Source organism: Eulemur rufifrons, chromosome 8 (genome assembly GCF_041146395.1).
Source record: "Eulemur rufifrons isolate Redbay chromosome 8, OSU_ERuf_1, whole genome shotgun sequence".
Taxonomy (NCBI): Eukaryota; Metazoa; Chordata; class Mammalia; order Primates; family Lemuridae; genus Eulemur; species Eulemur rufifrons.
Window position 1 is genome coordinate 37,519,975 of NC_090990.1, and position 60,948 is coordinate 37,580,922.

The 60,948-nt window shown below is 39.0% G+C and overlaps 1 protein-coding gene across 1 annotated transcript; it reads left to right on the forward strand.

Annotated features, from left to right (window-relative positions):
- Nucleotides 1–15,026: 15,026 nt before the first annotated feature.
- Nucleotides 15,027–54,125, forward strand: RNF11 (ring finger protein 11). Its single transcript, XM_069477934.1, has 3 exons — nt 15,027–15,633; nt 50,204–50,373; nt 51,811–54,125. Exons 1-3 carry the CDS (start codon nt 15,511–15,513, stop codon nt 51,980–51,982), a joined length of 465 nt encoding a protein of 154 aa, XP_069334035.1. The 5' UTR covers nt 15,027–15,510; the 3' UTR covers nt 51,983–54,125.
- The last annotated feature ends 6,823 nt before the right edge of the window (nt 54,126–60,948 follow it).

Consider the following 60,948-nt stretch of genomic DNA (forward strand, 5'->3'; position numbering starts at 1 on the left):
CACTCTCCTCCTGTCATTCCTCTCTCAGCCTCTCTCTTCACTTCCCAAAGCGCGCACACACACACACACACACACACAATGTTCTTTCTCTAAATCTCAGCTTCCCTTCCCTGAATGATATTCTTAGAACCCAGTGAACTTCCATGTCATCAAACATTTGCATGGGTTTTTCTCTCTTAAATGCCCTTTGGCCCAAAAATCTCCCTTCAAGACCCAGTTTAAATGTTCCTGCTTATGATTAAAAGTCTGATGTCTGGTCCACCTGGGTTCAATGTAGGCTTATTAAATGTATGACCTTGACCAGGTTACCTAAACTCTCTTTGCTTTAATTTCCTCATTTACAAAATGTGGAAAACAATAGAACCTACTTCATAGGGTTGTCATAAAATAATACATGTAAAACACTTAGAATAATGTCAGGCATCTAATTAGAGCTCAGTGAATGTTAGCTCTGGTTTAAAATAATAATGAATTAATAATGAATAAATAAATAGATAAATAGATAAAACATCCTATTTTCTGGGAAGCTTTTCTCATTTCCCCAAGGAAAATCAATCATTTCTACCAAAGCCCATTCATAGCGTTATGCTGCTTATGACATTTACTTTCACATCTCTTCACTTTACACAATTTCTCATAGATAGAATGTGTTCAGCAATTTTGTTTGTTTGTTTGTTTGTTTGTTTTTGGAGACAGGGTCTCACTGTCACCCAGGCTGAAGTGCAGTGTCACAATTATGGTTCATGTAACCTTGACCTCCTGGGCTCAAGGCTCTTCCTGCCTCAGCCTCCCAAGTAGCTAGGATTACAGGCACATGCCACTGAGCCTGGCTAATTTTTTTTTTTTTTTTTTTTTTGTAGAAACAGGCTCTCAATATATTGTCCAGGATGGTCTCAAACTCCTGCCCCCAAGAGATCCTCCTGCCTCAGACCCCCAAAGTGCTGGGATTACAGTCATGAGCCACCGTACCCGACCCAAAAATTGTTTTTTAAAAATGAAGTCAGGCTGGGCAGGGTGGCTCACGCCTGTAATCCTAACACTCTGGGAGGCCAAGGTGGGTGGATTGCTTGAACTCAGGAGTTCAAGACCAGCCTGAGCAAGAGTGAGACACCCCCCCCCCCCGCCCCCCGTCTCCACTGAAAAATAGAAACAAATTTGGCTGGGCAACTAAAAATATAAAACAAAATTGGTCAGGCATACTGGCACATACCTGTAGTCCCAGCTACTTGGGAGACTGAGGCAGGAGGATCGCTTGAGCCCAGGAGTTTGAGGTTGCTGTGAGCTAAGCTGATGCCACGGCACCCTACCGGGCAACAGAGCAAGACTCTATCTCAAAAACAAAAAAAAAAGAAAAGAAAAGAAAAAATGAAATCATATTCACTCTTGAAGGCTTTTAAAGTATAGTTTCAGAGCTATTAGACATGGATTCAAATCCTGTATTAGCTACCTACTACAAGTCATGTGATCTTGGACAGATGACAAAACCTGTCTGGAGCCTCATTTTCCATATTTATAAGTAGAGATAATATCACTTATCTGATTGATGATTTAATGATAATTTTGCGTTCAACGTCTGTCATGGTGTTCAGATAAAGCCTAAAACACTTAGCCAGGGACACAAGTCTCTCTACACCCTGACCCCTGTCTACCTTTCCAGCTTCATCTCTCCCGTTCTCTCTTTTTTAAAAATTGTTTTTATTTTTAATAATTATGGGTACATAATAGTTGTATATCTTTATAGGGTACATGTGATGTTTTGATACAGGCATACAATGTGAATTAATCTTATCAGGGTAATTGAGGTATCCATCACCTCAGGCATTTAACTCTTCTTTGTGTTGGGAACATTCCAATTCCAATTTTAGTTATTTTATCCCCCATTCTCTCTTGTACTTGCTACTTCAACAATTCTGAAATGATTACAATTTCCTAATGTACCAGGCTTTTAAGACTGCATGTACTGTTCATTCTGCCTGAAGTGTCCTTCCCTTCACTTCTACTTACTCAGCTTATTAATTCTCATTAAAATATTTATTGAGTACCTCGTTATATATATTCTATGTTCCTCTGATCATCCCACAAACGTCTAGATGCCATCTGAAGTAGTCCAATGTCCTTCAAGTACAGTTTGCATTATAACTAAAAATCAGAGTTATTAATATAAAGGCCCATAGAATTCACCTAACCTAGCCTAACACTGCCCAAGCTGGGGAAATAGTTCTAGAGAGAGAAGAGACTGACCCAAGGTTATAGAGTATCTCAGTCATCCATTGAGTTGGTTTAAGCTTAGTGGCTTAAACCAACAACCATTTTATTATTTTCTCACAATTTTGCGAGTCAGGAATTCAGTCAGGGCCAGGCTAGTCACTTCTTCTGTTCCACCTGAAGTCATTTGGAGTCACTCAATGGCATTCACATGCCTTGAACCTGGGCATGAACGGCTGGAAAGCTGGCTTCATTTTGGCCCCAGGTAGTTTCAATATGACCTCTCCAGCCAAGCACATGGTGGCTCAGGATTCCAAGAGACAGCGTTCCCTAGAAACAGGAGGTAGACGTTACCAATCTCTTAATTACTTGCCCTTGGAAACTAGCACAGTGTCACTTCTGTAGTATTCTATTAGTCAAAGCAGCAACAGAGGCTACCCAAACTCAAGAGGAGACATAGATGCCACCTGCCAGTGGTAGGAATATCAAAGAACTTACAGCCACCTTTAATCTGTCACAGTCTGCCCTCTGGCCACAAATTATTTACATTCCTCCCACGTGCAAAATACACTTACATCTTCAAAGGACTTCCCCAGCAAAACTCAGCCCATTACAACATCAGACTCAGGATCAAGGTCCATAATCTCATCCTCTGAATAAGTTCCAGGCGTGGATGTGGGCCTGGGGTGTAGCTTCTTGAGTATTGTTCCTTTCAATCTGAAGACCTGTGAACGAAAGAAATGAGTGATCTGCTCCTTACACACCTAACTACAATGATGAGAGAGGCATAAGATAACTGCAACACACACTCCTGTTCACAGAGGAGTGGTGGGGAGGGAAAGAACCTAGCGGTCACTGGTGCACAAAAATTCTGAAATCCAGCAAGGCACATGTTGCCACTTCTCTCATTAAGGCCTAGAAATGATTCCCTACAAATGATTCTCTGTGACTTTTGCTTCTGCCCTCTGAGTCATCCTTCCGTTTCTATAAGAAATAGCCCATTTTTATAGCTGAGTTGTTTTTCTAGCCTGCTTTCTGCTCATAGTAGGCTGGAGGTCCAAAAACCTCGTTTTGTTTGGTATTATCTCAGTAGGTTTCAGGCCAAGCTCATGTAATCTTTTTTAAATTTCAGGAGTTTCCTATGTATCAAATTATACTTCATGCCATTAGCAAAACACCACACCCACAAATCTATTTCAAATATCCTTTCTTTACCCTGGGCCCCTTATGAAGCGGCTGCGGAACCACACCAATAAGATGCTTAGAAACCCTGTTGTTTAGCAAAGATGGTCTATGAGGCACAAAATTAAGATCCTTAGAATTTTTTTCCTTAGAATTGATTTTGGGGCCAGGCGTGGAGGCTCACACCAGTAATCCCAGTACTTTGGGAGGTCAAGCTTGGCAGGAAGATCACTTCAGGCCAGGAGTTCAAGACCAGCCTGGGCAACATAATAAGACCCCCCCGCCCCCCCCGCTACAAAAAATTTAAAAAATTAGCATGCCCTGATCATCACCTAAATACAAATCTGGAAACGACACCAATTGGACATCAGACTGAGGTGGGGGGTGGGGGAGGGGATGGGGGTATGCCTACACAATGAGTGCATTGCGCACCGTTTGGGGAGTGGTAACACTTGAATGTGCTGACTCGGGAAAGGGGGGGTGGGGAAAAAAATATGAAACTATTGTTTTTAACTTGCACTGTTCACTTAATAATTTATCATGAATATTTCCCATATTATTTCAAAAAAAAAAAAATTAGCATGGCATGGTGGCATGCACCTATAATTCCAGCTACTCTCAGGAGGCTGAGGCAGGAGGATTGCTTGAGCCCGTGAGTTCAAGGCTGCAGTAAAGGATGATTGCACCACTGCACCCACTGCCTGGGTGACATTAGTGCGGTTCCACAGCAAAACTTTGTCTCTAAAAAAAAAAAAAAAAAAAAAAGATTTTGAAAGGATCTGTGGAACACTGTCTTAAATCTTTCTGAGATTTTTAAAAGGTTTTACAGTTGCACCCTTGACTTATCCTTGCTCTGTGATCTCATTTTCTGGAAACACCTTGAATTTGATCTTTACCCTAAGGCCATTTCTTTCTTTGAGATCCTAAATACTACCTTGGGCCTTTCTTCCTTTTTTTCTTTTTTTGCTGGCCTTGAACTCTTGGCCTCAAGGATTCCTCCTGCCTGGCCTCCCAAAGTGGTGGGATTGCAGGTGTGAGCCACCATGCCCCGCCCATTCTTCTAATTTATCATAGACAACTAAGAAAAGCCAACTGATATTAATACTTTATACGTTATGCCTGGAAACTCCTCAGCCAGACCCACAAGTTCACTGGGTGCCTCTCTATTTTCCATGTTACCTCAAGGGACAGTGTTGCCAAATTTTTCTCCAGCTTCCAATAATAATTTCTTGGTGGTGAGTCCTCCCCAATGATCTCCTCCAGGCCCTTCCAGCTTGTACTAACAGACTCAGACTCTTCAAGTCTCCACCATTGCCCAGTCCCAAAGCCAATGTCACATGTTTTGGGTTTTTTGTTACAGAAGCGCCTCATTTCCAGGTACCAAATTCTATTCTGGTTATCTGATGTTGTAAAACTATCCTGAAACTTAGTTGCTTTAAAAAAAATCATTATTTCTGTTGATTTTGTGGGTCAATGTTTGCCTTGGATCACCAATTCTAGTTCTCCATATGGAGTTAACTGGGGTCAGTTGATGGGATTTAGCTGACAGGTGGGATCCAAGACAGCTTCACTCACATGACAAACACATTGGCAAGGACAATTGAAAAGCTGGGGACTCCGCTAAGCCCTTCTCCTTCTCATGAAGGCCAGCCTCGGCCAGCCCCTTCTCCCCATCATGTAGTCTCAAAGCTTGTCCATGAGATCTCTCCAGAAGGAACGTGAGACACCATACATGAGACCTAAGGACGCTAAGCAGCAGTATTCCAAAAGATAGAAGTGGAAGCTTCCAGTCTTTTAAGGTTTGGGCTTGAAAACTGCCACAGCATCATTTCTGCCATAGTTTATTCATCAAAGCAGTTATAGAGCCTGCTCAGATTCAAGGGGAAGGGGTTGCTGGGATAGCTGACAGTCTAATAACATTAATAGATATGTTCACAGATAATACTAGATGCTAATAGAGAGGTGTACTAATTGCTGGGGGGACACAAAAGAGGGAGGAAATATCTATAGTGGGGAAAAGAGTGTATTAGGGTCGGCTTCCCAGAGAAATGACTGTAGACCTGAGTGTTAAAAGATGAAGAAAATTTGCTAAGAGAAGAGAATAAAGGACTTTCCAGGCATGGGCCAAGGAAAGGAGGGGTGAGAGCATGGTATGTTTGGGCAGCATTGAGGAGTTCACATGACTGGTGTAGAGAGTGTGAGGAGTTCAAACTGGTCAGAAATTATTTTAATGTCTTTTCCTGACACAGAGAGCCGTAGGGAGGAAGCAACAGGAGACTTCATTTCAACTTAAAGCTTTCCTCTATGTTCCTGCTTGCAACCCACTCCATTTCTTCATTAAATCATGGCAGTAGGATTAGAGGAAGATAAGGTAATTTAGTGTTCTATCTTTACATCCACCATATAAACTTCTGTCTTTCAACATGTGTGCAAGCCCAGTTAATGGATTGTGTGTGATAGATACTAATCATGCCTTTTCATATGGGTCTGTGAAGACTGCACATTGAGCCAGACCCTAGTATTGCTGGAGTAGAGACTGATGTGATGCTACTAAGAGATTATTTCACTTGGCATCAAACTGCAACACACTAAGTCAGTAGCCTACCCCACTATCTGTAGTAGAGCCTCTGCTGTCTTCTGTGATGCCTTTGTGAAAATTATTAATAATAAAAGGTACACCATCTGGGCAGATACAGTCCCATGTCAGGTTTCAGTGGCTTAGAGAGCAGAGTAAGGTCTGAATTTCAGCTGCCACTTGTTTCCTGGGTAGGGCATCTTTGTGACATGTACAAAGTGTGCAGCTCTATATTCTGACCTTGCCTGATTATTGGTGTTCCATTGTTAAATTCAGAATGGAGCCTGTAGACACAGACCTGAGAGGCTATTTCCATTTCCTTCCCCCCACGTTGCCTGACTCTAATGTGTTCTGTTACGTTCGGTTCAAACACTAAACAAATCATTCTGCTTCTCTGTGCTTATTTTTCTTTCTCTGAAAGCTCCAAGGACTGTTCCTTCCCCCCTTGGAATATACAACCCCATTTGTCAAAAATAAGCTTGGCAAGCATAACATTCTATCCATACCTTCACTCTCTCTCTCTCTTTCTTTTTTTTTTTTTTTAAGAACATGAGTGTTTATTGGTTGATTATTAATTTGGCTTTTTCCATAACTGAACAGTATTGATAAACTACATTAAATCATTAGTATATGATTTATGGTTCAGTGAACATAATTAGCTATGTTGCAATTTAGTTATACTGGTTTTTTATATTTAAGCTTTTATTCCTCCCACTACAGGCAGTGTAGTGGCATCTGTAGCTACAGATCCCAGTGGCCTCTTCCAGCCACAGGTCAAGAAGATCCTAGCTGCATGTTGTATGACATAAGAGGAGGAAGAATGGCACAAAATTATCACCCTCATTCCAGTGATGTTTGCTCTGTTCGCTTCTCCCCTGGAGCTTACTTACTATTTGCTAACAGGCTCAGGCTTTTTTTTTTTTTTTTTTAGATTATGAAAGGGGGGGTTGTGAGGAGCGTGAGGAGGGTTATTTCCTCGTTGTTGTTTTTTGTTGTTGTTGTTGTTGAGACAAAGTCTCACTCTGCCACCCTAAGTAGAGTGCAATGGCATCATTGTAGCTCACAGCAACCTCAAACTCCTGGTCTCAAGCGATACTCCTGCCTCAGCCTCCCAAGTAGCTGGAACTACAGGCACACCACACGCCTGGTTGATTTTTTTCTATTTTTGGTAGAGATGGGGTCTCGCTCTTGCTTAGGCTGGTCTCCAACTCCTGACCTCAAGCAATCCTCTTGCCTCAGCCTCCCAGGGTGCTAGGATTACAGGCATGAGCCACCTCGCCCAGCCGCTAACAGGCTCTTATAATATGAAAATAAAAGTGACAGACCTACAAGGAGATTGTTTTTACTCTCTTTGTTTTTACTCTCCTATTCTATTTGAGACCTTATTTTTTTTTTTACTTGTGTGATTAACTACATATTTTCAAATCTTAATTTTATATTATTTACTGAGCAGATTACTGAGACTGTATTAAGAGGTATTCTAGCAAATTATTAAATAAACAGTCAATAGTCTTATTTTTAATGTTAGTTTTTAACATATTTCAGAAATCAACATTTATTATAGTTCTGCTAAATTCTATTGTGAAATAAATGTTCACTATCTACTTTTTGTTTTGGCCAAGGATGGTGGCTCATGCCAGTAATCCCAGCATTTTGGGAGGCTGAGACAGGAGGATCACTTGAGCCCAGGAGTTTGAGGTTACAGTGAGCTATCATGACACCATGGCTCTCTAGCCCAGGCAACAGAGGAAGACCCTGTCTGCAAAAAACAAAAAAAAAGTTTTTTTAAATTGAACAAACTATTTGGAAACAATAATACTAGGAAAGTGGGGGGAACATTGTTAACAATCCTATCTCCTATCAAATAAACCGTTTTCATTTCTCCACATTATCTTGGTGACTATTGTCTCCAAGTTCCTAAATTCCAGTTTCTGTCAACATGTATATGTCATTTTTTCACTGTTTTAATGAGAATACATTCCATTTTCTGTATATTTTAATGAATATTATATCCCAAGAGATTTTCGTGTTTCATTCATTCATATAGCCAGCAAACATTTGTACAGTTCCTACAATGTGCTAGAATCTATTTTAGATGCTGAGGATTTGGTAGTGAATAAGAAAAGGCCCTTGCCCTGTGAACTTAATTCAGTTGAGGAAACATACAATCAACAATTTATATATCGAAAAATGTCAGGTGCTATAGAGAAAAACAAAACAAGGTAAGAGAATAAAGAATGATGTTGTGGAGAGCAACCATTTCAGAAAATGTCTCATGGGGTGAATATATGATTACTGCACTAAATCATTTCTCTGTGATTGAACATTCAGATTGTTGTTGTTGTCCTTCCGTCAACCTCTCCATATATATAATTTTTCCTTATTTTATTTTTATTTAAAAATTTTCCTTTTGAATAAAGCCCCCAGGAAGAGGACTACAGGCAGTTTTGGCTCCTGATTTTTACTGTAGAGCTACTTTAATTACCATAATTAATTTTTTTAGAGGACTCAATGTTACCAAGAATTCAGATATGTTCTATTTACAGTTTTATTCTAAGTGTATGATGACATTTCTCTCTACTATGCCTTTACCCAAGTTTTCCCTTCTCCCTAAGTCCTCTGTCTGCAGTCTTCCCCAGCTGCTCCCAGTCATCCTACAAAACTCAAGTGTCATTTCTTCCAAGAAAATTTTTAAGCCCCTAGACCAACGTTTCTCAAACTTTAATGTGCATACAAATCACCTGAGGGTCATGATAAAATTCATATTCTCACATTTAGTCAGTCTCAGATGGGCCTGAGGTTTTGCTTTTTTTTTTTTGAGACAGGGTCTCACTCTGTCGTCTGGGCTAAACTATAGTGGTTCACTGGAACCTCAAACTCCTGGTTCAAGTGATCCTCCTGCCTCAGCCTCTTGAGTAACTAGCACTACAGGAGTATACCACCACTCCCAGCTAATTTTTCTATTTTTTGTAGAGACAGGGTCTCACTCTGGCTCAGCCTGGTCTTGAACTCCTCACCTCAAGCGATCCTCACACCTTGGCCTCCTGAAGTGCTAGAATTATAGGCGTGAGCCACAGCTCCCAGCTATTTTATTAATATAGTTCTAACAAGCTCCCATGTGCTTCAAATAGTATTGATCAATGGACCACACTTTGAGTAGGAAGACCTCAGACCAGAAATTCTCAACCTTTTAATTGTAGGATTAAACATTATTGAGGACCCCAACAAGCTTTTGTTTATGTAAATTATATCTGTCGATATTTATCATATTAGAAATAAAAACTGGGCTGGGCGAAGTGGCTCATGTCTGTAATCCTAGCACTCTGGGAGGCTGAGGCAGGAGGATCGCTCGAGGTCAGGAGTTCGAGACCAGCCTGAGCAAGAGCGAGACCGTCTCTACTAAAAATAGGAAGAAATTATCTGGCCAACTAAAATATATATATAGAAAAAATGAGTCAGGCATGGTGGTGCATGCCTGTAGTCCCAGCTACTCGGGAGGCTGAGGCAGGAGGATCGCTTGAGCCCAGGAGTTTGAGGTTGCTGTGAGCTAGGCTGACGCCACGGCACTCTAGCCCAGATGACAGAGCGAGACTCTGTCTCAAACAAACAAACAAAAAAGAAACAAAGAAATAAAAACTGAGGACCAGGTGTGTTGGCTCACACCTGTAATCCCAGCACTTTGGGAGGCTAAGGTGGGAGGATCACTTAAGGCCAAGAGTTTGAGATTAGCCTGAACAACAGCGAGACTCTCATCTCTACAAAATTTTTTTTAAAAATTAGCAGGGCTTGGTGACATGCACCTGTAGTCCTAGCTACTCACCAGGCTGAGATAGGAAGATCACTTGAGCCCAGGAATGTGAGGTTGCAGTGAGCTACGATGATGCCACTGCACTTCAACCTAGGTAACACAGTGAGATCCTGTCTCAAAAAAATAAAAGAAAAAAAAAAGATTCTGGATTCACATAATCTGCTTCTGCATTCAATCTCTTGTAATAGTCTTGGGTATCATTTTCAGATTTAAACTGTGTTTTATGATTAGGTCACACTCTCTGGTCTGCAGGGCATTTCCCAAAGGCTTCTCTCCAAAATCAGGTTACGAAGAAGGTCACTGAATAGCTACTTCCTTACATGTGGACATGTGGATACATGTTTATGCCAAAGGCATTCAAGATAAGCCTTTTTCCATTCTCTATACCACTGAATAGCCATGTGACATCAGGTAAGTTACTTAATCTCCTTGAAGCCACATTTCTATTTCTGTAAAAAAGGAATGTCAATATATACCTTTCAGGGATCTGTGTGTCCAGCTCAGTGTAATAAATGGCAGCTGTGATTACAGATACTAAAAATTGTGTTAAAATATTCATATATGATTAGTAATTGATATACACAATATAATACAATAATAGATCCCACTTATTTTCTATTATTACATATATTCCAACTGAATGAAATCAGGGATAGTTTCATGAAGAAAGTGGTATTTAAGGAGAGTTTTAAGACGCTTTGTTTTAACAGTAGGGAACAGCATGGGCAAAAGAACAGAGGTGGAAAAGCATACTGAAAATTGAGGCTACGGCAAGCAGCGTGATGTGTCTGGAGCATAGATGCCTGGTTGGCAATGGAATCACATGGGAGATAAGGATGGGACTAAATGGTGCAAAGCCTTAATGTCATGCTAAGTTTCTGAATCATAAGTCTACAGATGCTCTCTGATCACATTTTTCATGGCAGTAGTATGATGAATGGATTGATAGTACAGAGGCAAGTGCTTCATTAGGAAGCTGTTGGAATAGTGCAAAGGAGACGATGTAAATGACAACAGGGCAAAAAGGCAAACACCTGAAACTTTCTTCCCAAAGGATTCAATTTCACTTTTTGTTTCAGGCTGGAGAAAGTTCCATCCCAAAGGATCCAGCAATGTTGCTGTTCCAGGCAGGAGAATTAAGCAATGATTTTTGGGGATGTGTGAGAGATTCCGACACAAACATGGCATTAGGGATAAACCTATTTAGGTGGGCATTTATTAGCGGGAAGGAAGGCAAGTCCTGAAGAAGAGGCATGAGGCAGCAGGCATCCCAAAACATGTCTACCATATCCATATATCCAGTGGTGTGCTGGTAATGTTTAACTAGGGAAATAATGTATATATGTGTACATAATTTATTATAAAATTTACTGATATAAAGAATGTATAGCATACAATCTATAAATAATTACAAAATATACATACTGTTTGGTATAAATTCCATATAACCAATTGATGCTCACAGAATGCTTTCATTGATTTCTGCCAAACTCTTATATCTGTAGCCAGCCTAAGGTTGCAATTGAAGAACAAGGGTAATTATGACATGAATCTTAGTTGATATTTTATTTACATCAACCAGTTAAGACAAAACTAAAACAATGAAGAAGTATGTCAAAACTTCACTCATTTGTCAATGAAATGAACTACTTTTCTACTTAATCAGATAACGGTTTTGAAATATTAGAATATTTTCTCATTTTTTGTGTTATTCTCAATATAATGGCTACAGTTATGATATACTTCTAAGTTTAATCTGTATAACTTTCCCTATCACTTCTTAAGTGTAGACAATCAACAAAACAATAAATCAGCAAGCTGGTCTGAAGGTAGAGAGTTATCTCTGTTGATGGTTCATAGTCAGTTACAGAGCTTGCTCCTTGTTCTCTTTCCCCCCTTCTCACTATTGCACTTGACTAGTCTTAAAGCAAAAACAACAAAAAATCAAATCCTGCTTTGCAGCACTTGCTGATTTCCAAGGTATGAATATTCCCACCGTGGCCAATTTCAAGCTACCAATTTGGCATGACTAAATGCAGAATTAGGAAGCAATGCTCAGCAGCCCATCATTATAAAGTATTTCTACTACATAGATATGACAGAGGTAAATAACCTCAATAACACAGATAACAGTAAAATGTAGTAAAATAATTAAGAAGTGGTGAGTTTTGTGCATTTATTATCTTCATTTTTAATATACTTATTTAGCTGTAAGTTTATACAATTTAATTTTTAGTAATGGCTGTGTTTAACAACTGGATCACATAATTCTGAAATTTTAACAATTGGCTCTTATAAGCTAGTATGAAGTACATCTTTAGTACATCTCTGCTTATATCTTACATCGTCTGTAATATGGGGATATTAGTAGTGTCCATTTCATAGTTGTCAGGGTTGAATGACAGATACAATTTTTATTATAGTAATCTTATTCATTATTATCAAGACAATTTGTGTAATTTTTTAAAACTATGTTTAAATTGTAGCTGGTATGTTATTTATCTCTAAGGAAATAATGATCAATAAACATCTACCTTTCCTAAAATATCATTTTTACACCTCTTCTTCACATGTGTGACTGACTTGCTGTTCCTTACTATGTCCCTGTTACAGAATCATACTCTCTGTGGTTACTTAGAAAGTAATTCATAACTGATTTGAATTTCTACCAAATGAGAGGGGAACAGATATTTCAATATTGTTCCCTAACTTAGGCAGCAGTGCTGAGCTCAGGGGAATATGCAACAGTTGTTCTCTCACCAGACACAGGAGGTGTAAAGCTGTACCTTTATGAGGTGGTGATGCTTCTGGGAGCAAAGTGGGAAAAAAATGCAACAAAGATAAAGGTCTCAATTGTAGGCTGGGTGTGGTGGCTAACGCCTGTAATCCCAGCACTCTGGGAGGCTGAGGCGGGAGGATTGCTTTAGGTCAGGAGTTCAAGACCAGCCTGAGCAAGAGCAAGACCCTGTCTCTACTAAAAATAGAAAAAAATTAGCTAGGCAACTAAAAGTAGGGGAAAAAAATTAGCCGGCCATGGTGGTGCTCACCTGTAGTCCCAGCTACTTGGGAGGCTGAGGCAGAAGGATCGCTTGAGCCCAGGAGTTTGAGGTTGCTGTGAGCTAGGCTGACACCACAGCACTCTAGCCGACACCACAGCACTCTAGCCCGGGCAACAGAGCGAGACTGTGTCTCAAAAAAAAAAAAAAAAAGTTCTCAATTGTAGTCCTGCTAATTGTCTATTCACCTGTTTTGTCTCTACCACTAGACTTTGACCTGTTTGAGGGCAAGAACCATGTCCAACCCACTACTGGGCTTCAAATGTTCCTCCATGCTCTGACAAATGATCAATCTAGTTTTAGACTCAGCAACACCATTTCTTTTCATAAGGCACTATAGAGTTTTTTAAAGGCTTATGACAGTGTTACCCACCTAAGGGGGAAAAAGTATGAAAAATAAAACTTAAAAAAAAACTACTATCTCTATAAATTCTAGCACTGTGTAAATGGTATGTTAAATTTATTATTTATAAAAATTTCATTAGCTGTGAAAATAACTTGTGGGCTAGATTTTCTCACTGCAAGAATTCCGGAGCACCTCTGATTTCTGGTAAATTCAGCCAATCATAAATTAAATGATTTCCTGGAAGCCCAACAATTTCAAAACCAAAATTATGACAGTTTTTTTCAAAAATGTTACATTAAAAAAGTTATATCTAATATGGAATTTGAGCACATTTAAATAAGATAGCGATTTTGTGAAATAGGGACTCCAAAGTAAGAATGCTCAGACCCATATTGGTTTAATACAGTCCTACTTCTACGAATCCCTTCTGTTCCTCACCCAAATGAACTAATCACTGTCTTCTGGGTCCTCCAAAATCTTTGGGGGTGGTGGGCTCAGAAGGAATCATCTGTTTACTTGTTTTCTCAACTGGACTCTGGGCTACATCAGGAACAAGCCAGGTGTGAAAAATCAGTTTCCTTAGTGCCTAATGCGCACATACACACACACAATCAGTAAATGGTGAACAAAAAGAAAGGGAGTCAAGACCCACTTCTTGTCTTCTTGTTGAATGAATGACTACTAGAAGCACTCATCTTTCTTGTTTCCTTCCTTTGCATATGTTGTTTGAGCTGTTCAGTCAACCACGGAGGGAGCATACTCTACCTTAGGCAATGTGCCAGGCCTTGTACAGAGAAGGGACAGATGATGCAGCTTGATCAGACTGTGACACAGAAAATCTCAGGATCTGAGTGCACAGAGGAGGAAACTAACCCAAACTGAAGGGTGGTCAGGAGAGGCTTCCCAGGGGAAATGAAGTTGAGTCCCAGAAGGAAACGTGGGAATAATGATTAGCCTGACCAGAGGTAGAAGGTCCAGTGGGGGAGAAGTGGGTTTCTGTTCGAGAAACAACGTGGGCAAAGGCCCCAACCAGAAAGAACAGTCTTTGTGATAACAAAAAGTACTTTAGACAGCCTAGAGTTTAGAATTTGTGGAGGAGACAATGCTCTAATGAGATTTTGGAGAAAAAGATCTGTAAATTATTTAAGGATTGTCTTAATTCCCTTCAATTGGGAAGCCGTTGAAGGTTTTAAATAGAAGGACATGAACAGATTTACATTTTAAAAAGATAACTCTGTGGACTGTGCAAATAGTGGACTGGATGGGGGAAATGACGAATTTGGGGAAAACAGCTGAGTCTATTGCAGAAGTCCGGGTCAGACATGTTTAACAAAAAGTCTGGGTGAGAGATGATGGTGACTTGGACTATGGTGGGAGGAATGGAAAGAAATGGAACAATCTGAAATATACAAGTGGAGGAAGAATCTCACTGACTGTGATGCAGGAGATAAGGAAGGGACTGGAGAGATAGGGAGGGTTCATTAATGAACTTGGACTTTACTCTTCAGGGATAAAGGCGAAGCCATTTAACATTTCAAACATGGAACTAATCCATTCAGATATGGGTTTATAAATAGCTCACTTGGCAGAGGGTGGTGAGAAGACTGTCAGAACAGTGCACAGGTAAGAGGTGAGGCTTAAACGAGGCGGGAGCAGTGAATATTGGGAGGCGCAGGAGGCAGGAGAGAAGTTTCGGAACCAGATGCTGAGCCAAACTGTTGGAGGGCGAAGCAGAAATTGACGCAGCCCCGGGAACAGCTGGAGGACGGGGGGAGGGGCCGCGCCCGGCCGCCGGAGCCGCCCTCGCCTCCTGGCGCCGGGGGCGGGACCAGCGCACGCACGGCGGGATGACGCAGGGCCCGAGCCGGCCTTGTTCTGGCTGCCGCCGCCGCGCTGAGGCGGAGTAGGATGAGGCCCGCGGCCGTGGCTCCGGCGTCGGCGGGGGCAGCAGCAGCTGAGGCAGCAGCTGAGGCAGCCGCGACGGCTGCGCCCCCCCCTCCTGACCTGGATTAGGCCCAGCAGCTCCGTGGCCGCCGCCGCCCCGCGGGGGGGCGGGGTGGGGAAGTGCTTCGTCTCCCCGCCCCCCCCCCCCCACCGTCGCCTCTCAAGAGGCAACCGCCGCGACCCCAGCGAAGCCCGCGGCCCAGCCTTGAGCCCCCACCCCCGGGGGCTGGCATGAGCGGCCCCTCGGCGGCGCCGGGGGGCGGGGGAGTCGCCGCCGCCTGAGCCCCGGCCTGCCGGTCGACCCCACCTTGCCTACCGAGGCTGACCGCTGAGCTGCGAACGACCCTACCACTGCTTGCTTCCTCCCCCAGATCATACGCTCCAGCCCCAGAAGATGGGGAACTGCCTCAAATCCCCCACCTCGGATGACATCTCCTTGCTTCACGAGTCTCAGTCCGACCGGGCTAGCTTTGGCGAGGGGACGGAGCCGGATCAGGAGCCGCCGCCGCCATATCAGGTAGGGGAGGGTGTGTGTTGGGGGGGGTGCGAGGATTAGAGGCAGCTCTGGCAGAGATTGAGGGGGATTCGGGGCCGTCTCCGCTCCTGGCCTCGGTAAGGCCTGGCCTGGGGGGCGTTGACCCCCTTAGGGTGCATCGTAAGGCTCTTGCTTCCCAGTCCCAGAATAGGGGTGATTCTCCACCTCCCCCCAGGCACCGTGTGGGGATGATAGTCTCCTGTCCTTGAGTTCAGGGATCAGAGTGTGTGACCATATCCCCTTGGCCAGTGTCTGCTGGTTCGCGTGTGGAGTTTGGGAGTGACATTTTCGTCTTTATGTCTGAATCATAAGATTTTCTCATGTCATCGCCAACTGGATTATGGGTTCTGGATAGGTGATTGTCCACCCCCACCCCCGGCCCATCTATATTTTCATGTGTGGTGATCCACCGCCCCTCACTCGCCACCCCATCTTAGTTAATTGGATCTGGTAGGTGTTCGTTTCTCCCTGTGCTTGAGACAGATCTCCAAGTGGTGATTTTTGTCCTAGCGACATCAAGAGTTACTTGTTTGTGTATGTATATATTTTAACCCCTCCTCCTTTTGCTCCACCCCCTATGACACACCTTTTAAACGTGCTGACTTAATAAAACTTGATTATCTTGAACTTTGGAAACCTTTAAACCTGACTTGGGAAATGCCTTCTGTTACTCATGGTTCTTCCTTTGTATCAGAGACTCTCTGAAGTAGGTTTCACTGCTTTTTGACAACAATCAGTAGTCCCAGATGTGTTATAGAATTACTAGAGTTAAGACCACTTAAACTCAAAATAGAAATGCAGATGCTATAATCCATGATACATGTAAAAATATTTTCTCTGCTTTTTCAATTTTAGATAAGAAATATAAACTTTTTTCCCAGAAGGGCTTCAATGGTAGTCCTTAATATTTTCCTGAAGGGAGTTTCGTTTTCTCCTTTGTTGTTTCATGTGGTGACATCATTATCTAGTGTTTTCTTTTCTCATTTCTATGTAAACCAGTGTCTCATCACACCAGAAAAACCTGATCACATATACTGATTTTCTGAATAAAACCCTAAAGGGGCCTTGTATAGTCTGGTCTTAGTTAAGGCATACAGAAGCCTCCATGACTTATCTCTCACATTCTGTATTCCAGGCCTACCAAATGTACTAACTAGGCTGTTCACACCTGTTCATGCCTTTGCTCCAGTAGCTCTCTGCTTGGAGCCCTTCCCCCAAGGTCGGCCAGGTGAACATCTAATCCTCTTTGAGGAGTCAGCTCTCACATCCGAAGTCCTATTCCCTTCCCTTCCATCCTGAATCCCTTGTTTGTGTGTCCACTGAACCCTCTACACTTCCATAAGCAACACCTATAACACTTTGTGTGTCTCATCTTTGAGGTGTTCCCTTCCTTCCCCAGTACCCCAGTATATGCTGCATGAAGGTAGGGACCCTGTTCATTGTTGTATCCCTAGCATCTTGCTCTTAGGAGGTACTTAGTAACTGTGAGCTAAATGAAGAATATAAGCCCTTGAGAGCAGGGACTATCCCTAATGTTTTGCAGTTTGGGGCACATAAGAAGCACCTAAATGTTGAATGAGTTTATGAATGTGAATTCAGTATTTTGTATATTTGCACAACCATTTCTCCCAGGGTATGTGAATTGTCACAGGGATAGTCTCTTTAAAAATCCAAGCTGAATCTGGATGTCTTTGAGTAAACTGTTAATATGCCGTTGTCCACCCCCCCATATATACTATACAACAAATATGCTTCAGTTTTGTGTGCACATTTTTTTTATGAGTTTTAATTTCAAAATCTCCTATGGTTCCTAGCCCCTTTCCAGGCAAATTGAATGTGTTTAGCTTACTGCTCTCTGTTATCCTTATAATTGTAGTATTAAAGGTGTTAGAATTTATGAGAACTGTATTTGCCCATTTCAGAAGGACTAGATAATGAGAGTTTTGGTATCATGAAAGAATTTTTTTTTTTAATGTTATTTTTGACAGTGGGAGTTTTTGTGGTTGCCCTTTCCTGAAGTGAATGACCCAGATACTAATGCAAATTTAGTACAAATTGGAAGAAAATAATTACTTTAAAAAATGGGAGCATAAAAAGAAACTTTTGTAGAAAATATTTTTTGCTGCCAAAGAAATAAATGGTTATTTTAGATGATCTGAGAAACAATTCAAGGTAAATGATTTATAATATTTTCAGTTGACAAAAGTAACTTTTCAAGAAATAGTATATAATTAACAGAGCTATAGGAATAAGGGCTTATTTCTTTAAAGAATAAACTCGGCTGCAATATAAAATTGAAAAGGTAATAGCTGATTATAAAGAAGTGTGTTTTCTTGTGTGGTGTAGTTAAAAGATGTCATTTTTCTTCTTGTACAATGCACTTACATGCTAAGAGCTCTTATAAAGCAGAATTCCAGTTATTTGCTACTAGCAGCATGTGACAGATTTTTTAAATTTCTGCTTAAAAGTAAGCTCAGTGCCATTATGATCAAGCTTGTAGTAAGTACATATTTCTCTCCTGAGTTTCTTTAGTAGCCTCCTGATGAGTTTCCCTGCTTTCACCTTTGCCTTCCCTATGTAACCTGTTCTCAACACAGAAGCCAGAGAGATTATGGTGAAACAGAACATGGCATTCTGCTCAAGGATCCCTATGTGGATCCTTGTTTCATTCAAAGTAAAAACGAAATTCCTAACAGTGTCCCATAAACCCTACATAATCTATACCCCTGTCTCCACATATCCCTTTCTTGATATGTCCTACTACTCTCGTCTTTTTTTGGCTTCCTTCCAACCTCACTGGCCTTGTTGCTGTTCTAGGATACTCTGGGACCTTTGCCCTGCTTATTTCTGTGCCCAGAGTACTCTTCCTTAGGTATCATGGTGGCTGACTCTCTCACCTACGAGTTTTTTCTCTAATGCTATCTTAAATCCTCTCTGACCATACTATTTAAAATTGCAGCCTAGAAGTCCCTCTTACCCTGTTTTATTTTTTCCCTATAGCATTTATCACTTTCTAACATACTATCTTACGTTTATCTGTCTCTTTCTCATAGGTGGAAAGGAAGAAAGGAGATTTTTAAATTAATCTTTCCTAAGTACTTAGAACAGTGCCTGGCACATATTAGGCACTCAGTAATTTGGTTGAATGGATTCCTTTTTTATTTGAGACAGCATCTCCCTCCATTGCCCCAGCTAGAGTACAGTGGTGTCATCATAGCTCACTGTAACTCAAACTCTTGGGCTCAAGTATTAATAATTCTCCTGCCTGAGCCTCCCAAATAGCTAGGACTATGGGTACATGCCACTGCACCCAGCTTGTTTTTCTATTTTTTGTAGAGATGGGTCTCCCTATGTTACTCAGGCTGGTCTCTAGCTCCTGGCTTCAAGTGATCCTCCTGCTTAGGGAGTGCTAGCATTACAGGTGTGAGCCACTGAACCCAGCCAAATGGTTTTCTTTCAGATGAATTAGTATATTCATTATACAAAATATTATACTAATATTTTGAGGCTGCTGAACATCTTATTAGAAGCATGCATTTTGCTCATGCCATTTTTGTTCCTATATTGTAAATCAGGTTATTTTTAGAGACAGGGTTGATACGTTGGCCATACTGGAGTGCAGTGGCTATTCACAGGCATAATCATAGCTCAGTTTAGCCTCAAGCTCCTGGCCTCAAGCGAGGCTCCTGCCTCAGCCTTGAAAGTAGCTGAGAATACAGGCGGGCACGTGTGGTGCCTGGTTTTTATAGATCAGTGTTAAGGAATCCTAAAAAGTCAAATTCCAACAATATTAAATATAGGAATTGGTTTAAACTAATTATTGGTAAAAATGATTAAAGACTTGTTGTTTTTTTTTAACTCTGTAGCTACCAGAAGATACTTGTTCAGTGAGAAAGTACTTGAATCCTTATCCTTAAAGTATTGGGAGGGGAAGAGATTAGGATATTTCTCGAATTAGAAAGTAGAAACATTTGCCACACCTTTTACCCAACTCTATACCTCCTGATTGGTTAAAAATTATACACAAGGAATCCTGCCCATCCAAGGCAGTCTTGGAAGGACAGTGAGTGGGATGATGTCATGAAAGGCTGGAGAATGAAAGTTCTTGAGGAGGCCAGATAAGCAGCCCAGCTCTGAATGGTATTATGTGTGAACAGCTTGAGGTACCACTCTTGTCACTGAGAACTCTGTCATGTGCTGATTTGAGGGTGGCACTCTGTTAAAACAGAGCTTAGTATTCATTGAACAAACTACAATATTTCTATCTGAATGTATATAAATAAAGATGGGTATCACTCAGCTTTGCAGTAGTAATGTAGTTTGAGATTTACCAGTTTTCTTCCCCCAATCTATGCTTTTTGATTAATAGGTTTGAAATTTTAAAATCAGAAGAAAATAAATTATTAGTGTAGCATTGAGTACAAGTATAGCTCTGGGTTTGGAGTCAGGTGGACCTGGGCTCACATTCTGGCAAATAAGAAAAAGGAAGGAATTTATCAGATTATGTTTTGAGGAGTTTTGTTCAGAAATAAGAAAACAAAATTTTGGATAATTTAAGTTGTAACTGAAAAATTTCTTCAAAGTATGTTTTCCCGTTAAAAGGCTATTGGTTTATCCTATAGAAATCTTTAAAGGTATCCCCCTTTAAAAATCTAGAATATAGTACTTATTTTTACACATTCAGAACTGCAATAATATTTCAATGCCTTGGGGCTTGGGGGAATTTTTTGGCCTTTTTTCTAATGCCTCGTTTTTCTGTTCATCTTATGAGGTTAAATTTGATACTTGAAGGGTTTCTTTTTTGTGTACATACTAACAATTTTGCTTATCATTTTGGAGCAAAATTACCCCCAAATTTATTTCACATGTCTTGGTCTTATTAAACAAATTGTTTAACTTGTAATGAATTCTCCTTGTGTGAAGTTTTATCCTCATCTTCATGATTAAGAAGTTCTACCTTCTTATTGAGGTGCAACTCCAACTTTCTTAAATAAAGCCTTCCCTGACTAGTTTTTCTTCTCACTCCTGATTTGTCCAGTACAGGGTTTTTTGTTGTTGTTTGCAACATTTACCTGGAAATCATTGTCTTGTTTGTTAGCTCTTGATGTTTTAAAAATTTATGTTTTCCCAGAGCAAAGTTTCATCAACGAGAAAGATATACTAAACTTTTAAAAGATTTCTCAGTGGAGTGGAATGGCACATTCCACATCTTAGATGCTTTCTACAATAACAATATCGTAGATAACAATATCAAAACAGTAACCTAATTGATGTACCCTCTCCTCCCTGTTAATTTTATTTCATGTTGCTAGGTAACTTCTGTCTCAGATCAGATCCGTTTGCCTCTTAATCCTTAATGGTTCTTCCATGACTAACCACTGAAGATACCTGACATAGCATTCAAAGTCATGATCTCGCTCTTTGAATACTTTTCCAGCTGTTTGTAGCCTTGTATGTTATACAACCTATATACCCCAGTCAAACTGAACAGTTTACTATAGCTTATGCCTTTTGCTTTCCTGCCTTTCTTTGCTCATTGTATTCCCATTGCCCAGAATGCTTTTCTTTAATCCATTCTAGTCTGAATTCTAGTGTTCAGGTCCACTTTAAGTGCCATGAATCCATGAATTCTGGCCTCCCCATCATAAACTTTTCTTAATCTGAACTCCTTTGGCACATTGTTTACCCAAAAAAGTGTCTTAGGACACTTTACCCTTTCTATTTAAATTATTTGTGGCATCGTCACATCTGCCAGAATCCAAGACTAGATCATCTTTGCATTGCTAGAACTATGCTTTTCACATAGCAGGTACTCATATTGATTGAATGTGATGATCAGGTATTGCATTTTGCTGTAAGACTGCAGTTTTATGGTAGCTTCAATATAAAATGTTCCCAGAATCCTGTGCTTTAGTGTTTGGCATATCACTTCTAACTTAGAAAGTACATGACCTTTGGGGAAGTTAATATCTTTGTATTTGTTTTGTTTGAATTTGGTTTCATGTTGTATGAAGTTCAGTTTGCCTAGGTGACTTACAAATAAGCAAAGTTATTTGCTGTTGTGTGACCGTTGTTGCAGTTTTTTATTTGTTTATGCCTGATCTACCACTCTGTGTGCCCTTTATGTAAGGCTGATTTGTTGGCATTAGGAATGTATGCACCTTTAAGAGTAGGACAGTCTGTGTGTCAGTTTATAATAATTCTAGAGCTAATTATAGGGTAACTTGAGAAGATGGGGGCAGTGAGTTACTTGGTGCATAAGATCTGAGCACTTGATTTTTCTTAATAGTTTTTAGGTAATACTGGAAAACCATATTATAGAAATTAGATCTTTAAAAATTTTATACATAAATACTTAAGGTAAGATGGTGTGTTTTTTTTAAAGGCTTAATTTTATTTAGTTTCTTCTAAGTAGGAAAATTGTCACAGAATGGCTGTTACAGGTTCTCGGACATTTTTGAACTTGTGTCATTTCTTACTGTGTCTTTTTTCTTGACTATGTCTCAGGCAAGGTAAATTCTGAAAATTAAGAGGGGAGTGACAAGAAGATAATTGATAATTGTAGAATAGAATCAGAATTAGAGAAATGTTATCTTGCCTCAAGCCATTTCTGAAAGTTTACCTTCTATGTATTACCTTCATGTGCAGAGTTAGGGATGATATATTTCTATCCTGTATTCATATGGGGTATTAAAAATAGGCTGTAAGTGGAGAGTTACTGTTTAGTGGGTATAGAGTTTCAGTTTTACAAGATGAAAAGTTCTAGAGATGGATGATGGTGATGGTTGCAAGTTCTGAATGTATTAATATCTCCAAACTATACACCTGAATGGTTAAGCTGGTAAATTTTATGTTATGTATATTTTAAAACAATTGAAATTGGAACAAAAATAGGCTATAAAATATACGGAAGGTGATTCCTTATTAGTAATTTAATATTGAATTAATAAATATTTATGTTTTGTTTTTTGGGGTTTTTTTGAGACAGGGTCTCATTTTGTGGCCCAGGCTGTCGTGCAGTGGCATCATCATAGCTCACTGCAACCTCGAACTCCTGGACTCAAGAGATCCTCCTACCTCAGCCTTCCTAGTAGTTGGGACTACAGGGTTTCATCACTGCACTCAGCTATAGTATGTAGGGTTTTTTTGTTTTTAGGGACGAGGTCTCACTATTGCCCAGGCTAGAGTGTAGTACTGAAAACATAGCCCACTGCAGCCTCTAACTCCTGGGTTCAAGTGATCCTGCTTCAGTATCCCAAGTAGCTGAGTGAGGTGTATGCTTTTAATGGTAGAAGAAATTGCTACATGAGATTGAAAAGTAAAATGATAAGGGAGAGATACATTTTATCCTCTTAGGGAATCTGCCTGACCTAATGATTTTCATAATCAGTTTGGCTTTATGGTAATATTGTTTTTGAACTCTTAGAGTTCCTTATTTTGACTAAGAATACTGAAGTTAAATTTCACAGAATGTATATATACCTATCTTTAATTAATTAAATTGCCAACCTGGAGTGTCCTCCCAGGGGCCAGATGAGTAATTATCTTGTTTCTCAATCCAGAGACCATACAGTAAGGTAACTAAGGGATCTGAGGGTGTGGAATGAAGAAAGCAGCCTTGAAAATATGTTTCTAAAGTTTTCAATTTTCTGAATACTCAAAGTTGAGTGGCCTTAACAGTGAGGCTTTTATAATTCAACTAGTTAAAATTGCACGTAATTTTGTATAACAATTTAAACCCTTGTTTTTGTGGAAGAAAAAGAAGCCGTTTTCCATAAATTGAGCAGCAGAGCATTTAGGACAAAAACCAGACATTTAATACTCAGGTTATTCTGTCAGTCAGCAAGTATGTTTTAGATACTAAGTAGAAAGGAGAAATGAGGCCGGGCGCGGTGGCTCACGCCTGTAATCCTAGCACTCTGGGAGGCCGAGGCGGGTGGATTGCTCAAGGTCAGGAGTTCGAGACCAGCCTGAGCGAGACCCCGTCTCTACTAAAAATGGAAAGACATTATATGGACAACTAAAAATCTATATAGAAAAAATTAGCCGGGCATAGTGGCGCATGCCTGTAGTCCCAGCTACTCGGGAGGCTGAGGCAGTAGGATCGCTTAAGCCGAGGAGTCTGAGGTTGCTGTGAGCTAAGCTGACGCCACGGCACTCACTCTAGCCTGGGCAACAAAGTGAGACTCTGTCTCAACAAAAAAAAAAAAAAAAAAAAAAAAAAAAAAGAAAGGAGAAATGAGTCTCTTACCTCTAAGGAGCTATTTAAGGGGAGAACACTAATGTGTATACATGAAACAATTACTGAGTTTAGTGTGAAATTGACAAATTCAGTGTGAAACAGTAAACAATCAAATATTAAATTGTTTTTATAGACTTGAAGTTATGGGATCAATTTGTGATAGGGCAATGAGTTGCAAATTTAATTTTTAGTATCTGAAGCCTTCCAGTGAAATCTTACATGGAACTTCAGTATTATAAAAATAAAAACAGCACTGCCTTCATTAAATTGAGTGGTTGAGCTTGGAGCCAAAAGATTACAGGCAGCCCTTCTTGTCCTTGGGTTCCTCATCCTCTGATGCAGCCAACCGTAGATTGAAAATATTGGGGGGAAAAACAATAAAAAATAACAGAACTATAAAAAATAATGCAAATAAAAACCAAAATACAGTATGATGATTATTTGCATAGCATTTATTGTATTGGTATTATAAGTAGTCTAGAGATGATTTAAAGTATACGGGAGGATGTGCATGGGTTATGTACAATTTTATATCGGACTTGGGCATCCGGAGATTTTGGTGTCCCTGGAGGTGTGGTGGTGGGCTGGAATGAGTCCCACATGGATACTGGATGTGGAGGGATGACTATAATCAGTAGGTGGTGGGCATGAATTGAGAGTCCAGGGACTTGTGTAATCTCGTACAGTTTAACAATGTAGTGCGTGTGTGGAAAATAAGTTTTTCTTAATTAAAATGTGACTTATAGTAAAATATTCTTTAACAGCATAACTAAGTTTCTTAATTATACAGCCCACTGAACTTTGATATATTTTAACAACCATTATGATGTAGCCTATATCCAACCCCCCAAAATCTCCCTGCCCACCTTAACAGTATCCATTCCCCAAAGGTAATCACTGTTATGACCTCTTATCACCCATATATTTGGTTTGCCCAGTTTTTAACTTCAAATTGAATGGAATGTGTTTCCAGTGTTTGTGAAATTCATGACAGTAATTCAGTGCTTTTTCATTGCTCTTCAGTATTCAATTGTATAAGCATACCACATTTTATTTGTCCATTCTAGTAATGATGTATATTTAGGCTGTCAATTTTTGGCTATATAAATAAAGCTGCTGTGTTAAGAATGTCCATGAGGCTGGGCACGGTGGCTCATGCCTGTAATCGTAGCACTCTGGGAGGCCGAGGGGGGTGGATCGTTTGAGCTCAGGAGTTCGAGACCAGCCTGAGCAAGGGCAAGACCCCGTCTCTACAAAAAATAGAAAGAAATTATGTGGACAACTAAAATATATATATGTGTGTGTGTGTGTGTGTGTGTGTGTATATATATATATATATATATATGTGAAAAATTAGCCGGGCATGGTGGCGCATGCCTGTAGTCCCAGCTACTTGGAAGACAAGGCAGGAGGATCCCTTGAGCCCAGGTGTTTGAGGTTGCTGTGAGCTAGGCTGATGCTACGGCACTCTAGCCTGGACAACAGAGTGAGGCTCTGTCTCAAAAAAAAGAATGTCCATGAGCACCTATTTATTTTGGGTGTATATCCAGGAGCAGAATTATTGGGTTACGTAGACAGGTATATATATTCTTCTCAACATCTTATTACAGAAATTTTTAAAAATAAATAGTTGACAGAATTATTTGAATACCCATATTCCCACCATCTAGATTTATCAGGTAACATTTTCCTATATTTTCTTTAATGTATATCCACTTCTCTATCAGTCTACACTAATTTTTGATGTATTTCAAAAAGTGCCACATGGTTTGCCAAAGTGGATTCACCGATTTACAGCTTCTACCAACAGTAAATGACAGTTCCATTTGCTCTGTACACTTACCAGCACCTTGCATTGTCGGTCTTTTTTAAAAATTTTTTTCCAGCTTTATTGAGGTTTAAAATTAAAATTGTATATATTTGTGATTTTTCATATATATATATATATATATATACACACATACACACATTGTGAATTACCTCAGTCAAGCTAATTTATAAATCTATCACCTCACATAGGCTATCATTTGTTTGTGGTGAGAATGTTTAAGATCTACTTTCATAGCAATTTTTAAGTATTTACGATATGTTGTCATAAGTTATAGTCACCATGCTATACAATAGATGTCCAGAATTGTTTGTTTTATTTTCGACTTTTTCTTTTTTTGTGGGGGACAGTCTCACTCTGTTGCCCAGGCTAGAGTGCCATGGCGTCAGCCTCGCTCACAGCAACCTCAAACTCCTAGGCTCAGTGAATCCTCCTGCCTCAGCCTCCCAAGTAGCTGGGACTACAGGCATGTGCCACCATGCCCGGCTAAGTTTTTCTATATATATTTTTAGTTGTCCAGATAATTTCTTTCTATTTTTGGTAGAAACGGGGTCTCGCTCTTGCTCAGGCTGGTCTCGAACTCCTGAGCTCAAACAATCCAACCTCCTCGGCCTCCCAGAATGCTAGGATTACAGTAGGCGTGAGCCACCACGCCTGGCCTATTTTAGACATTTTAATAGGTTTATAGAAGAAAAGAAGTATAGTTGACCCTTGAACAACACAAGTTTGAACTGCATGGGTCTACTTATGCAAATTTTTTCAGTAAATATATTGGAAAATTTTTTGGAGATTAGTGACAATTTGAAAAAAGTTGTAGATGAACCTCATAGCATAGAAATAGCAAAATTAAGAAAAGGGTATGTTGTAAATGCATAAAATATGTGTAGATACTATTCTATTTTATCATTTGCTACCATAAAATATACACAAATCTATTATATAATGAAAAGTTTAAAACATATATATATTTTTTCAGACAGGGTCTTGCTCTGTCACCCAGGCCATAGTGCAGTTGTGTGAACATAGCTCACTGCAACCTCATACTCCTGGGCTCAAGCAATCCTCCTGCCTCTGCCTCCCAGCTGGAATTACAGGTGCCCGCCATGCTGGCTAATTTTTCTATTTTGTTTTTTAGAGACAGGGTCCTGCTATGTTGCCCAGGCTGGCTCCAATTCCAGGCCTCACGCAATCCCCCTACCTCAGCCTCCCAGAGTGTTAGGATTACTGACATGAGCCACTGTGCCCAGCCTGTGAATTCTGAAATTAGGAAATATGAATCATTTGTTCTCACTTTTCAAGATTGTTTTGGCTATTCTTAATCCCTTGTATTTCCATTTGAATTTTGGCATCAGTTGTCACTTTCTGTAAGTAAGCCAGCTGGGATTTCAATAGGGCTGCATTTAATTTTTTTTCTAATGAACCTACGTTGAAACATCCAATAATTGGCCTAAGCATTATCGCCCAAAGACTGTAGTTGACATTAGGGTTCACTCTTGGTGTTGTACATGGATTTAGCAAATGTATGACAGCAGGTATCCACCGTTAGTATCATACAGCATTGTTTCACTCCCTAAAAATCCTGTTTATCACTTTCCCCAAATCATGGCAACCACTGATGGTTCTACTGCCTCCATAGTTTTGCCATTTCCAGAATGTTGTGTACTTGGAACCATGTAGTATATAGAGTTTTCAGATTGGTTTCTTTCATGTAGCGATTTAAAGTTTTCATGTAGGCACTTAAAAGTTTTTTTTTGTGTCTTTTCATGGCTTAATAGCTCATTTCATTTTAACACTGAGTAATATTCCATTGTATGGATGTACCACAGTTTATCCATTCACCTAATGAAGGATACCTAGTTGCTTCCAAATTTTGACAATTATGAATAAAACTACTATAAACATCTATGTGCAGGTTTTTGGTTGGATACAGTTTGTCAGCTCCTTTGCAGCACAGTTGCTGGATCAAATGGTAAGGATATGTTAAGAGTGTTATAAGAAACTATCAAACTGTCTTCCAAAAGTTTACCATTTTGCATTCCCACCAACAGAGAATGAGTTCCTGTTGCTCTTCATCCTTGCCAGCTTTTGGTGTCGTCAGTGTTTGGGATTTTCACCATTCTAATAGGTGCATAGTGGTATTTTTAGTTTTAATTTGCAATTCTCTGTGCTTCTTAGTTTTTCCCCTCGTATTTGGGACAGGATGGCTAATGGCGCCTGGAGTTGAGTAGTTCCATTTCCCCAGGTAGTTTGAGCTCTGGTAGAATATTCTCCTGTGAGCAAGCCTTGTGAAGAACAGAATACTGTGGCATATTTCAAAGTGGTTCTTCTTTCCCTTCCTGCTGGAATCACAAGATTTTTCACTGTGAAAACCTGGTAAAGGTGTTGGAGGTAAAATTCAAGTGTGGAGGCCCATTGTGAGTTTTTCAGTCTCAGATTTGTCCACACTGAGCTTCCAGCAGTTTTTCAATAACATTTCAGGTTTCCTATCCTAGCACTAGTTCTTGGGGGTTTCTGGTCCAGTGAGTTATGATTCTCTGTGTTTGCCTGTCTGTTTCTCCAGTTTTGGTGGCAACTGTTTACCCTGTGACCTTTTCTGGATCTAAGAATTATTGATTTATCCATTTGTTCAGCTGGTTATGTGTTACAACAGAGTGATAGCTTCTGAGTTCCTTGCATGCCAACCAGAAACCAGCAGTTTTTACTTTTCATAATAATTCTATGAAAGTGAGTACAGTAGTATACTCCCTTATCCACAGGGCATGAGTTCCATGACCCTCAGTGGATGCCTGAAACTCTGGACACTACCGAACCCTATATATACTGTGTTCTCTGATGTATCATAATAACTAAAATGGCTACTAAGTGGCAAATAGGCAAGTAACACACACAGAATGGATACCCTAGACAAAGGGGTGATTCATGTCCCAAGTAGGAAGGAAGGTGTGGTGGGACGGTGTAAGATTTCATTATTACCCCAGTCAGAATGGCACACGACTTAAAACTTATGCATTGTTTATTTCTGGAATCTTCCATTTAATATTTTCAGACTGTAGTTAACCTTGAGAGACTGAAAAAGCATATAATAAGGAGGAACTACTAGAGATCCACTTAATCTTGAAGATGAAGAAACAGGCTTTGCAGTACAGCAGGGCAGCTGGGAGAATTGCGTTTAGACAACAGGGATAACTACACAATGTGGCAGAGGAATAGTAGAGGAATGAAAATATTAATAGATGTGGTACACACTATGTGATTGGGCTCAGAGGCAGTCATGGGATCCACTGGGAGTTCATTTCCAATAGAGTGAGTCCAGCAAAGGAATGGGATGTTGGAATGAAGTAGTTTATAAAATGATACCTGAAATAATGACTACTTTATAATGAAATGGATCTTCTAATACTGTTTCATAAATCATATAAAGGTAGGCACAACATATGGCATAGTGTTCTACTAAATTGACAGAAATACCCATGTGTGTAACATCTTTTTTGTCATTTGAAGGTAAATGGCCCTGTCCCACAGCAAAATTCTGAAGTTAGCAAAGTGTTTTTGGTGTCTTTTCCTATTCTCAAAGATTCTCCTTTTCCCCTTCTCCCTAATAGGCAATCAGAGCTCTCAATCTAACCTTTCTCTCCCAAATTAAGTGGTATATTGATCATTAATTGATATTAAGGCACTAGTTCCTATCAATTAAGGCTCATTTCAGTATAGTGCAGATGTGTTTTATGTAACTCCACTAGGCTTTTGTGTACTTAACCCTTTGCACCATCCCCCTTTCCCTGCAACAGCTGGAAGACTTGTAAAAACCATTGAAGGGCATGTATGCCATCCTTTATGGCTTTTAATACCAGGACTTGTTTGGTCTTTTTTGTCATGTTAGTTTACTACTTTAAGACCCTAAGCCAAAGATTCTCAACCAGGATGAATTTGCTCTCCAGGAAATGTTTAGCAAAGTCTGGAAACATTTTTGGTTGTCACAACATGTGGCCAGGAAGGGGGTGCTACTGGCATCCAGTGGGTAGAAGGATGCTGCTAAACATCATATGATACACAGGACAGCCCCTCAACAAAAAATCATCGTTCCTAAAATGTCCAGAGTGCCCAGGTTGAGAAACCCTTCATTCAACCAAGCAAACCTCTTCTTCCTCCCTTAACTCAAATAGGTCCTTAATTAAGTTTCTCTTTCTTCAATTGAAAAATGGGGGTTACTCAGTACCTATTCAGCTACAAAGATTAAATGAGTTGATGTATGAAAATTAGCACAGTGCCTTGACACAGTAGCATTCTTGGCTGAATGAATGAATTAGAGCATTTAAAAAATATTCTGTGATGCAGCTCCTTTTCTTATCATTCATCTTGATTTTCTAGAGAAAATTCCCATGTTAAATACTTTGATTTCTTGTTACTATAAGTCACATGCTATAGAAATTTCTGTATTTCAGCATCTAAAATATGCTTCCTATTTGGCCTCTTAAAATCATGTTTTCATTTTTGATCATGAAAAACAATGATTATCATAATGATTTTTAAGTTAGAGATATCTTTTGCTCTTCTTTTTTAAATACTTCAGTGAATTGAAGATGGGTGAGGAATGTGGGGCAAACTTTAAGTCAGTCAGTAATTGAATATTTTCTGTTATCAAAAAAGAGTTCATCACTCATACACTGCTGGTGGGACTGCAAACTAGTGCAACCCCTGTGGAAAGCATTATGGAGGTATCTTAAACAGATTCAAGTAGACCTGCCATTTGACCCAGCAATCCCATTACTGGGCATACACCCAAAGGAAAAAAGGTCATTCTTTAACAAAGACACATGTACCCGAATGTTTATAGCAGCACAATTCACAATAGCAAAGATGTGGAAGCAACCCAAATGCCCATCAATACATGATTGGATTAGTAAGCTGTGGTATATGTATACCATGGAATATTACTCAGCTATAAGGAATGATGAAGATACGACATCTCTATGGTTCTCCTGGAGAGAATTGGAACCCATTATATTAAGTGAAGTATCCCAAGAATGGAAAAACAAGCATCACATGTACTCACCAGAAAATTGGTTCCCCTGATCATCACCTAAATACACATCTGGGAACAACACCAATTGGATGTCAGACTGAGGTGGGGGTGGGGGAGGGGATGGGGGTATGCCTACACAATGAGTGCATTGTGCACCGTTTGGGGAGTGGTAACACTTGAAGGTGCTGACTCGGGAAGGGGGGGTGGGGAAGGGAGGGATATATACCTACATGATGGGTGCAATGCGCACGACCTGGGGAATAGACACGCCTGGAGCTCTGACTTGGGGGGAAAGGCGGTACAGGAGCAACGTATGTAACCTGAAATTCTGTATCCCCCATAACAAGATGAAATAAAAAAAAAAATAAAAGAGTTCATGGTCAAATAGCATATGTAGGAAATGTTAGAAGGAAAATTGCAGAAACACTAAACTGATCCTGTACTCTTCATATCTTAAATTTTATGTAGTACTTAAATTTAAGGCCATTGATAATTATAGTCTAAAAAGCCTCTAAAAGCAGAAATGATATTAGTGTCAAAAACCAGTAAACTTTACATGAAAGATTTGTGGATTGTTTAGATTTTTATGGTATACACAGTGCAAGGTAGTGTTAGGTACTATGAATTAGGAGTTTAAATTTTTTTTAATTGGCTGAGGTTCATTGGTGATTTTTTTTGTGTGTGAAATAGTTTTCAGCCTAGAGATCCTGCACAAGTTAAATATATACCTTTATGCATTTTAATTTCTTGTTATGGTAAATGATATTTTAGAAATTTATTTTGGTTTCCAGTTATTCATTGCTAGTATTGACAAGTACAATGAACTTGTGTGTGTATTGTTTTTGTTTTGTTGTTGAGATAGAGTCTCGCTCTGTTGCCTGGGCTAGAGTGTAGTGGCATCATCATAGCTCACTGCAACCTCAAACTCCTGGGCTAAAGCAATCCTCCTGCCTCAGGCTCCCGATTTTAGGTTTACAGGTACGTGTCACAATGCCCAGGGACTTACTCTTGCCCAGGCTGGTCTTCAACGCCTGGCCTTAAGCAGTCCTCCCACCATGGCCTCCCAAAGTGTTAGGCTTACAGGCGTGAGCCATGGTGCCTGGCCCATGTGTGTCCTTATTAACTTGCAACCTGGGTACAAATTCATTATAGGAGGTTTGGTTAGATGCCTTGGGATTTTTCTAAATTGATGCATTTATGGTTATCCTTTGTTTTTTAGGGTTTTAGTAAAGCACTAAAGTTCAATTTCATATGTTGATTCTGAAACTGATTCTCAACTAGGTCCTTTTACAAACTGTTACAGCTTCTCCCTTTTTATCTTCACTCCCTCCCCAGAAATCACTGAAATGACTTCTGAGCAGATTTTCATTTCATTTTATTGATTCAAAATTATTAGAAAGATAAGTTTATTATACCCTGGAGGTAATATTATGGTGCATACAAAGTCTTGAATTATGTAGGACAGTTTGTATTAATGGGTGAAATCTATTCGGCATTTTGAACTCTTACACCTATTTCATTAATTTTTTTTTCTTACTATCAGTTCTTTATCTGTTGTTAGTGTTTCTGCCCTTGAAGTACCACTTACAATTTTGTGAATAAACTTTTTTGGGGTTTGTACACCTGGGCACCTTATCTTTTTTTTTTCTCTTTGAAGTTAAAGATTTTTTTTTTTTTTCCTCCAATTCTTGGCACAGTTTAGCTAATATAAATAAAGTCAATTTTAGCAGGAAATTCATATGCTTATGAGAGTTGAAAGAACCTCTTTCAGTTGTGGTTAGCTAATCTGTTTCCTTGTTCACATACACCTCACCTCCTCCACTGTGTCATCTTCTGGAATTTTTTTCTCGTCCTTAGATTTTGTCAAAAATTCTTATTCTTTAGAACATGATTTAATTAATTCCACACTCCTATCAGAACTCTGGCTCAAACCCCCAATTCTATGGCTTTGTGATTTCTGGCAGCAGTGATATGAGATCATGACCTGCAACTCGGAGACTGTTTTTCAGGGATTCTTAACCTTTTTTGTGACATGGAAACCTTTGTGGCATATGATGAAAGCTCTGGACCCCTATTCAGATAGGATTTTTGAATGAATAAAATAAATTACTTAAGATTACTAAGGAAATCATTGAATGCAGTTCTATCCCTGAACCTGTAAGGGCCTGTGAACCCTAATTTTAGTATTCCTCAATCTAAAGATTTTTTTATTGACCTTAGGTCTGGGCTGACCGCAGTGGCTCACGCCTGTAATTCTAGCACTTTGGGAGGCAAGGCAGGAGGATCGTTTGAGCCCAGGAGTTTGAGGTTGCAGTGAGCTATAATGATGCCATTGTACTCCAGCCTGGGCAACAGAGCAAGACCTTTTGTCTTAAAAAAAAAAAAAAAAAAAGGCCGGGCGCGGTGGCTCACGCCTGTAATCCTAGCACTCTGGGAGGCCGAGGCGGGTGGATCGCTGGAGGTCAGGAGTTCGAGACCAGCCTGAGCAAGAGCGAGACCCCGTCTCTACTAAAAATAGAAAGAAATTATATGGACAACTAAAAATATATATAGAAAAAATTAGCTGGGCATGGTGGCGCATGCCTGTAGTCCCAGCTACTTGGGAGGCTGAGGCAGTAGGATCGCTTAAGCCCAGGAGTTTGAGGTTGCTGTGAGCTAGGCTGACGCCACGGCACTCACTCTAGCCCGGGCAACAGAGCGAGACTCTGTCTCAAAAAAAAAAAAAAAAAAAAAATTAAAAAAAAAATTTTTTAATTGCCAACCTGTGAGTATTCAAATTGTTTTTGGCAATTCAGAGTGAAAAATTTATATCATGCTTCAGTTTATAAAAATTGCAATAAGTGGGCCAGGCACAGGGGCTCATGACTGTAATCCTAGCACTCTGGGAGGCTGAGGCAGGAGAATCACTTGAGGTCAGCAGTTTGAGACTAGCCTGAGCAAGAGTGAGACCCTGTCTCTACTAAAAATAGAAAAAATTAGGCAGGTGTGGTGGTGTGAACCTGTAGTACTTGGGAGGCTGAGGCAGGATGATTGCTTGAGCCCAGGAGTTTGAGGTTGTAGTGAGTTATGATACACCACTGCACTCCAACCTGAGCAACAGGGGAGACCCTGTCTCGAAAAAATGAGAAGACATTACTGCCTAACTTTCCAAAGGATTTCAGATTTCTATCATTGGTTTTCAACCATAGGATCTGTAACTTTAATCAGAAATAGAAAAATTGATTAAGCCTAAATTAGTTATTTGTTTACAGAGTGATGCAAAGGCACCATCAAGTTTACAGTTTTTTTCTGCTTGGGTGGATCTCAAATGTCACTGCACTGTTGGGTACCATGTGCAAAGTATAAGATACATTAACCAGTATGAAATCATAGGTGAGATTGGTGCTAGACGAGGCTTGAGGTGAGAGAACTAACTTTGGAGTTGTTAAAGAGGGTTTCTTGAGAAAGTGGGTGTATCAAAAACCAAGACCTCCCTTACCTCTTGAGATAATCAGCCCCAAATCCTGTGGATTTTTCCCTTCACATCATTTTTCAAATTGCATATCTGTTTCTTTGGAATCATCTAAGTTCAAGTCAGTGTTTCTTAACTTTTTTACTGATAATAACTCTTGAAGCTAAAGACCATAAAGCTTTCCCTAGAAAGATGCACAGAATTTTGCATGCAATATCAAGGAGTTTATATGCTTCCTTAAGTCCTAGACCCCAGATTAACCTCTGGTCTAGCTCAAACTTCTGTGTCTACTTCCTTTATTTGCCTTCTCCAACATCTTGTCTACCAATACCAGGTAGCCTGTTTATAGGCTTTATGTCTGTCATACCTCTTCAGTGATTCTTCAGTGTCCTGATCATATAGCTCACTGCAGCCTGGAATATAGACATAGGCTTTACAGTTGTCATATCTCTTCAGTGATTCCTCAGTGTCCTGGTCATAGCTCAATGCAGCCTGGAACTCTTGGCCTCAAGTGATCCTCCTGCCTCAGCCTCCCAAAGTGTTGGAATTACAGGCGTCAACCACCATGCTGGGCCCACAGCATGTTCTGTTATTAGACTTAATTTCATAATTCTAAAGTAAGAGTGGTTTTTGTACTTGAAAGGTATTTTGAAATTTGTTAATGAACTTTCTGTCCTTTTTAAAAGTAGTATAACACTTCAAGTGTAAATAATAAAGTTGATTTTCATTGATTCACAATCTTTTATTCCAAGTTGCATGGTTGAAACCAGACATTGATTAGCTGATAGGTGCAACCGACTTGCAAGAAATTGCTCAGTGAAGTTATACTAATTCACTATTTATATTTTCTAAATGGGGTTGAAAAATGCTACAGTGTGGCTGGATCTCAAATACATTATGGTAAATGGAAGGAAGCCAGACACAAAAGGTCATATTCCATTTATATGAAACATCCAGAATAGGTAAATCCATTGAAACAGTGGTTGCCAGGCACTGGGAGAAGAGGGAATGGTGGTAACTACTTACAGGGTTTTACTCTGAAGTGATAAAAATGTTTTGGAAGTAGAAAGAGGTGGTTGCCTGACATTTTGAATGTACTAAATGCTGCTCAATTGTTCACTTTAAAATGTGAATCCAACCTCATTAAAAAAATGGAGTTAAAATTGGCTGTAAAAGTCATGTTCTCAGCAGAATTGTGACTTGTCACTGTTCGTGGTTTTTATTTTCTGTTCAGCTTATAAATTGGATTTTCTATTAACTTTAAAAAAATTAGCTATTGACACCAATGAAATAATGCTTACTTTCCTCATGATAAAGATAATTGCACATTAAATGAAATTACCTAGAAATAAAAATTATAACCCATATTCAATACTGTAATGCACCTATACTTAAATCTTTAGTGTTTCCTTACTACTTTTTCTGGATGCAAATATTTTTTAGCATACATATGATAGTACTCCATATTATTAAATTTTAATTCTTTAACACTATAAGCATTTTTCTCATGTTGCCTCATAGTCTTCAGGGCTATAATTTGAAAAGCCATTAAATATTCTATTACATTGATACTACTTTCCTGTACATTTTAGATAATTTGTTATTTCAAGGTAAACTTCATTATTCCTGGTGGTGGCAGAGGTAGAAGAGATGGAGTATGTTCCTCATCTAGGAATTGTGTTAGGGAACATGTAGTTTCAGTTTGAAAATAACTTGGAAGTAACTGGGTAGTAGATAACCCTTGCTTAGAACAACTTTACTTTTGGGGTTCTAAGTTTCTAGTAATCTTACATTTGTGCTACTGAGATCAGATTGGGAAGCTTTTTTCTTTTCCTTCTGTTTTTTAAAATTCTTATTTTTGAGGTTAATTACCTAAGGACTTAAGTACAATTAAGCTTGAGGGAAAAGATCTTAATGCAAGGCTAAACCCAATTTTCCACCTCTAGACTTATAGGAGCTAACATGTGGTGCAATCTTAGTGGTCTAGATATCAGCATTTTATTGTGATTTAGTATAGTCCCAACACTGAGATCCAGGATATTATGCTCTTATTGAATGGTGCATTAGAAAATAGAAGCCCCCAATGTGGAAGATGCAGCAGCTGATCTGAGTAGAGGGTATAACCTATTTAATTGAGCTAATTTTAGGTATCCTCAAGACACCCAGGTTGCTTCAGATAAGCAGTCCTCCAAGATCCTCCCTCCTTTAACCTCAACCCAAAATTTTTCACTGGGCTTCTAGGACAAATTTCATATTAAAATGTGGGGCTTTACAAAACAATTTTATACAAATGGTACTGGAACACTGGCATAACCACATACTAAGTAAAATCGGACCCCTTTCTTTCCATATACAAAAATTCACTCAGAAATTCACAGTGACATGTAAAAGCTAAAACTATAACACTTTTAGAAATAAAAGGGTAAGTCCTCATAACCTTGGGTTTGAAAAAACCTTAGATATACTGAAAGTACAAGTAACAAAAAAACAAAGATAGATATCATCAAAACTTGTGCTTCAAAAGAGACATCATCAAGAAAGTGAGAAGATAACTCATAGAACGCAGGAAAATGTTTGCAAATCGTGTCTGATATGAGACTGGTGTCCAGGGTATAACACACTCTTACTCAAAACCCAATTCTGAAAAAGGCTTACAAGTACATGAAAAGATCATTTGCTTATCAGGGAATGCAAATGATGCAAATCAAATGATGCAAATGCAAATCAAAACCACAGTGAGATACTACTTCTTACCTGCTAGAATGACTATAGTCAAAAAGACAAATAAGTTTAGGCAATGATGTGGAGAAATAGGAAGCCTCATTCACTTCTGGTGGGAATGTAAAATGGTGCAGGTGCTTTGGAAAACAGTTTGGCAGTTCTAGGAAAGATTGAACAGAGTTCCACTGCAAGGTTTATACCCAAGAAAATGAAAACATACCTTTGTACAAAAACTTGTACCTGAATTTTCATAACACTATTATTCATAATAGCCAAAAAGTAGAAACAAACTCCAGTGTCCATCAATGGCTAAACAAAATGTGGTATATGCATATGGTGGCATATTCAGTAATAAAAAGGAATGCAGTCCTGATGCATGCTGCAGCATGGGTGAACTTAAAAAACATGCTAAGTGAAAAGCTAGTGACAAATGACATTAGTATGATTTCATTTTACAGGCAGTCCATGTTTTATTGTGCTTCACCTAATTGTGCTTTACAGATAAATGCATTTTTTACAAATTGAAAGTTTGTCAGCCTTGAACCAAGCAAGTCTATCCACAACCTTTTTCCAGCAGCTCACCTGATACCTCATTTTGCTAATTCTTGCAGTATTTCAAACCTTTGCACTATTACATCTGTTATTGTGATCTGTGATTAGTGATTTTTGATTTTTTCTATTGTAATTGATGTGGAGCCCCAGGAACCACACCAGTTAAAGACAGTCAACTTGATAATTGATAAATGTGTGTTTTGACAGCTCCATTGACCAGTTGTTCTCCTATCTCCCTCTCCTGGGGCCTACTTATTTCCCTGAGACACAACAATATTGGCAGGCCAATTAATGACCCTATAATACCCTGTAAGTGTTCAAGTGAAAGGAAGAGTCACACATCTGTCACTTGAAGATAGAAATGATTAAGCTAAGTGAGAAAGGCAAGTCAAAAGGTGAATTAGGCCAAAACCAAGACCTCCTGTGCTAGACAGTTAAATGCTACTCCAGAGAACACATGAATGATAAGAATGTAAAACAGCCTTGCTGCTGATTTGAAGAGCATTGTAGTGGTCTGGTTAAATAAATCAGTTACAACATTCCCTTAAGCCAAAGAGCAATCGAGAGCAAGGCCCCAACCCTCCTCAATTCAGTGAAGGCCGAGAGAGGTGAAGAAGCTGCAGAAGAAAAGTTTGAAGCTAACAGGTTGGTTCAAAAGGTATAAGGAGGGCCGGGTGCGGTGGCTCACGCCTGTAATCCTAGCACTCTGGGAGGCCGAGGCGGGTGGATAGCTAAAGGTCAGGGGATCGCTCAAGGTCAGGAGTTCGAGACCAGTCTGAGCAAGAGCGAGACCCCTGTCTCTACTAAAAATAGAAAGAAATTATATGGCCAACTAAAATATATATAGAAAAAAAATGAGCCGGACATGGTGGCGCATGCCTATATAGTCCCAGCTACTCGGGAGGCTGAGGCAGTAGGATCGCTTAAGCTCAGAAGTTTGAGGTTGCTGTGAGCTAGGCTGATGCCACGGCACTCACTCTAGCCCGGGCAACAAAGCGAGACTCTGTCTCAAAAAAAAAAAAAAGAGGTATAAGGAAAGATGCCATCTCCATAACATAACCATCTAGAAGATCTAGCTAAGATCATTAACACATTGACTTCCACACTGAAAAAAAAACTTTTTTCCTTGGGGCCATGTTGTTTTATTACGAAAATGGAATAAAAACTTTGAAAACAGAACAATCTTTTCTAATTTAATGGAAAAAAATGTTATTGTTTTCTGTGAGTTATATGCAATTTAATTGTCAACATTAATTGTAATAATAAGAACATAAACATGAGATTCAGGAACCAACTGCAGGGTTTCGCCTAGGGGGCCACCCATCAGGTAACATGTATGCTGTGTCATAGCAGAGTGAGTTGCCTGCAAAACCACATGGCTCCCAAGGTAGAGAGACATGTGAGTGACATGCTTCATGAGGCCCAAGGCTCAAAACTAGCATGAGTTAAATACAACTCACATGGCAGTTAATGAAGAGGGGTTACACTAAACAACAAATTTTCAATGCAGACAAAACAGCCTTCTATTGGAAGCAGATGCCATCTAGGACTTTGACAGCTAGAGAGGAGAAGTCAGCACCTGGCTTCAAAGCTTTAAAGGACAGGCTGACCCCTTGACCATTCAGAAAATCCTGAGGCCCTTAAGAATTATACCAGATCTACTCTGCCTGTGCTAAATCTACCGTCTGTGCTCTACAAATGGAAGAACAAAGCCTGGATGACAGCACATCTGTTTACAGCATGGATTATTGAATATTTGAAGCCCAATGTTGAGACCTACTGCTCAGAAAAATAAGATTCCTTTCAAAATATTACTGCTCATTGACAGTGTACCTAGTTACCCAGGAGCTCTGATGGAGACATACCTACAAGGAGATGAATGTTTTCATGCCTGCTAACACAGCATCCGTTCTGCAGCCCATGAATCAAGAAGTAATTTCAACTTTCAAGTCTTACTATTTAAAAATACATTTTTTTAAGGCTACAGAGCTTCCAAAGATAGTGATTCCTCTGATGGATCTGACCAAAAAAACTGAAAACCTTCTGGAATGGATTCACCATTCTAGATGCCATTGGGAACATTCATGATTCATGGGAGGAGGTCACAATATTAACATTAACAGGAGTTTGGAATAAGTTGATTCCAGCCCTCATGGATGAGTTTGAGAGGCTCAAGACATCAGTGGAGAAAGGAACTGCAGATATGGTGGAAATAGCAAGAGAACTAGAATTACAAGTGGAGCCTGAAGAGGTGACTGAATTGCTGCAATGTCATGATAAAACGATGACCGGGCACGGTGGCTCATGCCTGTAATCCTAACACTTCTGGGAGGCCGAGGCGGGAGGATTGCTTGAGCTCAGGAGTTCGAGACCAGCCTGAGCAAGAGCGAGACCCTGTCTCTACTAAAAATAGAAAGAAATTAGGTAGAAAACTAAAAATATATATAGAAAAAATGAACCAGGCATGATGGCGCATGCCTGTAGTCCCAGCTACTCGGGAGGCTGAGGCAGAAGGATTGCTTGAGCCCAGGAGTTTGAGGTTGCTGTGAGCTAGGCTGACGCCGTGGCACTCTAGCCCGGGCAACAAAATGAGATTGTCTAAAAAAAAAAAAAAAAAAATGCAAACAGAGGTAGAGTTGCTTTTTTTCTTTTTTGAAACACAAGCTTGTTCTGTTGCCCCAGCTAGAGTGCACTGGCATCAACCTAGCTCACTGCAACCTCAAGCTCTTGGATTCAAGCTATCCTCTTGCCCCAACCTCCCGAGTAGCTAGGACTATAGGCACGCACCATGACACTTGACTAATTTTCTATTTTTTGTAGAGATGGGGTCTCACTTTTGGCTCAGGCTGGTCTCGAACTCCTGACCTCAAGCAATCCTCCCATGTTGGCCTCCCAGAGTGCCAGGATTACAGGCGTGAGCCACTGGCCCTGGCCCAGAGTTGCTTCTTAGGAATAAGCAAAGAAAGTGGTGTCCTGGGATGGAATCTACTGCTGAAGATGCCGTGAACATTGATGAAATGATAACAAAGGATTTAGAACATAGCATTAACTTGGTTGATAAAGCAGCAGCTGGGTTTGAGAGGTCTGACTCCAGTTTTGAAATGAGTTTTACCATGGGTAAAATGCCGTCAAACAGCATCACATGCTATAGTGAAATCGTCCATGAGAGGAAGTCAATCAATGAAGCAAGCATCATACTGTCTCATTTTACAAAATTGCCACAGCCTCCCCAACCCTCAGCAACCACTGCCCCAATAAGTCAGCAGCCATCAACATGGAGGCAAGACCCTCCACCAGCAAAAAGATTACAACTCACTGAAGGCTCAGATGATGGTTAGCATTTCTAGAAATTGTTTTTAAATTAAGGTATGTATATTCTCTTAGACATAATGCTATCACACACATAACAGACTGTAGTATATGTAGTATAAACACAACTGTTGTATACACTGGGAAACCAAAAAAAAAAAAAAATTGTGGCTTACTTTATTATGGTGGTCTGGAACCAAACCCACACTATCTGACTAATGCCATTGTATGAAATGTCCAAATAGCAATCTATAGAGACAAAAAGCAGATTAGTAGTTGCCTAGGGCTAGAGAGTTTGGTGGCAGGAAGGTGGCAAGAGGCGAGGAATGTGGTGTCAATGCAATGTTAGTAAGTACAGGGTTTCTTTTGGGGTAATGAAAATCTTCTAATATTGAATAGTCTTGGTTGCATAACAATGTGAACATACTAGAAACCCTTGTGTTGTGTATGTTAATGGGAGGAATTATATGTGAATTTTATCTCAAAGGCGTTGTAAAAAGGTAGGCCTTTTGCCTTATAATGATGCTGTATTTCCTCAATGTTAAGATATACTTTTTAAAAGTTTTCAATATTTTTTTGTGATAAGAATGCATATTAATGATGTGTACATTTAATGGGCAGGTTTCCCATTTAGCTTCAGAAACTATTAGAACATAACTCCTAGAGCATTACTTTGCAACATTCTTAAAATGCTCGGTAGTTAGCAGATGAAATTTTTAGTGATGTTGGTCTTAGTCCTTAAATTACTTTTAAAGGGAAGAGTATATATTCAGGGCAACTTGAATCTATGCCTCCAGGTTAAAAATAAAAATTCAATAAAAAGGGGATAGGGCATCTGTTAAAGAGCTTAGTATAGTGAATGCAATACCAGGCTTCCTGAACCCCAAAGCCAGTCCTTGGCTGCTGTAGACATTCTTTTTGGGATTGGTTCCTTTTTTAAAAGCCCTCATGACACTTCAAAGGCTATGTATTTTCTGATTCTGGTTTTGCAATCTTGGGCTTACTATTTTACTATTAGCTTTCAAATGAGATTTACATTTGCATCTTCCATTTAAGCTTGCAATAAAATTATTGAAATGTATATTCATATTATTTGAGCTTATAAAATTTAAAGACAGTGTGCTTAAAAGAGAAATTCCAGGATTATTTGCCTGTTGTAAAGAAGTGATTCGAACAATCAGGTACTAAATCAGAGGAATATCTCTTGGCCTACTCCCACCTTGGAGGTCTGCACTAGTGGTAAGCAATTTCTTGTCAGTAAGTAGGTGCCATATTCCTTCTGAAAACCAGTTTGCATGGTAGGGATGGAAAAGATAGCCTAATTTAGGAAAGAAAGTGGTAGTGGTGCTTAGGATGCTCTTGTTTTAGATAAAATTACCTCTAAAAGGCAGTTCATTTTAATGGTATACGAGGATTAGAATCAGAAAGCTATTAAAGAACCAAGGCAGTCACTTTCCTATCTATTTCTTTTTCCCGGGGGCTACAAGGTTTTTCATTTATGTGCTCTCCTAATGTCTACATTGCTAATCTGCCTTTAATACCATCAGTTTCCTTATAACTTCAATTTACATGTCTTTTATTGGCTGGTCCATAGCCTTTCAGGTCAATTAATTCAGTTTCCTATTTCTAATTCCTGTTGGAAGAAATAATGTGATTGGTTGAACCCATCTTCATCAGCTAGGAGGTACAGATATCATCAAGTGTTGGTTAGCCTGTGGATCTGCTGTAATGTATGACTGTCAGTTGTCAGGTCATGGCCATATAGGGATAATCAGAGCTGGTGGATGAGGTGTAGTTATTTTTGTTTTCTTCTTTACAGTTTCTGTATCAAGGTTTGTAAGGCCAGCTAATTTTACTGTCTTGGTTGCCATTATATCCCCTTTGCCTAAAACATTGTCTGGAATGTGATTGGGTGTTAAATAAAGATGATAATTGGTACCTAGGCTCAAGTAACTTCGATTTTAGCTGTTTCCAAGCTTTAGAAGGATGAATAAGCTTATCTAATAATTTGCTTATGCTGAATGCTTGTAGTGATAATGCCTTACCAAGTCTCCAATGAGGTATATACCCTGTGTACTAAGTGCTCAGTGAATATTTACGTGTTGAAAAGAAACCATCCTTTTCATTTCTTTAAAACACAAGCAAACTAAACAAACCACAACCCATCTCCCTGGAAGCAATGACCTTTTCCCATACAGGCCACTCTGATTTGTATACTTTCTCATTAAATATAAAATCATATCATTTCTTGGGATCATGGATGTGATGCTAGCTTTTATTCCTTTATGTGTGTAATTATTCAGGCATTGCATAAATGCTAGTAGGTCAGGATTCATGGAGCATCAGAACTAGAATATACATAGAGACCAACTATTCCAAATCCTCCATTTTATGGCCTTAAGTGTCTGTCTGGCAAAATTCAGAGAAAACATTCCCAGTAGGAGTCTGCAGCTGGGGAGGGGGTGGTGCCAGCAGCAGCTTGTAAGGCTATAAGGAGAAAGATCGGAAGAGCTGGATCTTATTTCCTACTGGAGGAAAAGATACAGCTTTTGGTGACAAGCTGCATTCTTTAGCAGTGACTTTATTTTTCCTTCACCACAGACTTGTACTATTTCCAGCCTCAGCACATTATTTAGGCACTTGCCAACTGCATTGTTTCACTTTCTGAAATTGTATCATAATCCCTAAATTGAATGCAGTGTTCAGATGGAAGAGATACATACTTTCACCTGTTTCTGTCTTTCTTGGTTTATAAACTCCCTAAGATTAGGGCCGAATATATTCTTGACAACATTCACCATTTTATAGGTGAATGTTGCTTTTTTGGTCTCTAATCCTGTGTTTTACCCTGCCTCAGCATATTTTATAATCCTGTGTTCATTTGCTATTATACCCTCTTCTATGGTGCTGCATTTTTCCACAGTCCACATTTTAATTTTAAATCATTCCCTTTCTTAAAGGAAAATACATTTCTTTAGATCTTCTCTTTTGTTTTTGCTTGCAGACTTATGTGGCTAACTAGAGAAAGCATTAAGGAGAAAATGGTTTAAATTTATTTAAGGTATATTGGCTTCTCTGAGTGTGAATTCCATCGTAATTTAAACTCACGGGGCAAGCATATGTGTCTCCTAATCAACAAGAAGAAATGGTAGTTTAAGAAAAGTGCAAGATACTTACATAGATAATGAGGATAAAGGGAAGGGAGGAAGTTGGGAATCAGGGAGGATAAGATGTCTATTTTGAATGTCTAGTAGAAGGGCCCAATTATTGAGCTCCATCATGGTGAGTGCTTATCTAGTTATTCCTTATGACACACTCTTTTAAGATAAGTATTATGTCTATTTGCTGATAAGGAACCCTAAGGCTCAGAGGTATTAAGTAATATGCCTAAGGTCATATACCTAATTTTTAAAGTGTCAGAGCTGAAATTCCATGAAATGCCTATGCTCTGTCCACTATACTTCTCTGCTATTAATCTACACGAGGGGAATAGAAATTATAAGTTTTGGAATGTAGAAATAGAAAGAGGAAGTTAATTTGGTTTTGGAACTATTGAAGTTCCTGTGGGATGGGTAGGTAGAAATTTGGAAGAGGCAACAAGCCAGGTATTGTCACATGGAGAATGTTGGTTGTAATGTATATCAAGTTTTCTTTTTGGTTTTATTGTGGCTTAAGCCAAATCATTAGCAATTTTTTTCATAGCATGTTTACAGAATTCTAATATGTATAAGACATAGATTACAGGAGCACTAGTGCTTTGATTCAGATCATTCAGTTATCCAGAAATGTTTATTGAGTCCCAGGTGTGCCAGATACCATACTATATAGATAGTATACATTGGTAAGCAAAACAGACACGGCACCTTCCCTCATCAAACTTAGTCTAGTGGTGAGGAAAGAAGTTTATCCCAGAGATAACCACCTGTATATCCCAAGCTCAAAAATAAGACTTTGTATTCATTGACATAGAGGTGAGGACAGTCAGTTTAATCACAGATTGCTCTTGCTGTGATATAAATCCAAAAGAAGTTTTCATCCAGGGGAAGCTCACCCCCAAGTTCTTTTGGCCTATCTCCCCACTGGTCTTCTAGGCTTTAATCAAACACTACTCTTCATGGCCAGTATTTATATTAATTAGCAGTTTAGTACATTGGTGATTTAGATTTTTATAAACAGATTCATAGTATTCCCTTTTAAGTGTCCTTGTACACTGGAAAATTGGGAGGCTTAGTGCTAAAGCATAAGTTCTAAGCTGGGTAGACGTGGACTTGACTCTAAACTCTGCCTATTTTGAAGTGTTGCAGAGGTAAAATAAGATTATGTCTATTTTAGTTTACTAGGGTTGGCACAATAGAATCCACAGACTGGGTGACTTAAATAATAGAAATTTATTTTCTCACAGTTCTGGAAACTAAAATTCAAAATCAAGATGTTTGATTTCTGAGGCTTGTCTCCTTGGCTTGCATACGGCTGCCTTCTCTCTGTGTCTTCACAGGGTCACCCATCTCTGTGTTCTGTGTCCTGATCTCCTCTTACAAGGACACCATTCATATTAGATTAGGGCCCACCCATATGGGCTTTATGCCTTACTTACCTCTGTAAAGACCCTGTCTTCAAATATCATTGTAATCTCAGGGTTATGGCTTCAATGAGAATTTTTTTGTGCAAACAAAGTTCAATCCATAACTGTCTCCATCTCTTTTTGTTGGGTCTTGCTCTGTTGCCAAGGCTAGAGTGCAGTAACGACATCATAGCTCATTGTAGCCTCAAACTCCTAGGCTTAAGCAATCCTCCTGCCTCAGCCTCCTCAGAAGCTGGGACTACAGTCCTACACCACCATGCCTGGCTAATTTTTTCTTTTCTTTCTTTCTTTTTTTTTTTTAAGACTGGGGTCTATATTGCCCAGGCTGGTCTTAAACTCCTGGCCTCAAGCGGTCCTACTGCCTTACCCTTCCAAAGTGTTGGGATTACAGGTGTGAGCCACTGCACCTGGCCTGCTTCTATCTTGAAAGTGCTTTTCTCTATACTAAATAATTTTCAAAATATTAGAGGTCTTTTAAAGTTTGCTTTGAGAAAAGGAATAAAACACAAGTGCTGGGTAACCATTATTGTCAAATTCAAAGCATAATTTTTTCACAAAGGACATTCCTGATGAATACCGTCAATTTTGAAAACACAAGATTCATTGCAAGTGCCATCCGTTAGTCTGAACACTATGTAAAAAGTGTGATTGTATACCTTTTATAATCAGCTCCATACTTAGGCCCTGAAATACGGGCTAATCAACATTTCTAGTTTTTTTCCATTTGTTTTCAGCTGGAAATGAGACATAGTAGCAAGTATAAAGTAGGAGCAAAACATAGCATTGGCATCGGGAGTCCTCAAGGCAATCCCCAAGTTTGGTGATTCAATAGGAGGTCTCACAGGACTCAGCATATAATCCGTACACAGCTATGATTTATTATGGCAAAAGAATACAAAGCAAAATCACCTAAGCAAAAAAGGGGCATAGGTTAAGCCCAAAGGAAACCAAGAATAAGCTTCCAAGACTCCTCTCCTAGTGGAGTCGCATAGGACATGCTTAATTCCTTCAACATGTGACAAAATATGTGACCAGGGAAGCTCATTAGAGACTCAGAGCCCTAGATACTGAGTACATATGCACCCACTACATGGCACATACCAAAATCCATGCTCCCAGGAGGGAAGAAGGTGTTTGGCATGAAACATACTGTTTACATGGAGTTTAGGCACAGTGCGCCATCAGTTAGGGAACTGTGGGAACCAGCCCCAAATCTAGATTGTTTAAAAATCACTGTTTTTGGCCTGGCACAGTGGCTCACGCCTGTAATCCTAACGCTCTGGGAGGCCAAGGAGGGAGTATTGCTTGAGCTCAGAAGTTCAAGAGCAGCCTGAGCAAGAGCAAGAGCCCATCTCTAGTAAAAGTAGAAAAATTGGCATGGTGGTGTGCACCTGTAGTCCCAACTGCTCAGGAGGCTGAGGCAAGAGGATCACGTGAGCCCAGAATTTTGAGGTTGCAGTATGCTACGATGATGCCACTGTACTCTACGCAGGGTGAGACAGTGAGACTGTCTCAAAAAAAAAAAAAAATGGTATTTTTATAGTCCTATCTAATCTTCCATTCAGTGCCTTCAAGCAAACTACTGAAATAAGATTCCATTTTGCTACCTAGAAAATATCAGTGACTTTCTAGTTAGTAAACAGTTAACTTAAATATATCAAGCCATTTTTTTAAACAAGTATGATAGGAATTAAAATTTAGGCATGTGATCAGAAGGGTGAGATCACATCCATCTTTAAAGTATCAAGAGGTCTTGGTCATTTCCTTTCTTCTACGGTTTTCTGAAAAGTTGTATGTAAACTGAAATTAGAGTTTTGAATCATTTTAAAATTTCTAAAAGGTTCCTATGGTTTAATAAAAAATACCAAAGGAGAGAATAAATCTATAATGTGAATTAACACATTAACTGCCATGTGAGTTGTATTTAACTCATAGTAGTTTTGAGCCCCAGGCCTTGTGAAGCATGTAACTCACACGTCTCTTTACTTTGGGAGCCATGTGGCGTGCAGGCAACTCATTCTGCCATGCTGTAGCATACATGTTACCTGATGGGTGGCCCCCTGGGCAAAGCCTGCAGTTGGTTCCTGGAAATCTTACTTGTTGATGTTCTTATTGTTACAATTAATATTGACAATTTAATTGCTATAACTCTCATACAGAAAACAATAAAGATAACAATTTTTTCATTAAATTAGAAAGGATCTTTTGTTTTCGAAGTGTTTTATTCTATTTTCATAATAAAACACTGTGGCCCCAAGGAAAAAAACTTTTTTCTAGTGTGGCAGTCAATGTGTTAAAAAGTAGTTCTTATTTTCCTCTTTAATGTCTATTAATATGTTTCTCCATAAAATGGAGCTTTCCTTTTCTGTTCTGCTTCCTGTGTTCTCTATACACATATGTGAACCAGAAGACTGAAGAAATCTAGCCTCTGAAAAACAGGTGCTTGGAGTTTTTTTGCTCTAAAACAGCTTAGTTATTTTTGATTTTTAGATATGTTCAGGAATTTTGGAGACCCTTATTTACTGACAGTGTCATACTACTTGGTTCCTATGTGACCTTATATGTCATTTTTGTGTAGATGGCAGCTCATTGGTCAAATAGGACTGGTTCTGAGACTCAGGAAGGTAATCCAGACTGGAAATGGTAATCGAAGTGTTGAAGAACTCAGAGCTGGCAGAGGTCCCAATAGAGGCCAAAGAATTGCTAGTATTCAGGGAGAAGCCAGAAAGTCAGGATCAAAGCCCTGGCCTGTAGCACTTAGCTTAAAGTCTACAAAGCATCAGTCGCTGATAGGGAGAAAACAAAGGACTAGAATAATGTACAAATGTTAGCATTTACAAAGCTCTTAGTTATCTGATAGGATTGTCTCATTATCCCTCCAGAGTGGGTGCTATTATCTCCTTTATTCAAAGACATTAAGAGACTTGAGGCTCATATCTTATAATTTAATTCTTCAGGCCGGGCGTGGTGGCTCACGCCTGTCATCCTAGCACTTTGGGAGGCCAAGGTGGGCGGATTGTTTGAGCTCAGGAGTTCGAGACCAGCCTGAGCAAGAGCGAGACCCCATCTCTACTAAAAATAGAAAGAAATTATATGGACAGCTAAAAATATATATAGAAAAAATTAGCCGGGCATGGTGGCGCATGCGTGTAGTCCTAGCTACTCGGGAGGCTGAGACAGGAGGATCGCTTGAGCTCAGGAGTTTGAGGTTGCTGTGAGCTAGGCTGACGCCATGGCACTCACTCTAGCCTGGGCAACAGAGTGAGACTCTGTCTCAAAAAAATAAAAAAAAATAAAAAAAAAATTAAAAAAAATTTAATTCTTCAGACTGAAAATCCCATCTTCTAAGAGTAGTGTTTTTCAAATTATTCTGTTATTTTGAGAATTCTGCAGAGGTAACCAAAGTGAGAGTATGGAAGTGGGGATCCTCACCGCTCCTGGGTCATACTCCATCCCAGCTCCATTCCACCAGAGCAGCTTAGTTTTAAGTGTTGTGATTATAAATACAATTCCTTGGAATAGAATTTTTTGTTGCATAAAAAACTCATAGGATTAGAAGGAAAACAGACGTCTAGTTTCAATATTTTTACTACCTATGTGACTGTAGACAAGCTTGGTTGGGCCTATAAATTAAGAGAGTTGGTACTAGCTGACTTGTAGACTCCCTTTTACTTTTACTATAGCCTGATCCACTTGTTAAAATAAATTATAGAATACTATAATGCAGTCATATAATAGTAGCACTGCAATAATAGCAGCTAACATTTACTGTAGGCTTTTATATGTGTCTGGCACAATACCAAAGACAGCACTTTTAAATACTCCCATTTAATACTTATAGTGGCCCTAGTACTTCACACATGGAGAAACTGAGGCTCATAGAGGTTAAATGACTTGGTCACAGTCATATGGCTAATAAGTAACCGAGCAGGGACAGTTTTTGACTCCAAACCATGGACCTTTTTTCTGCATTGAAAGTTTGCCTACTAATTACAAAATCCTTTCTTTGGTGGTGGTGGTATTTTTGTTTCTTTGTTTCTTTTTAAAGATTTGAGGTCTTGCTTGTTGCCTATGCTGGATTTCAAACTTCTGGGCTCAAGGGATCCTCTTTGCTCAGCCTCTTGAGTAGCTGGGATTATAGGAGCATGCCACTATACACAGCCTAAGTATAAAATCTTGAAGAAGTGAATATCTAAGCCAGAGGTGCCCACAGCCATGTTTATGATTAATAACTAAAGGGTCACTCAATTTTTGGTCATACAGAATATGTATCCCAAGCGCAAAAGGAATTTTATAAGTTTATCATAATAATATTCAATCTTAGTAAATAAATAATAAGTGAATTTTAAGTTTATTGTCTATATGGAAAGAAAAAATGAAGTAAGTCTATAATGGGCAATTCAAATCCTGAGGCCACAAATCCACTATAGCCTGGAGAATAGTAAGTTAGCTTAGTGAGTATTGTCCAACTGGTTAATTGCGTGGCAGATCTGTTTATATTTAATCTGTTCACCTATCAGAAATAAATATATCTGGGTGATATGATCTTCATGTAGCAATACTTAAGGTAGTATTCCTTGCCAGGTTTTTAGTGAAGCCTGCATTTATATCCTTTTAAAGCAGGTCAAATACCTAAACATGAATTTTTTTGGGGGTGTGTATGTTTTGCAATACCTAAAGTTAAGGCAGGATAAAACATAATCACACTGCTGCAAATGATCCCAGCCTCCTATATCTCCTCAGGGCCCCTTTCCCTCCTACCTGCAGCCAAAAGAAAGAAGGCATAATCCCCAGAAAAACCCATTGTTAAAAAGTAATCTTTTTTTCCATTTTTTAATATTCAGGAACAAGTTCCAGTTCCAGTCTATCATCCAACACCTAGCCAGACTCGGCTAGCAACCCAACTGACTGAAGAGGAACAAATTAGGATAGCTCAAAGAATAGGCCTTATTCAGCACCTGCCTAAAGGAGTTTATGACCCTGGAAGAGATGGATCAGAGAAAAAGATCCGAGAGTAAGTTTTATTAAATTTATATACTTCAAAGGTCTACTTTCAGAGATTTGCTTTTAAAAAATTTGCTTTTTCTCCTGCACTTTAGAAGTTGGATGTTTAATATATAGGAACACCTTAGTCAATGCAAGAGAATGTTTAAATGTAGCAATTAAGAATTTTCATATGAAAATAGCTAAGAAGTGATGGCATGAATTCTGACCATTGTATGTATGGTGCTTGTCCATTTGGATGACAATGGTTGGTAGTTAAAATCATTCACCTATGTGAAGGTGACTAGGACCAACATTGCTGGTGGCCCTGTCAGTTGGTTTTTGGAAAGCAGTTTTGTAATATTTCAAGGACCTATATACTCTTTGAGACAAGTTCTAAACCCTTTGAGATGATAGTCCTAAGGATCTACCCCTAAAACATATACCTTGCTTCCCCTGTTAGAATTTGATGCACAAAATATCCACCATAATCTTATCTACTGAAAAACAATGCAACCTGAATTCTCCAACAGTATAGGTATAGTTAAGTAAATTGTGATACAGGAATACATTATTCCTGTTGTATATTGGTTTTGAAAAAAAAAAGAAAGGAATACATTAGTAGGTTATGCAACCATTAAAATTGTTGGCTAAGTGTTTTTAGTGAGATTGAAAAAAATCTTTAGTCTGTTTATTAACCTGTGACATAATTTTATTAAGCCTGATAAGTTGAAGATAAAATTATACATTTGGGGAATTATTGTTCCCCAGGCTCGTCATTGTCAATGAGAATCCCTAATGTGGACAGCCATTCCCCTTTAAATTTGCGAATGGCCTCACCAACACAGATATAATTTAGTTTGCTGTGTTGATGTTTGGCTGTTTGAGCCATAGCACCATTTAGTGCTAGTACTGAGAGAGCAGATTCTATCTTAGAATACGGACTTTGGGAACACCGCAGAATCAGGTTGCTTCTTGAACTTGTAGAAAAGTGCAGTGAACCCAAAACTCAAGTTGGTGGAGACAGCTTTATTTTATAACAGTCCAGTAAGGAGAGATTAGTGCGTTCTGTTTTTACAGGTAGTCAGTAAAATGCAAATTATCTTACTCCAGGATTACACTAAAAACTCAGTACATGGAAACAAAGTTGATCTGTTTTCCTACCTAAAGTATGACATTCTCCTTCAGGTTTCTCACAGTGGACTTGATCCCTATATGGCCCATTTCTGTTTGCTCTGTTAATTGTCTTTAAGCCTTACAAATTCTCAGGAGTTGAAATAAGAGTATGGATGGATCAACACTTACTAGGGAAAAATTAATTTGCATGTTTTGTTAATGAGATGACCTGCAGACCATTCTAATGTGTCACTCACATTAACACTGTCCTTGTAATGGGACTTTAAAGAGTTTTCTGAATTGGCCATCTCTCTAAAAATGCCTTTTGATTTCTTTCCCTTTCCCCCAACAGGTGTGTGATCTGTATGATGGACTTTGTTTATGGGGACCCAATTCGATTTCTGCCGTGCATGCACATCTATCACCTGGACTGTATAGATGACTGGTTGATGAGATCCTTCACGTGCCCCTCCTGCATGGAGCCAGTTGATGCAGCACTGCTTTCATCCTATGAGACTAATTGAGCCGGGGTCTCTCGTCTGACTTCAAGTGAACCATCATTTTTGGGTGGTTTTGATCTTTTGTCATTGAGCCCAGAGAGCCAGGGATTAGGAATTAAGATCATGCACAAAAGTTTCCTAAAAATTCCTGGATGGCTGCAGATGTTGGGGGAAAGTATGTGATATTTTAGAAACTTAGTGGGAAAAGTAGGATGGTATTTTTATGTAAAGCCTTGACCCAGTGTTTAAAAATATAATTGTATTTAGATCCTGTTATTGCTCCAGTACATAGGAATTGTGTAAAGTGTTACAGCAGCTGTATATGTTTAAATTGTGTGTGTTGAAGATTAGGAAAAGATAGTGGTTATTTTTCCTAAATGAAATAACTTTTTTCTTCACCCCCCCACCCAAATTCTTTTCTGAAGTTGCTAGCATTTGGGTCAAGGTTTTATTAAAAGCTACATTTTATAACACTGGCACAAAAAAAAGTAGTTTTAAGCTTGTTTGCACAGTTCTTTTTTTCCATTGGAAATGGAATTCATTGCCTTAGGTCTTTTTAAATAGTGTATTATTATCGTTGGGGCTGGCTCTATGCTTGAAAACCAGTTTATTTATAACCTGTTATAAGTGCTATATTCCGTTTGCAGTTAGGAAATGCAGAATTCAAAGTGATCTCCTAGCTTGTAAGCAAACTGAGATGCACTATCCCTTTTCCATAAAAAAAATGAGTTAATGTGTCAAGAAACCAACTCTAGTAAAGTGGGGTTTAATATTACCCTTTCCTATGTGTTTTATCCAATTATTTTGGTTGTTAATATGGTGATAATTGAAAGTCAAGGTAAATTTTAAATATTAAGAATTCTGATTTATTGAGCTTGAATTATGCCACCATGTTTATGTACACAATGAAGGTGACGCCATGGTGAAACTTAAAGAGAAGTAGCTTCTCAGTTGTAACAATTTTGATTTATTCTCTCTCCTGTGACCTCCTTCCCTCTTATCTTGAACCATAGCAAAAGGATACTGCATCTCTCATTACTGTAGTGCTAAGGTTATTGAAGTTATATAAAACACATCTCAGTCTCTGTTTCTTTGAAAAGTATCTATTAAGTCCTGCTAGCTTACTGACAAGACTAAGCAGTGAGAATAAAGATAAATGTGTTTTATGTTTTGCACACAAATGCAGAATTTGTATAACCACATGACTTCATAGTTGTGATCTCAAAAAAAGAAGGAATTTCTCCTTTATCTTTTTCTTGCAGTTAACTGTAAGAACACTTTAAATCTGTAAGCTTCTGAAGTGTTAGAGGTAGGGCTGGTTTAGTAAAGATGTAGTAGTAATGTTTTATCCATTTAGCATGTGTTGATTTTTCCTTATGTACTCAAAGGTGACTTATTTGTTCAGCTCAGTGACATTATAGCTAAAAATCATTCATTAGCATAAGGAGAAGCAGTCTCAACCTAACAAAGAAATCAGAAGTGTTTCTTCTCATTATTTTATATTGAGTTGGATATTTGACTCTAACACTTTTCTGCATACAAAATTCAAGTATCGTGAAGGTTTGTCATGATTGCATTATAGAGGAATTTAGTATGTCATAAGTGCTTTGTAAAGATTTGACATTCAACTATAGTATCCATATGTTGGTTAATTTTCTTCTGAGCCCCATGATGGAAAGACTTCAGGATAAATTTGAAAGAAATTAGATTATCAGGTTCTGTTAAATTGTTACTTGTATCTTGCTTAAATTTCTGTTGATTAATTTATAGCCACCCAATTACATAAAGCAAATTTGGAGGAAACAGCTGAAGTTGTGCAATATTTTCAGTGATAATTGCTTTTTTTATTCTTGTGTTTTCTACTTAAATGTGATGTCTATATCATCAAGTATTATAGTCAGACTTTCTTTTTTTCTAGATTGTTAAAATTGGTAAATGAACTTTTTTTTAAATCATCCTCCATGTTGCAGTTAGTCTTTCTTTATTACAAGGCTTCTTTCATAGAACTTTGGCAATAATATTGAACAAACTAGCAGTGAGCAGAATGCACCTTTTTTAGGCACTTTGTATTTAACTTTGTTTCCCACATACCATGTTAAGAACCATCAATTTTGGCTTTTACTAAGTTGTTAAATAAAGTTATAATACATCTGTGTGAAGGGCTAAAGTTAGAGTTCATTACATAAGACTATTCCCCCAAATATCTAATCATTTAAAATAATTATGTATCAATTTAGTTTTTAGAAATCAATTTTAAATCTCTAAGTATGTATACTTTGGGGGAGCTTTTTTTTATTGCTTAGGTTTAATATCATCTAATCATATACTTAAGAAACTCGATAGCTTCAAAGTTTGGAAAGCTAAGTAATAGGTGCAACTTATTTATTTAGATACGGGCAAGATGTGTTCGAGCTTGGCTGTGGGATTTGAGATGACTGAAAAGCCTGATCAGGATAAAACAAAGGATTCTTATTCTTTGGAATGCAAAACCCAAGCTAAAATACTTCAAGATACTTGTAGTTTAGTTCACACAACTTTTTAAAGTCTGGGTGTTCTTTATAAAACAGTATAATTTCACAGAATAGTGGGCATTGAGGTAACAGAGTCTTTGCATACAAAGCTCCTTCATAAAGAAGCATTCAGGTTTTAAAAGGAGTCACACTTAATAAAGTACAGCAGTCCCCCCTTACATGCAGTTTTGCTTTCTACAGTTACGGTTACCTGCATGGTATGGTACAATAAGATATTTTGGGAAAGACCACATTCATATAACTTATTACTGTATGTTATAGTTCTATTTTCTTATTAGTTACTGCTGTTAATCTCTTGTGGTGCCTGATTTATAAATTAAACTTTATCATATGTGTGTATAGGAGAAAACATAGCATACATAGGGTTCAGTAATACCTCTGATTTCAGACATCCACTGGGGGTCTTGGGAAGCATGCTTTTGACTACTGCAGTCAAAAGCAGTATAAGTCAGAAATATAGCCAGTTTGGTGGCTACCCCTGCTTACAAAAGCAATGGTTAGCAATCATTTCTCAGAGTCAACTGATTACACTTGCATGTAAGTGCATCTTAGCTGCCATAGTAACCTCAACTAATTTTTTAAGTCTTTCATTTTGAAATTAGTAGACATAAGGAAGTTTGGCTGTTTGTTAGTATCTCCTGATGTAATGTTGAATTTACTGTCATCTACGCTTTTACCGGATGGAGAGAGTTGAGAAGATAGTTTATGACCTTCTGTACTTTGTTAAGCAGCCCCTTCAATCTTAATAGGTGCCAGTTTTATGTTTAAAGTATTTTTAACCTTTAGAGTTAGTACTATTTTTGTTCCTTAACACCTGTCCATTTTCTAATGTCCCTGGGACTCAGTTTTCTACTTCAGTTTCTGATAACTGTGAGAAACATCTGAACATGACTCATTAATAAGCTGAAAAAAGTTTCATCTGAAAAATAAACAGTCTTGGCTGGTCCAAAGGTAGTGCGTTATCTCACTTGATTGTTCAGTCAGTTACAGATTGAACTCCTTGTTCTCCTACCTTCCCCCCTTCTCACTACTGCACTTGACTAGTCTTAAAAAATAAATAAATAAATAAACGGTCTTGTATCCAGGATGCCTCCATCATGGGCAGCATGGGCATGACAGCCATCAGTCCTTACCAAGTCACAATCCTCAGCTGACTGCATTATAGTAATAATTTGTGAGGCTTAGCTGAATTCCTTCTAATATTTTCTTTTTTGGCCCCAGTCTTAGTATTTAGCTTTTGAGGTCTTTTGTTTCCACTACATTCAGGCCCCTCCTGGTCATGAGAGGCAGTTTGACTCTCCTGCTCGTTTCAGGAATGAATTAAAAGATTGGAACCACCCATTTATCTCTTGAAGATGTACACAAAACCTAAGTGCTTAATAATGCTTGTTAAATAAAGTATATAGTAAAACTGTCCAACCCATAAAATTTCCATCATTGCATTGAATATAATTACTGTTTGGTCTACTTTAGGATGTGGCTTTCCTGAGAGGTGTCAAAAATAGTCTATGAAAGAATTTTGTTTCAGTTCTGTATATGTCAAAAGTCTGAAATAGGAGAAGCTGAGAGAAATGAGTACTGAACTAGGAGCCAAAGCTTGAGTTTTTTCTAATCCTAGGTCAATTGTTTGGTGACTCCAGGCAAGTCATTTTGTCTCTCTAAGCCACATTTTCCCCACCAGTGAGAGGATTTGTAAATTAGTGGCTCTCAAAGACCAGGACAACTAGAGCACAATTGTCTAGGGCTCTGGATCTTTATTAGTAATGGAGACCCTGATTGCATCGGAGTGTGCGAGGAGAAAGAGAAATCTATCATTTTTAATAGGCTCTCTAAGTGATTCCGATGCACTAGCAGGTTTGGAACCACTGGGAGATGACCCTTCACTAATGTAACATATGGTTTGGTACATTTTTTTGTTTCCTGAAAAAATTGCCTGAGTATCAGATTTAAAATAGCAGTATTGGCTGCTTGTTGGTTAATCAGAGAAATCTTGTCCAGGAGAGATTATCCAGACTTTTGCTTTTTCCATTTGTCCTTTGGCTATTTCCTTGCTCTTTAGCATGGATACAGAAAATAAATGAGAACCTTTACAACCTATTTCCTGACCCATAAAATTTTCATTAGAGGCACCAGTGAAATTTTACAAAAGGGATTTGAGATTTATCTGCACATTTTAATTGTACACATTGTTTGCTTTATCACACTGAGCAACTGGTACTGGCTCAGGACAATAACTAGATGCATCTGATTGTTATTAATTAACTGAAGTCATTTCTTCACATAAGAGTTTTTTGTTGTTTTGGTACAGATGAGGTCTTGCTATGTTGCCCAGGCTGGTCTTGAACTCCTAGCCTCAAGTGTGGCACCTTGGTCTCCCAAAGTGCTGGGATTATGTGTGAGCCACTGTGCTTAGCCCACATAAGGTTTTTACAGAAACTTTGGGAGCTATTGTCTTTCTTTACATTTCTGTTTCTTGAGAAGGATTACTGTTCACTTAGAGTTAGCTATCTTTTAGTGCTTTCTACAGAAAGTTTGCCCTTAGAGCATTATCAGTAAGGTACAGGTTTTAGGCATCTGAAACTGATTGTGCTAAAAAGAGGAATAGCACCTATTGGCTTTGAATCCCTTCTATAACATTAGTGCTTATAGTTTCCAGATTTCTTTTTTTTTTTTTTTTTTTTTGAGACAGAGTCTCACCCTGTTGCCCAGGCTAGAGTGAGTGCCGTGGCGTCAGCCTAGCTCACAGCAACCTCAAACTCCTGAGCTCAAGCGATCCTCCTGTCTCAGCCTCCCGAGTAGCTGGGACTACAGGCATGCGCCACCATGCCCGGCTAATTTTTTCTATATATATTTTTAGCTGTCCATATAATTTCTTTCTATTTTTAGTAGAGGTGGGGTCTCGCTCTTGCTCAGGCTGGTCTCGAACTCCTGAGCTCAAACGATCCGCCCACCTCGGCCTCCCAGAGTGCTAGGATTACAGGCGTGAGCCACCGCGCCCGGCCCAGATTTCTTGACAGTGAGAAAAAGAAGTTGAAGAAGCTAACTAAGGTCCTGCCCTAAAAGTCTGAGCATTGTAGTGTGTACTCTGAATGCCTGTGAAGAGGATTTGATTGGCTATGTAAAAAAAGGCTAAACTTTCCTCTAGGAGGCCACCGTAGTAGCCAGTCTGGTCAGTTAAGACCCAAAAGCAAGTTTTAGGTATGGTGTGAATTGGGAAACCTAGATTCTGTTCTCAGAAAAACATTGAGATTGGCTTCTAGTACTGTTCATACAAAGAGATGCAGGAATAGGCCACATACTGCCGTTTCCAGAATTAAAGCCAATCCTTCAGCTTTGAAACAGTGCAGAATGATGATCCTCTATCCACGAGCATAGCTGAAGTCAGCAAACTGGTTATAAATTAATAGCTGTGATTTTAGTGTGCAACGTGTAGGGAAGGATGGTTGTTTTTCACAGAACATTTGATCTTTGTGGCCCGTACTTAACACTCATAATCACTGTGGTGTTATCTTGACATGAGGAAGAACAATTCATAAGCATTCTTTCTGGTTGTGAGACAGGTGCCATAGCATTTTCAGATGGGCCATTACTGCAAGTTCTGCTCTCATGACTATTTCTTAAACTTCGAGTTATTGGCTTTGAAAATATCTTTGAAGTAAGAAATCCTGTTCATGGGTATGGATTTTGATAAACTGGGTTTCTGATTTCCTGTGAAGAGCAAAGAACAAGAAATGCCAGCTCACATTGAGTCTTAGGGCTTGGTTATCACTTAGCATATTGAAGGCATTATCTTTTTCCTCTAAGTCTAGTCGCTGGGGAAGGGAAGATGCAGTATTTTTATTAGCAGTTCAGACAAACCAGAAGCAGTTGGTGCTGGAGGCTAACTTCCATGGTTAACCCCATATAATCCATTCTTCACACAGCAGCTAAAATAATTTTAAGTGAATAAATTGGATGATGTCCTTTTCCTACTTAAAATTTAAAAGCTTCCCATTATGCTGAGAATAAAACCCAAACTCAAGAGATGCATTGGCTTTCTGCCTCTCATTTCACTCTACCATCTAACATCGTGGACCATCTTTTTGTGTCTTTTAAAATGCCAAACTCCTGTCTCAAGTCTTTTTGCACTGTATTTTCTGCCCTGGAGCTCTCTTCTTCACGTTGTTCAATAGCTGGTTTCTTATCCTATGTCTTTACCAAATACATCTCATTACAGTCCTCTGTCTTTAGGTGATTTCATCATTGGGAACATCACAGAGTGTACTTACAAAAGCCTAGATGGTATAGTCTACTATGCACCTAGGCTGTATGGTATAGCCTGTTGCTCCTAGGCTACAGACCTGTACAGCTTGTTACTATGCTGAATACTGTAGGCAATTGTAACACAATGTTAAGTATTTGTGTATCTAAACATAACATACTGTGTATCCTAGAAAAGGTAGAGTAAAAATATGGTATAAAAGAAAAACAGTACACCTGTATAGGGCGCTTACCATGAATGGAGCTTGTAGGACAGGAAGTTGCTCTGGGTGAGTCAGTCAATGAATGTGAAGGCCTAGGACATTATACACTACTGTAAATGCTGTACACTTAAGCTACACTGCATTTATTTTAAAAAATATTTTTCTTTAATAATTAACCCTAATATATGTAACTTTTACTTTATAAACTAATTTCTTTAACTCTTGTAATAACACTTTGCTTAAAACTCAAACGTACGGCAGTATAAATTATTTTCTTTATATCGCTATTTTATAAGCTTTTTTCTATTTTTAATATTTTTTTCCTTTTTAAACTTTGTTGTTAAAACCTAATGCACAAACATACATTAGACTTACACAGGGTGAAGATCATCAAATCACTGTCTTCTGCTTCCACATCATGTCCCACTAGAAGGTCTTAAGGGGCAGTAATACATGGAGTTGTCATCTCCTATAACAATGCCTTTTTCTGAAATACCTCCTGAATGACCTGCCTGAGGCTGTTTTACAGTTAACTTTTTTACATAAGTAGGAGTACGCTCTAAAAAAGTACAGTTTAGTAAATAAACCAGCAACATAGTTGTTTATTGTCAATATCAAGTATTATGTACTGCACATAATTGTATGTGCTAGACTTTTTTTTTTTTTTTTTTTTTGAGACAGAGTCTCACTCTCTTGCCCCAGCTAGAGTACCATGGCGTCAGCCTAGCTCACAGCAACCTCAAACTCCTGGGTTCAAGCAATCCTACTGCCTCAGCCTGCTGAGTAGCTGGGACTACAGGCATGCACCACCATGCCCGGCTAATTTTATATATACATATATATATATATATATATTTTTTTTTTTTTAGCTGTCCAGATAATTTCTTTCTATTTTTAGTAGAGACGGGGGTCTCGCTCTTTCTCAGGCTGGTCTCGAACTCCCGAGCTCAAACAATCCGCCCACCTTGGCCTCCCAGAGTGCTAGGATTACAGGCGTCAGCCACCGTGCCTGGCCTGTGCTAGACTTTTATATGACAGGCAGCACAGTAGGTGGGTTTACACCAGCATCACCGTAAACATGGGAGTAATGCATTGCGCTACAACCTCACCACGGGTAGGATGTCACTAGGTGATAGGAATTTTTCAGCTCCATTTTACTCATATGAGACCACCGTCAAGTATGTGGTCCATCATTGGCCAAAATCTCATTATATGGTGCGTGACTATTTACTTCATGCCTCTAATTCTGTTTTCTCCTTTGTCTTCCCTATCTGAATAAGCTCCATGAGAGCAGGACAGTAGCCCTTCAACAAATATATATATATATCAAGTGAAGGGATGGAGAAAATTGGGGGGAAAGAGAGGTCCTAAGGAATCTGAACATTTCTGATGGAGAAGGAGCTACCACCACAAGGAACTTTTCCAGCAGGGATCTTATAAAGACTTTGGAAGGTGGCAAGGAGAAGGGCAAAGGCAAAGCTTTCCCTGGGCCAGCAGCTTTCTGATAACCCCTTCTCTAATCACTACTGCACACTACACCCTTGTCTTCATCCTCCTCTTTACCTAGGAATGTGGCAAGGAATACTTCCTATATATCAGCTTTTGAAAGAAAGGACATAATAATGGATTTACAGTGTTTTTGTTTTCCTAGCACCCCCCTCTTCCCTTTTAGTGATAACCCCCACTGAGCATATGTTGAAAGATGGGCCAATTGTAGTACGTCTCTCCCATTCTAAGGCAGTTGTTCTTGAGTGTGCATTAGATTCACCTGCACATATTGTTAAAACTCAGATTGCTGGGCCTGGGTGGGGTCTGAGAATTTGTATTTTTAAAAAGTTACCAGGTGATGCTAATGCTACTGATCTGTGTACCACACTTTGAGAACCACTTGCTTAAAGGATGGATATTTGAGCCAAGCTAGACTAACTGTCCTTACCTTGTGTTTTTCAAACTGGAGTTAGGGAAAGGAGCCCTTTGCTTTGCTGTTCCTAAGCTA

Coding starts and splice junctions, on each gene's coding strand:
- RNF11 (XM_069477934.1), top strand. CDS start 15,511: ATGGGGAACTGCCTCAAATCCCCCACCTCGGATGACATCTCCTTGCTT. Junction 15,634..50,203: donor AGCCGCCGCCGCCATATCAG/GTAGGGGAGGGT, acceptor TTTAATATTCAG/GAACAAGTTCCAGTTCCAGT. Junction 50,374..51,810: donor TCAGAGAAAAAGATCCGAGA/GTAAGTTTTATT, acceptor TTCCCCCAACAG/GTGTGTGATCTGTATGATGG.